Raw genomic sequence first — 72,089 nt, 5'->3', positions numbered from 1 at the left:
TCAACCCTTTCCTTGGGATGAGACTTTATAGTGGCCCATGGGATTGGTGATGTACAAAATGCAGCACAACTCCAGTCACATGAGAATTGTTACTTCCTTTTCCCCTTCCCCAGATGTGCTGTACATATATCCAAAGGCCTGCCTTCCTGCACATTCACTCAGTTCTTTCAGAGTAGAATGGCATTTTCTGGAATGTGTCCTATGGAACTCTAATCCTGACAAATAAAGTGACACATGTATTAATAAGTTTGAGATGTGCTGCATAATCTTCTCTTGAGGTTCACTTAGAATATCAAAGGTTCTAAGAAGTTCCACACACAATAAGTGGTGCTTTTGTTATTGGCCAGGAATGGCAAAGACTACTGAGCACTTTATTTCTCTATAAAGATTGTCCATCTTTCCTGATCCCAAACTTCCTCTCTGACTTATTCCCGAGCCCCACCACTCCCAACAGTTGGAAATAATCTCTCCTCCTCTGAACTAGATCTTTATTTGCATCTGTCTCATAAACTTTTTAATTTTTTATTTTATAGATATACATAGTTATGTTTTATCTCTCCTGATTGCCTGTACACTGCTAGAGAACAGAGTCCTCATTCTCCAATCTTTATCACAGAAGACCTTGTACATGTGGTCAATCTATACATATTTGATTGAATGGACCAATCAGTCTAGGAACTAGCATCTTCTAAATATTTGCACCTTCAATTGGTAAATAACAGTGGAATCTACACAAATTCTCAAATAGTTAAAAAAATACTATACTCAAAGTTAAAGTTGGAAAAATGAAAATATTAACACTATAGTATAAGCACCAAATGTCTCTTCTTTCTTTCTCTCTTCACTAATTCAATTACAGAAAAACTGGATATCATCACTCTTACATCTTGAGATCTGGAAATGTGCTTCATAGTCATGCAATTAGGTACCATAAATTGACTTCAGAGGGAAATGCTGACTTCAGGGAATTCATTATAAAAAGATTATATTATTATTTGTGAATAGCATTATGTAGGTTCAATATTAAGAGAACTATGGTGTCAAAGGTTTTGATGCCACATCTTATTTGTTAGAATGGTGATTGTTCTAGTTAATTTTACATTCTAATTATTTAAAAATTACCAAATAAGAGGTCCACATAAATGATCAATTATGAATCAATTTTAGTTTCATAAAATGCACCCAATTTAAAACCAGACTGACAGAATTAGGTAAATTTTTGGAGGATGTGAGTATTGAGATCTCTAGGGGACAAATATGAATAAGATATAATCTCTACCTTTAATAGGTGTGTCATATAGTAGGGTATCTCAACCTTGGCACTACTGACATTTTGGATCAAATAATTCTTTGTTGTAAGAGGCTGTCTTGTATGTTGTAGAACATGTAATGGCATCCTGTGCCTCTTACCACTAAATGCCAGCAGTACTTCTCTAATTTTGAGAATCAAAAATGTCTGGTCATGCTATATATATATATCTCCTAAGAGACAAAACTGCCCAGTGGATAACTTTTGCCATACAGGAAGAGATACTTAAAGTTGTATAGGGTTTCAGAGTCATCTTCTGACCACCAATTCTCATTTTACAATCCTATTAGATATAGAAAATGTAGAAAACCTTGGGCTAATTGTAGACCACAACCAAAACACAACAATAAATGTTTGATAGAGGAACTATAGATGTTCCTCTATCTATAGAAGACTAGAATAAAAATTAAAATATCTGCACTTCTTGGGGGTTTGAGTACACCACTAATCATTCATTTATTGAGTTCTTTGCAAACAGCAGTCAGCTAAGGATAATAAAGATAGAGGGTCTGATATGGTTCTATGCGCAATTAAAATCTACTTGAACAACAGAAGTAATAGAATTAAACAAATGGCATCTTAGAGATGATCTACCTATTCCTCTGTTTTTTATATGAGAAAACGAAGATCCAGAAAAGTCATAAAGGTGATATGACTTAAGGACATCTACCTAGTAAATGCCCTTGGACTAAACCATAAATGTCCTGATTCCAAGTCAATAACTTGGACCAATCCCAAATATTAGCTAACTGCTACATAATGTAAGGCAGATTACAAATTCTGGAGGTGATCAGAATGAAAGGGAACTGAATATGGGCTGGAATAGTCAGAGAAGGCAACAAAAAAGAGGAAGGACTCAAGGCGGGCCTTGAAGATCACAGGTGGCTTCAGGAAAGGGGTTGGGAGGGCTATGGTAGCTTTCCCATGGCTTTGGTGCCAAGTTGGGAATGACATGAGAGGAGACAGAGAGGCAGGAAAGCATCTGATATGAGCCAGGAACTGAGTTCATGTAGGGAAAGAATAAAAATGAGATTTGGGACGGTTTTCAAAATCACTCTGAGAAATCCCAGATTACCTTCTTTTCTGGATATGGTCCCCACTTTTGTTCTTCAATCTGCAAGAGCAAAATATCCTACTGGCTCACAGAGGGCCTTTGAGAGAAGCTTTGCTAGAGGTGAAAGGTATCCCCAAGTTTTCAGGCATCCTTGGAGCTGCCAGCCCCAAAAGCCATCATCTTTATGATTCCGTTTATGAATTCAAAAAATTCTCACACAGCAAAGTGCTAGGAACAACAACAACAAAAAAATCGTTGTGTTTCTAAAACTGAAGATTTCATCACTTCTTTCCCTTTAGTATTTGATCTTGAATATTAAATGGACTTGATTCCTTTTGTTTTGCACAAGCTAAATTTTCCCTGTGTATCAAGGGATGAGTCTGGCATCAGCGAATGGCTTAAGTAAATCATAAGAAAAGTGAATCTGATTATACGATTCAAAAAATTGAATTAAATAAATAAATAAATAAGTCCAAAACATGAAAATTTCATCAAAACCTGGAAAAGTTCCAGTAACAAGACTTCTTTAGGAAAGAGCAGATGGAAGTCAGCTCACTAACATTGTGAGATTTTTAGAAAGATTGCCTGGAAAAAAAGAGAGAAAGAGAGAAGCCATACTTCATCCTATCAGTCTATTATGATCCTTCCAATGTGTGTGTGTGTGTACGTATGTCTGGAGAGAGAGAATGAGATTGTGGGATGGAGGACTGGCATTGAATCTAGAAGGAAAAATTGAAGAAATAGGTAGATGCTCTAGCTGAGGTTAAAAAATCGCAGAGAGGCAAATGCAACTCTAATACGGCACTTAATACCATCACAGAGTGACAGCCTCGGTAAATGAGGTAGTGTTGTCTTTCTCCCACTTTTCCAGGCATTTCTCAGGCAAAACACACCCCTACGGCATTGAGTTGATTTTGCCCACTGTTCAAGCCTTCTAAACAGATTTGCTGAGTATCAAATATGTAATCCTTTTCTCTCTTATAATCAAATTTCACTTGTATGAAAATGTTTAGGGAAGTAGGACACCAACCAGAGGAGACATCATGGCATCTGTTTCAGATATTATTCCTAACCCTATCTCTGAGTCCAGCGAAGAGGGGGCTGCAGGCAGAAGCCAAAGGAAATGTTTTCAAAGGGACTCCGTGAGACATGGGGACCTGCTCAGTAAGGCACTGATGTTTTAGGTCACAAAGTATGGCACAAAGCTAGGAAGCAAGGCCTTCTCCACACCTCTGTGTGAAGCATCTCTTCAGGACAGTGAGAACTTTAGGAAGAACATGAGGAGACTGCACCCTTAACAGGACGACACTTACTCAGATAGAGTACCAGCAGCTGGGACTCTGTTGGGGCATATCCCTCAAGGAGTCTTTTGGTGTACTGAATACCTCAATAAAAATTTATTGAGCAGATCTCTGTGCCAGGCATTCTTCTAGATTCTGAGGATTTCACAGTGAGCAAGAAGCAAGGGCAGAATAAGGCAATAAGAAATATAGAACAGCACGTGAGAAACTATTTATGAGCTCATTTGGGATACTACAGAGACTCCCAGAAATAACTGGGGCAAAGTAGAGCTAGAAGGCTATAGTTGGAGGCTGGACCTACGCAGATGAGGACATAATCCAGTTAAATTTTGGTAAATATTCTTACCGTGACCCCATGCATATATGCACACCACTCCATACGTGCATGTATAAGGGGTGGAAGAAAATACCAAAACGGTAACAGTGCTTATGATGAGCAATAGGATTATGAATATTTTTACACAATTTCATATAATATTATATATTTTCAGACGTTATAGGGTGAGTACATATTATTATTACAAACAGAAAAAAAATTTTTTGATTAGGGAGGAAGTGGCGTTACTTCATCATTTCTTTGCTTTGGGTAGTATAATCCTCTAGGGGAAACTGACCATGCTGTTTATTTGGAAGAAATGTATTTCATGATAAACTTACCAAAACAATGGAATAAATTGAAATGTGTTTCTAAACAACATTATAGAAAGAAGAACTGACAAATTCTCTGCTGATGGTTTATAATTAAATGTCTAATCTTAATGCATCTTTTACTCATTCCAGCAAAGTAAATTTTACCAAAAATGAAAAAAATGTGGGTAATTATCTCTCTCCAGGAGTAAAAATCAGCTCCGTAACTTCCTAGAAGATCAATTCTACTTCAAGAAATAGATAATTAGTTGAACTCTCCAGACAATTCAAGAATTTAAATATCACATCTTTGTCCTGTCCTGTCCACATCAGAACAAGAGATCAGTGGTTTACATGTGTTCTTTATCTTGTTATCATAAATATGTGCTTTCTACTTCATTTGTAAGGAGTTCCCCTTGAAACATTAATCTTCAAAAGTTTAATGTTATGTCTAATGAAACTATGCACCTTAATGTTGTATATATTAATCACTTCCCCTGGAGAGCTTTAATTCAACCTAGTATCTGATTCAGCTGGTATTTCTTTGTTAGAAAAAAAAAAAAGCAAGAAATTTTATCTGGTTTTTCCCCTCACACTTAATTGCAATTAAAAAAATGAAAGATTAATTTTCTTAAAAACAATGTGCTTTATGCCAACATGAGCAACATGACTTTGCCAGAATTGGAGAAATGAGTAAGATACAGAGATATGTAGTAAGCCTGGAAAAGTCAGGCTTGGGTGGGGCATAAAAATGAGTGATCAGCATCAGGACCACAAAATGTGGAAATCCTGGAAGTAAAAGACTCTGGAAAAATAGGTGATGGCACTGATATACAGTGTGGTCCCCAAATGGGTCACTTATTACTGCTTGATGATGATGTTAGTGGCAACTATGCACCTTGCATCACTACTCCCACAAGATAAATTATGAACACTGATTTGGTTGAATGAGACCTTTAACAGAATTCATCCAAGACCTTTGAAGAATTTCCATGGAGATTTACTGTCCACAAAAAATTCATAACTCCAATCAGTCCAAACACCAGGGCAAGCTCATGGGGCTTCAGAAGGAGATGGCTCCATCATAAAGGATGTTTCAGGTATTCTCAGCCAGGGCATTCCAGCCAGGACACTCATAAAGCGTGGGTATGTATGTGTACTTTGTCTGGAAGTCCAGACGTTAGGGTCTGTTTGTGCCCTTCTAGACCTAATTGGTTAAGAGGTAACCTTTGAAATGAAGAAGTTCACCCTGCTTAGGTCAAGTTTATTGGGAATCTTTGATGCATTACAGACCTTCCTTTAAGCCCGTGTTCCCTTCAGAGGCCCTCTGATAAGATCTCCTGGGAAACCTAAAAGAAGAGTTGTGAAGGGCATCACAGATCACAGCCAATCTATAGAAAAGCTTGACAGCTGGTTCTTTCTACCACACTGAGAGTGTGGGAACTCTGCAGTCAATATTCTATTATTTTCTTATTCAGTCTCAGCCTGCCCTGGGAGCCAGGCAGAGCCAGTTGGAAAACATGAGATATTGGGGGAGTTCTCCCCTGCCTGATGGAGATAAACCAAGTTGGATTCTTAATATACTTCTAAGCCTTGCCAAATGAGCTGTTCTGCCTGAGTAACAATCCAACAACCTTATTGTAAAAATGCATACACTTTTCCACATTACAAATGCCATACGGTTAAAAATGCAAGCCCTTCAGTGATTGTCAAATCACACAAACAGGTGGGAATGGCATTCATGTTGAATTACAATTCACCATCTCTGTGGTACTTACCAAGGCTTTCTCATTGCTTCCATTTTTTTTTTCTCTTACAGGAGAAAAACAGATAAAACATGCTTTGAGTTTTTCCCACTTAAAAAGAAAAACACAGACCTAAGTAAATAGTACCTTAATAGTTCTTCTCTTGCTTTCAAGGGAGAAAAACAAGTGGAAATAGTATTAAATACTTGCATAGACAAGGAGAATCCCACCCCTTGAAGCTAAAATGTGGGTGAAACAAGTATAATCGCATATCAGAAAAAAAAAAACATTTTGACTCACATTACCAAGCTAAATTCCAAGAATCGTCTGGAAAATATGTTTTGAGGTAAATTAATCTGACACTATTTTGTGGCACTCACCAGTTGGCGTTATTAAGATTTGGGTCATATTTCCTAGTCTACACTGCAGGCTATTCCATTGTGGAAGCTCTCTTAGGTAGGAAGGTAAGTCTGTCTAAAGAAAAGAGTAAGTAAGGATAAGGCAAGCGGACCTGATGCCAAAACTTAGCTCTGCCATTTACTAGCATTGTGTCCTTGGGCAAGTGAATTAACCTCTCTGAGCTTTAGCTTCTTCATTCAGAAACTGATGCCAATAATAGTACCTACCTCATTAGATGTATTACTGTATGTCACACCTGCCTGGCTCAGAAGTACACAAGCATACATTAAACCAGGAGTCAGCGAACTATGGCCTGCAGGACACCAGTTTTGTAAAGTTTGATCAAAACACAGCCACACATTGGGGCACCTGGGTGGCTCAGCCGTTATGCATCTGCCTTCGGCTCAGGTCATGATTCCAGCATTCTGGAATCGAGCCCCACATCGGGCTCCACATTGAGCCCCACATCGAGCCCCACATCGGGCTCCCTGCTTGGCGGGAAGCCCGCTTCTCCCTCTCACACTCCTCTTGCTTGAGTTCCCTCTCTCACTGTCTCTCTCTCTCCCAAATAAATAAATAAAATCTTAAAAAAAAAAAAAAAACCACAGCCATACCCATTCATTTACATAGTGCCAATGGCTGTTTTTTAGCTATGAGGCAGAGCAGTTGAGACAGAGATCATGTGGTTTGTAAAGCTGATAATATTGTTACGTGGCCCTTCCCAGAAGGAAAGCTCCAATCCCTGCAAAACTATAAAAAAATATTATTATGATAGCTTGATTTTCTTTTTCTTTCTTTTTCTTTTTTTTTTTTTTAATGTAGAAAGAAACCGACTTTCAGAGAAGTGTAGAAACTTGGTGAAAATCACCCAGCAAGGTGGTGACAAGACTTCTCATCCCCTTCCCCACCCCATATTCCTTACTGTGCTTGTAGAACCATGAATGAAGTCATTTTTTCAGGAAGCATATTTAGCATCAGGTCTCATAATACATCCACTATCTTTTCAACCAATTGGCTCTCAATTTAAATTTAACTTACTAAAACCAACTATTATTATTTACGGCTTTGAATGTGATTAAAAGTTGTACCTAGCTGAGTTCATACTAAGAACCCTACACCAAAATGTTCTAGATACAAATTTGGCTCAGATATCCCCACTGTGCTTATTATCTCTCTCTGGGTTCGGTTTGCTTTGAAGTCAGTGAGAGCACAAAACCTCCCCAGGGGGAGAGTGTGCCCGACTAGAGCCCTAATCTCTGGAAAGCAAGTTTTCAACAAAAGCTTCAGAGTCATCCAAGTCATCATTGAGCCAGTGGGTTAAAACCTGAGAAATACAGACAAACTGGCAGTTAAAAATTAAAGTTTTCCAGAAAGATGGTTCAACTGAAAGACCATTTCACTTCCACGACACCCTGGCTCACTTACTGATAGCTTACAGAGACATTTTTATAAAGTGAATTTGATGTGCAGCTCTGTTCGGTTCACTTCTACCCCCAGAAGTCCCTTGCTATTAAAATAAAAAGTAGAATTTGAACTAAAACTTTAAAATGGGAAAAAATATGCAAGTAATGTGAGAGAAAAGGCGACTGAAGCAGGATTTCTGTGGGTTCATGTCTAAGGTTGAAGAAGGACAGCATCAGAACACACGGGAATGGTTGCTCCGGGCCTTCATGTTGTCTGCCCTTCCACTGTGTAACCTTTACGAAACAACTTTGTTAAAAACAAGAAATTTTTTAAAAATAGAATTATGTTCTCTCCCCGATGTTGACTTGGTTTATTTGCGGAGATAAAATGTCCTTCTCTGATCTCAAAGTGAACTTCTAACGTATACTCAAAGTCATACAGAATGAGAGAACTGACTGAATTCAAAAATTGTGTTTTTGGATTTGGAGTAGATGAAAAATAGCAACTAGATCTGAACCACTGGAGGTTTTTGCTATTATTTAGACTCTTCGACATTTTATTCAATTTAAGATAATTTATTTTCATCTTTCCTAAGTGGCTCTGGATTGAGAGCAAGTCTCAGACTTGAGGCAGAATTTTACAACCAAGTTCCAAAAGCCTGACAAAGTTTATAGTGGGAATGCTGATACCACCTTAACACAACAACATGACTGGCACCATTACAATGTAATCAAAATATTCAGGAAATAAATTTTTTGACAGTAATAGATAAGAGAATATGAAATTGCCATGTTGAAATACAGCACATTTCCTGGTTATTTACTGGATACTGACATCATAACTATTTTGCACAACATGGGGTGACTTGAGGGAATATAGAAATTCAATCGGCACATGCTTGCGAGATGTGGACACATGTGATGGCCACTTGTCTTGCTTCCTCACTGAAACCAACTGGAATTTTCCTACAATAAGCAACTTCCATTTCTTAAGTACAAGTTCATTAAGGGAATTTTTTAAAAAGGGGAGAAAAATACTGAAGACTGACCACATAAAGTAGGAAAAACAGCAGAACACTCCAGGTGTCCAACCCAGGGCAGATATAAACTAAAACAAAATAGCTTAAATGCAGGTCCTGGTGTGGTGTTCCTTCAGGATGGAATGGAACAGTAAAAAATGAGAATACAAGAGCTGTCCCTAAGATTCACAGAACTCCATTCCACTTGGAAAGCCATAGTTTCACATGCATTCATGAACAGATGGGTCACATCTCAGTATTGGTACAGAGTGTTGCCATTTTCCTATCCCTGGTAGAATCTCTTTGATCGCGTTTTATCTTTTGGAAAGTAGATCAGACCTGCTACTTGACCACCAATAGAGAAGTTAACCCACGGCCTTCCTTTCTGTTCTTCTGTATTTTAAATTTTGAGCTCCTCTGTTTTCTCAGCTTTTCTTGGGAGGGTGTATGCATTCACTTTTCCTTATTGTCATTATCTTGATAGCTTATAATTAATTATACAGCATTTTCCACTTTCTATACTCTTTCAAACACCCCATAGCACCCCTTTGCAGTAGTAGTATTATTCCTAGTTTGCTCAGGAAATGAAGCCAATATTAACAGACTCATTATTTACATACATGATCCATTTCCACCCCCATCCTGAGAAAAGGATTCATTGTGACTTCACATTTATAAGCATTACATAAATGACTTTCTTATATAAGCAAAACTTCTTCTTTTTGGACACCAAACTTCATTTTAACCATTTTATAGGAAATCCTTCTCAAAAGGCTTAAATGTCACAAAGGATAGGAAAAACTGGACAGCTACATGCAAAAGAATGAAACTACCACTTTCTTACACCATACACAAAAAATAACTCAAAATGGATTAAAGACCTAAATGTGAGACCTGAAACCATAAACTCCTAGAAGAAAACATAAGCAAAATATCTTTGGCATTGGCCATAGCAACATTTTTCTAGATATGTCTCCTCAGGCAAGGGAAACAAAAGCAAAAATAACTATTATGACTACACCAAAATAAAAGGCTTTTTGCATAGCAAAGGAAACCATCAACAAAACAAAAAGACAACCTATTGAATGGGAGAAGATATTTCCAAATGATACATCTGATAAGGGATTAATATCCAAAATATATAAAGAACTTATACAACTCAACACCCCCCAAAAATAAATAATTAATTAATCCAATTAAAAAATGGGCAGAGGACCTGAACAGGCATTTTTCCAAAGAAGACATCCAGATGGCCAATAGACACATGAAAAGATGCTCAACAGGGGCTCCTGGGTGGCTCAGTCGGTTAAGTGTCTCCCTTCTGCTCAGGTCATGATCCCGAGGTCCTGAAATCAAGCCCCAAGTCAGACTCCCTGTTCAGAGGGGAGTCTGCTTCTCCCTCTGACCCTCTCCCTCCCCTGCTCCTGTTCTCTCTCTCTCTTACTCTCTCTCAAATAAATAAATGAAATCTTAAAAAAAAAAGATGCTCAACATCACTAATCATCAGGGAAATACGAATCAAAATCACAATGAGATATCACCTTAAACCTGTCAGAATGGCTAGTAATAAAAAAAGAAAGAAAGAAAGAACAGTGTTGGCAAGGATATGGAGAAAAAAGAACACTCATGTACTGTTGGTGGAAATATAAATTGGTGCAGCCACTGTGGAAAACTTTATGGATGTTCCTCAAAAAATTAAACACAGAAATATCATATGATCTAGTAATTCTACCACTCGGTATTTACCCCCCAAAAAACTAAAACACTAATTTGAAAAAATATATGCACCCCTATGTTTATTCCAACATTATTTACAATAGCCAAGATATAGAAGCAACCTAAGTGTCCATCAATGGATGGATGAAGACATGTGGTCTATATATAAAATGGAATATTACTCAGCCATAAAAAATGAGATCTTGCCATTTATGACAACATGGGTGAACCTAGAGGGTGTTCTGCTAAGTGAAACAAGTCAGAAGGGAAAGATAAGCACCAGGTGATTTCACTTATAAATAGAATTTTAAAAACAAAACAAAGGAGAAACTGACCCATAAATGCAGAGAACAAACTGGTGGTTGCCAGAGAGGAGGAGGAAGTGGGTATGGACAACATTGGTGATGAAAAGTGGAAGATACAGGTTTCCAGTTATGAAATGAAAAACTCACAGCAATAAAAGGTACGGCATATGGAATACAGTCAGTGGTATTGTAATAGTGTTGTATGCTGATAGATGGTACTACACTTACGGTGAGCCACGTAGCATACAGAGTCCTCAAATCACTACTTGTACACCTGAAACTAATGTAACTAATACTAACGTGTCAACTATACTTCAATTTTTTTAAAAAAAGCTCAAAGGTCACAAAGGATAGCAATGTAATTTAACCTTTTCTTGAAGACACAAGGTTGTCATTATAAAGATCTTGTCATTTTTTAATGATGTATAATATAGTTTTTTGGGGTTTTTTGAGTCTAGCAATTTGTCTCCTTATAATCAGGCTATCTGCTGTGGCTTCTTATTTTAGTGGGCCTGCCTCTTACAGTTTCATTTCTGTTTCAAATCCTCGAGTCCTCTAAGAATTAGATTACCATGTTTATTAAGAATTGCATGTTAAATAAGGCTCAAAGGATGATACAGAAGTTAATGTTAATGGGTTTGATGCAGAGGACTTAAAAAAGCTATTTCACTTTTCAAAGGAAGCCCTTTTCAACTTACTTTCCATTCAGGGCCATGGTAAGAAAGGAAAACCTGATGTTGCTTAAGTCTAAACTTTAGATAAGCCAGAGTTTTGTGGATCTCGATTTCCATTTTCATTCACATCTATTCAATTTCTTACATTCTCCTGTGTGAATTATTTGCAAATAGGTCTCAAGGCAGAGAAGTAATCTCTGAATAATGTTCCTTTTTTTTTTTAAGATTTTATTTATTTATTTGACAGAGAGAGAGGCAGCAAGAGAGGGACCACAAGCAGGGGAGTGGGAGAGGAAGAAGCAGGCTTCCCGCTGAGCAGGGAGCCCAATGCGGGTCTTGATTCCAGAATGCTGGGATCATGACCTGAGCCCAAGGCAGACGCTTAACGACTGAGCCACCCAGGTGCCCCTGAATAATGTTACATGTTTTGTGCAGAGTTATTGGTATAATCTTAGATCACAGAAATTTGAACAGTCTATCCAAGATCCCCCAATCACTCAGGAAGTAATTTGTTCAGGAAGAAAAAGAAACAAAAAACATTATCAAAGTTGAGAACTGATGCAAAACATCATTTCCAAGCAGTATTCAGTTTAAAGAGAAGAAAGTCCACTGGACTAGACGTCAAGAAATTCGGTTTTAATGCTAACTAGCTACATGAATTTAGCTAAGTCATTTTATCTATCTAATCCAAATAGACTGTTTTGTTTTTAATTAACGGACACGATTGAACAGATATGATTCTTAAGGTCCCACTCAGCTCCCAGATATTCTGGCATTCAAAATATGGTCTGAACAGCACAAAACCTGTGAAAGGATGACATCTAGTGGCTTCTCAATTTATATGCATCCTAACAGTACAATGAAGTCACCACTGATTATTACAATCTAATACATTAAAATAGTTGGAATTTTAAAACATAGAGGAATCTAGACAATCATCTAGTTCAACCCACTCCCTTTAAACTCATGAGAACTGAGAACAAAAGCAATCATCTTCTTGCTTAAAGACACACAGCTAGAGGTTACCCAAAGTCTACTGAGTCTAAATCTGGTGTGTTTGGTTTTTATATGTTTATGTTCCCCCACAAAAGCCCCCCCCCCAAAAAAGGCAAGAAATAATAACATAAAACGCCAAGGAGGATTTTATTCCTTTGTGCAAGATCATTATCTGTTGATGGTTATCATACTGTTTTGTAATGTTTATTTACCTGTTTAACCCCATTAGTCATGAGGTTCATGAGGTTAGAGAACCCCAGGTCTCACTTGTTTCTGCAGCCCCAGCACCTAGAGTTATGCCGAACCTATCACTCAGGCTCAGATCTAACTATCTATTATCTTTCATCTATCTACCCACCTATCATTCAAGGTTTGAGAACATATTGTCAATATATCCTTTTTAAAATTCAGTGAGGAGTGTTCAATTCTATAAAATAAGAATGTAATTGTGTATTTTTTAATGTAACTGTGTATTTTATGTGTGACCAAAAATAAGACATTTATTGAACTATTTTTTCCCAACTTTCTGTTGGAAAACTACGTATCTCTGTTCTGCATCACTTTGGTGAGGCCAACCCAGTCTTTCTCAGTGCCAGAAATTCATGATGAAGGGCAGGCAGTCCCTGTTTGTCTTCCCCCTAGCCAAAGTGACTCATTTGGGGACTTTTCTGTTGAAGCCACTGGGAAAGATTCTTCCTCTTTGTCTGGAATTTTGAGCTATAAATGTGTAAAGATGATATAGACTTGGAATAGCCAGTGGCTATTTTTCCAGCCACAAGGAAAAAGCGCTTCTAAAAATGTAGCTAGCACATAAAGGAAGACAGAGATAGAGACAGTGGCCTGGCATTATCAAAGACCCTGAATCTGGCCATTGATTTTCTTTTTGCTTTAACTATCTTGAGTGGGTTTCTGTCCTTTGAAAGCAAGTGCTGATAATATTACAATATATGAGTCCAAAAGCAATTTTTTGAGGACAGGGCTTTCAAATTCAGTTCCCAACTGTTTCCATGTAACAAGGCAACAGGGTCATTCAGTGTGAAAATAGAAAGCCATATCATAGATATGAAATATTATCTCTTCCTCTTCTTCCAAATGCCTATAGAATGCATTATCTGATACCATAACTGAATATTTATTGATAGCCTCCATGTTGAGACATTTTATTTCTTTAAGCATATTGTGAACTCCCAAAAGGTACAAGTTACAGAACAGCTTAGGACAAAGCGAGCACTTAGTAAATATTTCTATTAATGAGTATAAGATCTAAACTGTGTATAACTATTCAGTTATATGTAACACCCTCAGAAAATATTTTATGAGAATTATTTCAAATGAAGAAAAAAGAACTTCCTAATTAAATAAAACTTGCAATAAGGGAGAGACTTATTATGTAATTTGCCGAATTGTCTCCTAAGTGGTCAGTCTCATGTGGCACTGGCTGCTAGTTTCCCACTATAATCTGTTCTTCCCAGTCATGACAGAAATCAAGCTAGGAACATGACGCTCCAGGTAGAGACTGGATTCCCCAGCCTTCCTAGCAGCTATGCAACTAAGATTGGACCAATGGGATATGAATAGAAGTGATGATGTGCCATATCTGGGTCTGGGCCTTAACAAATTTGGCTTGAGCAATTTCATTATCTTTTTCCTTTTTTTTTTTTTTTTTTTTGTACATTGCAATACAGAAGTGCCAGCCACCCAAGTGCAACCATGCAGATGAGAACAACCGGCTAGGTTAGGAATCAGTAAACTATAGCCCAAAGACCAGCCACCTGCTTTTCTGTAAATAAGATATTATTGGAACACAGCTAGACCGTTTGTTTACATAGTGTCTATAGCTACTTTTGCACTACAGTGACAGAGCTGAGTAGTTACAATTAAGACTGTATTGGTGATGAGCACTAGGTGTTATACGCAACTAATGAATCGTTGAACACTACATCAAAAACTCATGACGTATTATATGTTGGCTAACTGAACATAATAAAAATAAAAAAATAAAATAAAATAAAATAAAATAAAATAAAATAAAAAAAATAAAAAACACTGTATGGGCCTGCAAGCCTACAATATTTACTATCTGGCTCTTTCAGAAAGAGTTGCCAGACACAGGGACTCACTATGGCTAGGGGAAAGCACGAATGTACCACCATGGTCCTTTTGGCTCTGGGAAGGTTGTACCAGCAGAGCCCTCCACTTTAATTAACCCTCCAAGCTGAGAAGAACTCATCTGACTATGTATGTCCTCAAACTAGCTCAGATCAAAATCCCAATATCAACCCTGCAAAGCCAGTTCTTGGGACTATAATTAAGAATCATCCAAAAAGTCAATGGGAAGATGTAATAGTTAATTTTCTATATCAACTAGACTAGGCCATGGAGTGCCTGGATATTGGTAAAACATTTTTTGGGGTATGGCCGTGAGCGTGTTTCTAGGTAAGAAAAACATTTGAATGAGTAGACTGAGTAAAGCAGATTACACCTCCGCAATGTGGGTGGGCCTCATCTAATCAACTGAAGGCCTGAATAGAACAAAAAGGTTGAGTTAGAGGGAACTCCTCTTGCCTGATTATTTGAGCTGGGACATCAGTCTTTTCTTGCCTTCATACTCCAACTGAAAAAATCGGCTCCTCCTGGGTCTCAAGGCTGCTGGCTTTCAGACTAGAACTTATACCAGTGCTCTTCTGGATTTCCAGTTTGCTATCCGCATATGTTGGGACTTGTCAGCCTCCATAATTACAAGAGCCAATTCCTTATAATAAATCAATCTCTCAATCTCTCACTCTCTTTCTCTACACACACACATACACACACACACACACACACACACACACACATATTCTATTGGTTCTGTTTCTCTGGAGAACTCTAATACAGAAGATATTTCAAATGTATATGTTAATCACCCAAATATTCCTATGCAAAACAGGAACTGAAAATATATTTTCATTCATAATCACAAGTCATCATAACTGCATCACTAGGTAATAAATGTTAAGGGAAAATGTGGATATGTGCAGATGTTGTGTGTGTGTGTGTGTACAGATTTGTTTGAAAGAAAAATGATTTGGTCATGGAATTCAGTTAGAAAAGTGGGTGGTCCTTTACCAAAAAACACTCAAAGTCTACATTTTCAGAAGGACCTCCAAGTTACTGCCCTAATACAACATTTTTCCCTTGGATTTGATAATGTCCAAAGATTGCACAGGTGGAACGTCATTCTCCTAGGCCAGTGTTCTCCACTGGGCGTGATTTGCTCCCACAAGACATTTAGCAACGTCTGGAGACACTTTGGTTAGCACAGCTAGAAGAAGGGTGTTCCTGGCATCTTGTGTGTTGGTGTAGTCCCCCCAAACAAAGAATTATTTGGCCCAAAATGTCAATATTGCCAAGGCTAAGAAAACCCTGCTGTAGGCAAAAGATTGCACTAATGAGTGAGAGAACATATAAAAGTCAAGCAGTCATTTATTTAGTGAAAATGAATTCAGAGCCTTTCCTGGAAGCTAGTTTTCATAGAGAGAATTGGGTGTAGAAGAATGTGAGGTTCCTGAGTAGGTACCTTCAGGGAATGGCAGAGGCACCCCACAAAGAAACGAGAAGGGAGAAACACCAAAGACAAATTGCACAAATTTACAGATTTATGACTTACTTTGGAGGGAAGTGTGCCCTTTGGAGATGGGTCCAGAACCTCCAAAAAAGCTACTCAAATGTATTCCTAGGATGCATGGGGCATATGATTTCTTGTGTGCATCAAACTTGAGCTCTTGTTTCTAAAAGAATTCATTGGTTCCTCTCTGACAAAATTAAGCAGAAAACTAAAAGAGCTAAAATAAGTACAGAATCAATGCCCAAGCTGTGTCTCCTAGACCACTGTCTCTAAGTCCTGGGTGGCCAGCCACCAGGTGTTGAACACCCCTCTACCCGGCCCCAAGAGGGCGCTGTGGGAACTACTTTTTAAAACCTGGCACTCAGCTTAACTCTAAGCTTCATGTATTACCAAGATCTTGGCAAGAATAGCTGGCATTCACAAACTGAGTAATTCAAAGAAACTTTAATAAAAGGATTATTTCCAAAGGTAAGGGCATGATACAGGGAAAACACAGGAGATAGTGCATTACTTTGGACTAATAATAACACCCTGACTCCTGAAGGGTTATTGAGAAGGAGCGTTCCTCTAACCACTAGATTCAGAGAGCTGCTTAGGAAAGACAGTCTCATAAGGGTTATGACATTTAATCAAGGGATGCAGCCAGGCCATGAAGACCCTAAAAGGAAGGAGCTGAGGAACAAATATATCCATCTCACCTCCCCTCACTCCTGATTGCATGCTGGTACTTCTCCTTCACTAAATCCAATGGGCATGAGAAAGCAAGAGGATCATTTGATGAAGGTCATTGTCTGAGTCTATTCAGGCTGCTATAACAGAATACCATAGACTAAGTGGCTTATAAACAACAAAAAATTATTTCTCATAGTCTGGAGGCTGAGAAGTCTAAGGTCAAGGGACCAGCAGATCTGGTGTCTGGTGAGACCGCTTCCTGGTTCATAGATGGCTGTCTTCATGTTGCAACCTCAAGTGGTGGAAGGAGTGAGGGATACAGTCTCTTTTATAAGGGTGTCGTCCTAGTTTGTTCATGTTGCTATTACAAAATGCCATGGACTGTGTGGCATATAAACAACAGAAATTAACTTATCACAGTGCAGAGGCTAGGGAGTCCAAGATCAAGGCAGCAGCAGATTCAGTGTCTGGTGAGAGCTAGTTCCTGGTTCATGGACGGCTGTCTTCATGCTGTGTCCTCACATGGTAGAAGGGGTGAGGGAGCTCTCTGCAGCCTCCTTTAAAAGGACACTGATGCTATTCATGAGGATTCCACTCTCAAGACATAACACCTCCCAAACGTTTCACTTCCTACTACCATCACTTTGGTGGTTAAGATTTCAATATATAGAGGAGGGAGTTAAGATGGCGGAGAAGTAGAGGACCCCTTTTTCAGCCGGTTCCCTGAGTCAAGCTGGATAGGTACCAGACCAGCCTGAACATCCACGGAATCAGCCTGAGATGCAGGAAGATACATCTGGATCTCTACAAATGAACATCTCCAGCGATGAGTATTGAGGTACTAAGCGGGGAGCTGTGAAACCGCGCACAGATATCGGAAGATAAACGGAAGGGGGAGGGAGCCGCCACGTTCGGGCACCGGGAAGCGGTAGCCACCTGCACAGGGGAGCGGGCGGACTCGCGGAGGCACCCGCGAGAGAGCAGATTGAGACCGTGAGCCGGGGAATGCGCGTGCGACCACACTGAAATGGAGCTCCGGTGTGCTCACTGGATCCAGACTGAGACCGGGAGCTCCAGGAGCGCGCGGGGGCAGCTGGCGGCTGGCAGTGTTAGAAACACAAAAAGGACAGAGACCTGCCGGCCCTGGAAGTGAGAACTGGGACGCCAGGTGTGGGGCGCACACCCCGGGACACTGCAGGGTTGAGCAGCACCAACAGAAACAGAGTTAAAGTGGCCAGAGCATCAGTGGAGAACGGTCCGCAATCCCTCTGTTCTGAGACAGAGGCTGAGATTCGGCCACTGCTGCTCTGACTCTCAGAAGAGGCACAGCAAACCGCCAGGGAAAGCTGCCAGAGAACAAAAGCCTGGAAATACCGGCTCACAGTGTGCCCATCCCCATCCCCCCTCGCAGGGGACATGCAGACTCAACCCAAACAGGGTTGCCTGAGTATCAGCGTGGCAGGCCCCTCCCCCAGGAGGCAGGCTGAAAAATCAAGAAGCCCACATCCCTAAGGTCCCTATAAAACAAGGGCGCACGGCCTGGGTCCCAGTCAATAATTTGGGCTCTGGATAACCCCACAACCTCTCCTCATCAGAATGACAAGAAGGAGAAATCCCCCCCAGCAAAGAAAAGACAATGAGTCTGTGGCCTCTGCCACAGAAATAATGGATATGGATGTAACCAAATTATCAGAAATGGAATTCAGAGTAACGATGGTCAAAATGATGAGTAGAATTGAAAAAACTATTAACGAAAAGGTTACTGAGAATATAGAATCCCTAAGGACAGAAATGAGAGCGAATCTGACAGAAATTAAAAATTCTATGAGCCAAATGCAGGCAAAACTAGAGGCTCTGACGGCCAGGGTCGCAGAAGCAGAGGAACGGGTTAGTGAATTGGAGGATGGGTTAATAGAGGAAAAAATGAAAATAGAAGATGGTCTTAAAAAAATCCACGCCCACGAATGTAGGTTACGGGAGATTACTGACTCAATGAAACAATCCAATGTTAGAATCATCGGCATCCCCGAGGGGGTGGAGAAAAACAGAGGTCTAGAAGAGATATTTGAACAAATTGTAGCTGAAAACTTCCCTAATCTAGCAAGGGAAACAAACATTCGTGTCCAAGAGGCAGAGAGGACCCCTCCCAAGCTCAACCACGACAAACCTACGCCACGTCACGTCATAGTGCATTTCGCAAATATTAGATGCAAGGATACAGTATTGAAAGCGGCCAGGGCAAAGAAATTTCTCACGTACCAAGGCAAAAGCATCAGAATTACGTCAGACCTGTCTACACAGACCTGGAATGAGAGAAAGGGTTGGGGGAGCATATTTAAAGCTCTTTCAGAGAAAAACATGCAGCCAAGGATCCTTTATCCAGCAAGGCTGTCATTCAGAATTGATGGAGAAATAAAGACATTTCAGAATCGCCAGTCACTAACCAATTTTGTAACCACGAAACCAGCCCTACAGGAGATATTACGGGGGGTTCTATAAAAGTAAAAAGGCCCCAAGAGTGATACAGAACAGAAAGTCACAGCCAATACAAACAAAGACTTTACTGGCAACATGGCAACATTAAAATCATATCTCTCAGTAATCAGTCTTAATGTAAATGGTTTGAACCATCCCATAAAACGCCACAGGGTTGCAGATTGGATAAAAAGAAATGACCCATCCATTTGCTGTCTACAAGAGACTCATTTCGAACCCAAAGATGCATTCAGACTGAGAGTAAGGGGATGGAGTACCATCTTTCACGCAAATGGACCTCAAAAGAAAGCTGGGGTAGCAATTCTCATATCAGATAAATTGGATTTTAAACTACAGACTATAGTTAGAGATGCAGAAGGGCACTATATTATTCTTAAGGGAAGTATTCAACAAGTGGATATGACAATTATAAATATATATGCCCCCAACAGGGGAGCAGCAAGATACACAAGCCAACTCTTAACCAGAATAAAGAGACATATAAATAAAAATACATTAATAGTAGGGGACCTCAACACTCCACTCTCAGAAATAGACAGAACACCCTGGCAAAAACTAAGCAAAGAATCAAAGGCTTTGAATGCCATACTCGACGAGTTGGACCTCATAGATATATATAGAACACTACACCCCAGAACCAAAGAATACTCATTCTATTCTAATGCCCATGGAACATTCTCAAGAATAGACCATGTTCTGGGACACAAAACAGGTCTCAACCGATACCAAAAGATTGAAATTATCCCCTGCATATTCTCAGACCACAACGCTCTGAAATTGGAACTCAACCACAAGGAAAAATTTGGAAGAAACTCAAACACTTGGAGACTAAGAACCATCCTGCTCAGGAATGACTCGATAAACCAGGAAATCAAAAATCAAATTAAACAATTTATGGAGACCAATGAGAATGAAAATACAACAGTCCAAAACCTATGGGATACTGCAAAGGCAGTCCTAAGGGGGAAATACATAGCCATCCAAGCCTCACTCAAAAGAATAGAAAAATCTAAAATGCAGTTTTTATATTCTCACCTCAAGAAGCTGGAACAGCAACAGAGGGACAGGCCTAATCCACGCACGAGGAAGCAGTTGACCAAAATTAGAGCTGAAATCAATCAAGCAGAAACCAGAAGTACAGTAGAGCAGATCAACAGGACTAGAAGCTGGTTCTTTGAGAGAATCAATAAAATTGACAGACCACTGGCAAGACTTATCCAAAAGAAAAGAGAAAGGACCCAGATTATTAAAATTATGAATGAAAAAGGAGAGGTCACGACGAGCACCATTGAAATTGGAAGGATTATTAGAAATTTTTATCAACAGCTATATGCCAATAAACTAAGCAATCTGGAAGAGATGGAATCCTTCCTGGAAACCTATAAACTACCAAGATTGAAACCGGAAGAAATTGATTCCTTAAACAGGCCAATTAATTATGAAGAAATTGAGTCAGTGATAAACAACCTTCCAAAGAACAAAACTCCAGGCCCGGATGGTTTTCCTGGGGAATTTTATGAAACATTCAAAGAAGAAATAATACCTATTCTCCTAAAGCTATTTCAAAAAATAGAAACAGAAGGAAAGCTACCAAACTCATTCTATGAGGCCAATATTACCTTGATCCCCAAACCAGGCAAAGACCCCCTCAAAAAGGAGAATTACAGACCGATTTCCCTAATGAATATGGATGCCAAAATCCTCAACAAGATACTTGCTAATAGAATCCAACAGTACATTAAAAGGATTATCCATCATGACCAAGTGGGATTCATCCCTGGGATGCAAGGGTGGTTCAACATTCGCAAATCGATTGGTGTCTTAGATTTTATCCAGAAAGAAAAATTCAAAAATCATACAATTTCTCTCAATAGATGCAGAAAAAGCATTTAACAAAATACAGCATCCTTTCCTGATTAAAACCCTTCAGAGTGTAGGAATAGAAGGTACATTTCTCAATCTCATAAAAGCCATCTATGAAAAGCCTACTGCAAATATTATTCTCAATGGGGAAAAGCTGGAAGCCTTTCCCTTAAGATCAGGAACACGACAAGGATGCCCACTCTCGCCACTATTATTCAACATAGTACTAGAAGTCCTTGCAACAGCAATCAGACAACAAAAAGGGATCAAAGGTATCCAAATGGGCAAGGAAGAAGTCAAAATGTCTCCCTTCGCAGAGGACATGATACTCTATATGGAAAACCCAAAAGAAGCCACTCCCAAACTATTAGAAGTTATAGAGCAATTCAGTAATGTGGCGGGATACAAAATCAATGCTCAGAAGTCAGTTGCATTTCTATACACAAATAATGAGACTGAAGAAAGAGAAGTTAGGGAATCCATCCCATTTACAATAGCACTAAAAACCACACGTTACCTTGGAATTAACTTAACCAGAGACGTAAAGGACCTATATTCTAGAAACTATAAATCACTCTTGAAAGACATTGAGGGAGACACAAAAAGATGGAAAAATATTCCATGCTCATGGATCGGAAGAATTAACATAGTTAAAATGTCCATGCTACCCAGAACAATCTACACTTTCAGTGTTATCCCGATCAAAATACCAATGACATTTTTCAAAGAACTGGAACAAATAGTTGTTACATTTGTATGGAACCAGAAAAGGCCCCGAATCGCCAAGGAACTGTTGAAAAGGAAAAACAAAGCTGGGGGCATCACAATGCCGGATTTCGAGCTGTACTACAAAGCTGTGATCACAAAGACAGCATGGTACTGGCACAAAAACAGACACATAGACCGATGGAACAGAATAGAGAACCCAGAAATGGACCCTCGGCTCTTTGGGCAACTAATCTTTGAAAAAACATCAGCAGGAAAAAACATCCGGTGGAAAAAAGACCGTCTCTTCAATAAATGGTGCTGGGAAAATTGGACAGCTACATGCAAAAGAATGAAACTTGACCACTCTCTCACACCATACACAAAGATAAACTCCAAATGGATGAAAGACCTCGATGTGAGACAGGAATCCATCAAAATCCTAGAGGAGAACATAGGCAGCAACCTCTACGACATCGGCTAAAGCAACCTTTTCATGACACATCTCCAAAGGCAAGAGAAACAAAAGATAAAATGAACTTGTGGGACTTCATCAAGATAAAAAGCTTCTGCACAGCCAAGGAAACAGTCAAAAAAACTAAGAGGCAGCCCACAGAATGGGAGAATATATTTGCAAATGATGCTACAGATAAAAGACTGGTATCCAAGATCTACAAAGAGCTTCTCAAACTCAATACATGAGAAACAAATAAACAAATCATAAAATGGGCAGAAGATATGAACAGACACTTTTCCAATGAAGACATACAAATGGCTAACAGACACATGAAAAAATGTTCAAAATCATTAGCCATCAGGGAAATTCAAATCAAAACCACACTGAGACACCACCTTACGCCAGTTAGAATGGCAAAAAATGACAAAGCAAGAAACAACAATTGTTGGAGAGGATGTGGAGAAAGGGGATCCCTCCTACATTGTTGATGGGAATGCAAGTTGGTACAGCCACTCTGGAAAACAGTGTGGAGGTCCCTTAAAAAGTTAAAAATTGAGCTACCCTATGACCCAGCCATTGCACTACTGGGTATTTACCCCAAAGATACAGACGTAGTGAAGAGAAGGGCCATATGCACCCCAATGTTCATAGCAGCATTGTCCACAATAGCCAAATCGTGGAAGGAACTGAGATGTCCTTCAACAGATGAATGGATTAAGAAGCTGTGGTCCATATATACAATGGACTATTACTCAGCTATCAGAAAGAACGAGTTCTCAACATTTGCTGCGACATGGACGGCATTGGAGGAGATAATGCTAAGTGAAATAAGTCAAGCAGAGAAAGACAATTATCATATGATTTCTCTCATCTATGGAATATAAGAACTAGGAAGATCGGTAGGGGAAGAAAGGGATAAAGAAAGGGGGGTTAATCAGAAGGGGGAATGAAGCATGAGAGACTATGGACTCTGAGAAACAAACTGAGGGCTTCAGAGAGGAGGGGGGTCAGGGAATGGGATAGACTGGTGATGGATAGTAAGGAGGGCACGTATTGCATGGTGCACTGGGTGTTATACGCAACTAATGAATCATCAAACTTTACATCAGAAACCAGGGATGTACTGTATGGTGAATAACATAATATAATTAAAAAACATTTTAAAAAAAGATTTCAACATATAAATTTTTGAGTCTATATTAGTGGCCTATAATAGTTAGTCTCCAAGTCAGACCCAGGAGTAGAGCAGGAAGTAGATCTGGAGGAAATAAATCAGAAACTCTACAACACAGTCCATCCATTGTGATCCTCAACATGCATTCTTGTCCTTAATTCAAATGAAAAGTTTATAACACCAACACATATCAACCATTTTATTCTTATTGATACCCATTCATTCATGTTCCCACCTGAAAACTAAATGTTAGCTAGCATCATTATTCTTCATACAAAGAAGAGGGGTGGAAATAATGAGAAAAAGAAACAGTTAAATAATATATAGCACAGCACTTCTATAGTTGTTCACTCGCCTAAAGCTGGCAATCATGGCTGTCTTCATCCCACCCTCAGTTCAAAGTCCTTTTACCTTCTGATAGCACTTAAGCTGGATTATTTAGTTGGTAGGGAGATCCAAATATTTTATTCCCATGGTATATTAGTCTTTGCTGACTTTGTCTTTATTGGATTGCCACAGTTTTTCATTGAATAGGACTATTTGTCATGGGAGTGTTATAAGGAACTCTAGTGATTCTCTGGGTTCTAAACAAAATCTTTCTTGTATCCACTGTAGAGTAGAAACCCAATTTCCCCCTGATTAACAGAGTTAGGCATCCTGGCCAGTACAATAACATGGAGGTGGGGAGGTGGTAAGGAAATAAAGCTAGATCCCAAATTAGGAGGACCACATCCCTCTGCCTCTACTTCATACCACTACAATCCACTCTCTATGGTACAGAGTGACATTGCTAAAACAAATCTGATAGATCACATTCTTCTTACAGTTCTTCATTGCTCCCGGAAAAAAAGTTGATACTCTTTATATGTTGGCCATCATCTCCAAATTCTGCCTCTCTGTCCAGGACCCTTCTTTACCACCACCCCATTTCTATGTGGCCCCTTACAGACACACAATTTTAAACATCATTTGGTTTTATTTTATGGTTTTCCACATGCTAAGATTATTCTTCACTTGCAAGATTGTCATTTGGCAAAGAAAAATTAGAATTATGATCCCATTTACTCTATACATAAAAAGAAAACAGGTATCATAACATATTTATCCTTGAAAACCTTTCTGGAACAATTAACCAATAAATATATGGTAAACATATGGTATGTATTAAACCCTTGGAAAAGGTGCAACAGCTAACACAGTGACATAAAACAACGTTTCTGTCTTCAGTTAGCTTTACAAATAATATGAAGACAATGTTCTTAAACACTAAAATAAAAATTAAAAGTGATAAAAGATACAAACACTAAGATCAAAATAACAACAGACGTGCCTTTACATGCTTTCATATGATCATCTATGATTGCCAGGAAATAACCTAATGTTGGGGTAATGCAGTTTGTGAGCAGAAGAAACACAAATTTTGGAGACAAGTAAACCTGTGGTCCATTCCTAGCCCTGCTTTTACTAATGCATAACGACCAAACCACTTAAACGTCCTAAATCTGCTTCCTCCATGATGAGGTACCATGCCGAATGATTATGAGGATTAAATGAGTTGCTCAAAAGTAGTTGCTCTTATTAAGGTAAGCTATCCACCTGGAACATAGATATTTAAATGAGAGGCACCTAGACTGGAACCCTGTTAAAAAGAAAACCACAGCCCAAGATAGAGTCACTAATGCTACACCAAATCGCCAACCCAGGGCTTAATACCTAATCTAATTGCAGTCTCAACCTCCTTCAGAAATGTAGTTTTAAGAGAATAGGAATTTTCTGATCAGCACCAATGAAGTCATCTGACAGGCAGGCCCTCTCCATCCCCCAAAAGAAGATGAGGTAATCTGCATGATTAGACCCCCTACCCACCCCCCTTTAGGGAAAGTAACCTTGGCTGAAATATTTCTTTTTGCTAATGACTTCTTGTCCCACCCTCCTTCCTATAAAACCTTTTCCATTTTGTACTACTCCTTTCTAAGCTCCCCTCTACTTGCTAGGTGAAATGATGCCAGATTCATGAATAGCTTAATAAAGCCTATTAGATCTTCAAATTTACTCAGTTGGATTTTTGTTCTTTAACACCCCTGATTTGTAAATGCCATCCTGCAAACAGAGGGCCCCTGACTGGTGAGGAACCAAAGAGAAGAATCCCATCTCTATCTTGGAGGGAGAAAAGTCTCAGAAAGAAAAGTGGCTTCTAGCATCTTTAGAGTAATGGGAGGTACATTGAGTCCTATGGGCCTGCACAGAAAAAGGGTGAGGTGAGAAACTAAAAATGTGCCTCTTAACTGCCACGAGGCACATTAAGGTCTCCAACATTTGACTGATTTCCAAGATAATCTATACCCAATATGTACTCTAAACAAAAATGGTAACTATGGGGTTGTTTAAGGTCTTATGCCGGGCATTGAGAGATGGCAAGATTTAGATGGATCTGAAGGGTAAGTACATAACCAAGTGAGCAAAGGCCAGGACACAGAAAAACAATATGTTAGTTTTCCTGGGGTACATCCATTTCACTGGAAGGTATGAGAGCAGAGAAGAAAGATAAACTGGGAAGTGATTAGGATCCAAGCTGTGAAGATCTTTTAATGACAGGATAAAAACATCCATTGCTCTAGGCAATGAAAGACCATCATCATAAGGTTCTCAGCAGGGAGGAGATAGGACAAAAGTGAAGATCAATTCAGGGGGATTTTTTAGTGTAGCTTCTAATGATCCTAGAATAATCCTGAGAGGGTAATTAGCCAGAACATTCATTTCCCCAAACATAATTAACTTTTATAGCCTTTTAGAGTTTGCAAAGTACTTTTCATACATCTATTCACTCTCCCAACAAGTTCCAGAATCATGTGTTAATCTCATTTTACAGCTGAAGAACACAAATAATATCACCCAAGGTCCAAACAGGAAACAGATGGCAAACTCAAATTAGGGTAATTTGAAGTGTTTATTTACAATGGGTTATAAAGGGATAGTGGAATGTAGAGAACCTGGGGCCAGTAAGAGTAGGAAATCTATAACCACTCCTAGGCCAAGAGGAGCAAGGAAAGCCAGCCGTACCGGAAACGACAAGGAGAGAGTTGTGTAGAAAGGATTGCCATGAGATGAGCAGTGACCTTTGGCAGTGAAATATCAGCAAGCCAAAGCAACCTCCTCTCAAGGAAGTGCTAGGGGGACAAATACCATGATTTTGTTCTCTGCCCTCCCATCTCCTGTTAAGGGTCCCATTGTCTGGAGGCAACTAGAAGGTAATGACCCAGGAGTCTATTGATGCAGGCCATACCTTCCCCCCTCAACATCTTCTCAAGTCTTTCCTCCACATGAAAAGTTAATGTCCCTAACACAAAAGACACATGAAGTCCCTTAAGTTTGTGTGTCATCATCAATAATATTCCCTCATGATACCTACAGTGTTAGCTCCTTCTGGTGTTCTTCATATGTGATAGGAAAAGCTGGGGGAGGGGAGAAAAGAACGAAGTGACGTAAAACATAATTGCTACAATCCATACTTCCTGATCATGAGGGCTAAGTTGGTAATCACAGCACCAGCACCAGCTTCGTGAGTGTATATCCCGTGTGGCCACATGGAGCTCTAAACTTAGAATCGTCCTGTACTTAGTTAATACTCTCCTGTTGATATATTGAAGTTCTTGATAATATTTGAACAAAAGCCCCACATATTTCTTTTGCCCTGGGTTCTGCAAATTATGCAGCCAATTCTGCATAGCTTCCTTTTTCTAGCATCTATTCAAGTTACCTTGGCCTTTGACAGAATTTGGCTAGACAGGGTTCTTTACCTAGTGGATGACCCAAACCTTCCATCCTTGTGTTTACTGGGTTTTCTAATAAGCTGAACATTAGGTAAGGCAGTACAAAAAAAATGGTTCGTTGACATTATGGGTTCCTGACAAAATCCTCCTTCATGTAGCAGAAACCCATTTATTTGCCCTCCACTAATAAGGATCAATTGTTCTGGCCTGAACAGCAACCTCCAATTCTGCCTGTGGGTACAGCAGCCTGTGGAGCCCCAAAAGGCCAGGGGGCACTCCCAACCAATTCATCTGAATCATGACTGTACCCCCTTAGGGACTAGGACCTTCAAAATTATCTAGCCCAAAGTTGTAAAAACCAGAAGCAGAAATTCTTCAGATGAGTTACTAAGGGTTAATAATGAGAAAGATCTCTCCTTTGTCCCTGAACTCATGAATTCTGGACATCAAACTAAAAGCCCCATATACTGGCAAAAGTTTAGTGCAAATACCCAATGGTATACTGGTAAGTGTTTAACAACCAGCTCTCCAGGAAAACAATAAGCCCTGATTTGTAGAATTTGCCAGTTTCTGAGGTATAAAAATTCCCACTATGGCTAATTTCAAGCTACTGATGTCTGAACTCTGAGTTAGGAACAGATATGCAATGTATAGTATTTTGCCATACTGATAAGATAGACAAAAAAGAGCTCAAGAACATAAATAATACTTAATGTAGTAAAATAATTAGGAAGTGGTAAATTTTGAATACTTATTACCTCTTAAAATATCATTTATTTAATTATAAGTTTAATAACTATAAATTAAGTATATATTAGTATATGTGGCAAAAATGTAAAGTTGTTTCAGAATAAAAGTTTCTATTACTTTTTATTTTGAAATAAATTCATATTTATAGGAGAAATTGCAAAGACAGTACAGAGTTCCCGTATGCCCTTCACCCAGCTTCTTCCAATATTATCATCTTATGTGACTGTGGTACATTTATGAAAGCTAAGAAATTAACACTAGTGCAATATACAAATTAAATTGCAGACTTCATTTGAATTTCATCAGTTTTTCCACTAATGCCCTTTTTCTGTACCAGAATCCAATAATCCAATTCAGGATACCACATTGCATTTAATATAATTTAATTTTTAACCATGACTATACTTAACAACTGACCTGCAAAATTTCTGAACGGTTTTGCAACTGTTTATACCATGACCAGGAGCTGATTTTTTACAGTAGTTGTAGTTGGCATTTAACTGGAGCAAGCCAGGCACCTGTCTTTATTTTTTTTATTTAATTTTTAATTTTTTTTGATGTAATGTTCAATGATTCATTAGTTGCATATAACTCCCAGTGCACCATGCAATACGTGCCCTCCTTACTATCCATCACCAGCCTATCCCATTCCCCCACCCCCCTCCCCTCTGAAGCCCTCAGTTTGTTTCTCAGAGTCCATAGTCTCTCATGCTTCATTCCCCCTTCTGATTAACCCCCCTTTCTTTATCCCTTTCTTCCCCTACTGATCTTCCTAGTTCTTATGTTCCATAGATGAGAGAAATCATATGATAATTGTCTTTCTCTGCTTGATTTATTTCACTTAGCATTATCTCCTCCAATGCCGTCCATGTCGCAGCAAATGTTGAGAAATCATTCTTTTTGATAGCTGAGTAATAGTCCATTGTATATATGGACCACAGCTTCTTAATCCATTCATCTGTTGAAGGGCATCTTGGCTCCTTCCACAATTTAGCTATTATGGACAATACTGCTATGAACATTGGGGTGCATATGGCCCTTCTCTTCACTATGTCTGTATCTTTGGGGTAAATACCCAGTAGTGCAATGGCTGGGTCATAGGGTAGCTCAATTTTTAACTTTTTAAGGGACCTCCACACCGTTTTCCTGAGTGGCTGTACCAACTTGCATTCCCACCAACAATGTAGGAGGGATCCCCTTTCTCCACATTCTCTCCAACAACTGTTGTTTCTTGCCTTGTCAATTTTTGCCATTCTAACTGGTGTAAGGTGGTGTCTCAGTGTGGTTTTGATTTGAATTTCCCTGATGGCTAATGATTTTGAACATTTTTTCATGTGTCTGTTAGCCATTTGTATGTCTTCATTGGAAAAGTGTCTGTTCATATCTTCTGCCCATTCAAAGAACTTCTCAAACTCAATACACGAGAAACAAATAAACAAATCATAAAATGGGCACCTGTCTTTATAAGCAGGTTGTATGGGCCTCCAAGAATGGCTGTGTCAGTTTTTCCTTGCACTGAACACTGGGCTTGGGTATTCTGTTAGCTATTGTTAAAAACAAAACAAAACAGTATTTGTTCTTTCACAGTATTTTTCATTGTGCAGAACGATAAAGTAGAAAGGCAACTAATATGCACGGACTATGAAGTAGTCCTGTGTGATACTACTGGTAGTTGTACTAGTTTTAGTACTAGGTCTAGGTATCCAGAGCTAGATCAACTGCCCTAAATTTCATGCCTGTTTGCATGGTTCTGGAACTGTATTTAAAGGTAAAGGAGGAAGGATGAAGAGACTAACATTCTTTTTACTTTCGTGGTTTGTCCAGAAGTTTCAAAAGCCACATGGTTGTAAGGAGGTTCTTGAGAGTTAAGAAAATTTTTAAAAAATTGGTAGGTATTACTGACAACAACAAAAAAGGAACATGGGCCTTTATTATAAAGAGAATATACTCTTCTGGGGGACTGAAATCAAGAAAAAATTCAATTAAATTATTGGAAACTCAAAGGTGAAAAAAGTAATTAAATTTTTTAAAAAGATAAAAGAAGGCAGGCTGACTATGCTGGAGGAAGACAGAGTTTCCCTTAAAAAACTGTTATGTTAGAGCAAAGAAAGGAGAAATGATACCTTTAAGGAAAGGATAAATACATATAAAATGCAGCAACTTTAAAACATAGTAGAGGAGTAAGGTATTCTTCAAAAAGGTAGTAGAAATCAGGGGTATGTTCAATGTTATTAGATCCTTATACCTAAGAGATCCACTGAAATCAAACCTAACAGAGGATGGAAAGCAAGGTCTCTAAACAAACTAGAAGAACTCACTTATAAGAAACCAGGATTCGAATACCATAGAGAATGCCCTCTTAAGGGATAGACAGACTTTCTATTTTGGAACTATCTACCAAAGATTGACCTTGTCATTCAAAGTGCCCTAAGGACGTTTGGATAGATTTGAAAGGGAACCAGAAATATTGGTGTAAAGCACTCAAAGAATTAGTGGGTGAGGTTTGAGTTGACAGTTATTACACTTGTGTATATAACAACTTCTAAAATTGCATCAGCATTATCTTCTGTGCTATTATCTATACAGGTATATTTTGTATGGTAATGAATGTGCATGATAATTGGTATCATTTCTAATGACATTCACAATTTTAATCATATTTTTAGATTAATTGTAAAGAAATCAGAAGAAAAAAATCCACATCACCAAGGACCACGTCTAATAGATCTAAATATTTTACACTAAAGCAAACCAAGATTTATCTGGAAAGCATTATGTCACTCCAAGTGTGATTGGTGGGTAATTTTATCATAATGAACACCTTGTAAGTATTGTGTCACATTTTCCAAAGCGCATCCATGAAACGACTATTTCTGTTAGATACTGTCCGAAGTTCGGCATTGCTGCCGAACAAAAATTCCGAACAAAAAACTCCCACAAAACCTTCTTTTTAAGTCAGAAAGCACTCAAATTGTTTACAGTGAAAATATTGCCAAATGAATCACAAACACATTTTGCCTTAGAGATATTACTCATAGCACCTGTCATGCTCAGCATCCCCTTCCAAAGGTGCCCACACTCCATAACGAGGAAAGCATCTGATCCCTGCAGCATGATGGCTATACCATATGACCAGCCCCTCAGCCACTGTGGAGTAGACTAGGGGAGGCACCTGACCAGAAGGAACAACCAGTTGATCCAGCCTGTGACCTATGATTATGCAGCTTGGTAATTAGACAGCCACTTTCATTCTCCTCTTTGGAAATTTGCACGACATAAATTGGTCAGCTGGTATTAGGAGGAGGAGCAAGAGACAAGAGTAACTGAATCATGTTAATAGTGGCGTCCTAGAGCTCAAGTCACACCTTCTTGTTACTATAGAGGACCTTGGATTTTGATTAACCATCAAGCTACAGTCCCTGCAGCCTCCCATGAGGCCCAATTGCTCAGTTTTCCCTGAGGTCCACGTGGCCTGGCTACACAGGCCTACACAGATGAGATTCCTGTTTCCCTTTCTCCAATAAAATGTAGTTTTATTTTTTACTTTTTTTAAAGATTTATTCATTTTAGAGAGAAAGAGCGCATGAGAGAGACCAAGAGTTGGGGGGAGGGGTAGAGGGAGAGAATTTTCAAGCAGACTCCCCACTGAGCATGGAGCAGGAAGCAGGACTTCATCTCACAACTCATGAGATCATGACCTGAGCAGAAACCAACAGTCAGACATTCAACCAACTGAGCCACCCAGGCTGCCCCTACTTCATGTAGTTTTAGAATGAATTCCTCATTTGTCAAAAATCACAAAATGACTATTTCTTGTAACAAAAAGAGCACCCCTCCCTATTCTCCCTGTAATCAGATTCAGACTTACCTGGCCATGTCCCAGCTGTGTGTTTTTCTGAGATGTACTAACACCAAAGCAGAACTTTCTACGCATATCTTCCATTGCTGCATACTCTACTTTCCCTTTTTTAAAAAAAAATGTTTTTACAAGAGTGAATAAAAGATGGTTATAAAATTGAATCTTCTCTAATTCATATTTTTTAAAAGTTGATTGTATGCCATCTTCTGTTATTTGTAACATTATTTGTCGTGTGTTCATAAATAATTGTTTCACTTCTCAAGGCAGAACTGTTTAGTCACTGTCCTAAAAAGTATGTAGGTTAGAGGGCATCAATTATAACAGTGGATGTCAATCAACAGTTTTCTTGTTAGGAAATAGACAAAAATTGAAAAACAGCATATTGTGCTCTGGATTTGGGACCTGTTGGAAGCTCCCTCTATCTTTGCTTAACCCTAAATTCATGTATTACGTGGAAAAAATTTTTTTCCTAACACTAGAGGGCACTGTGCCACTGGAATATCTCCCTGAGAGATTTCCACACTAGCAGCTGATTTTTACAGCTTCTCCTACATTCCCATGGCAAATTCCATCTTCCAGAAAAGACTTCTGCTTTTTCTTTTTTGCCATCCTTAGACCAGGACTGGTTCTGAGATTGAATGAGAATAAGGGGTTAAGAGAAACTGCTAAAGGCCGAGTTGCATAGCAGTAAAAGGAGTCTGCAATTGTTAGCCTATACTATTCTTCATCCAGCAAATTCAGTAATCTCAATCTTTCTGGTCCTCGCTATCCTTATTTAAAATTAGGACATGATTCAGTCATGTATATACAATGAGCCTATCCAAATTATTTTACACTGGAGAGTAAGACTAGATCTTGTTAATTCTCATTATAATTTAAATATGTCAGACTGGTCTACTTAAGTCTATTAAAATTGTATATAACTCCTGCACCTTCTCAAGAACACCCACCAAGTAGTACCAATAATCAACTCTTATTATAAACCTTCTAGATACAGTAGTTTAGGAAGTTTGGCTTCTTTCTCTGACAATACATATTAAGAAGTAATTTTTCAAATAAGGTTTGTCTGAACACTTATTAATGCCCTCAACATTTATTGAACAACTTTGTGCCAGGCTGACATCTGCTAGTCGCTGGCAAAAGATACCAAGTTGTGCTTTCCTTAAGTTTTCAAAGTAGGAGACAATTTTTTAAATTCTGAAATTGACCTGATAGGTGCTACTGAGAGCTCCAAGAAGCTACCTGCAGATGTAACAGGGAGACTTGCTCCCTCCAGTAAGGGTGGTCAACCAACGGTTCCCCTAAGAAAATGATTCTTGAGATCTGACAAATAAGTAGGGGCTCAACAGGTAAAAAGTGTGTGAGGGCAGAAAGAGATGAGGATGGGGAGAGCAATCTCGGCACGTACAAAAAAAAAAAAAATTGTGGGAGAACACCTAAGGAAAAAAAGGTTACTATAGTTCCAGTTCAGTGTGTAGTGAAGGAGAGAGAAAACTGGGCAATCAGGGGCCTTCAAAGCCATAACTATATTTATTCTAAGAGTAACTGAAAGCCACTTAAAGAGTTTTGAGCAGAATGTTGCCGTGATCACATCTGTATTTGAAGACTACCCTAGCGCCCTGTGAAAAACGAAATGCCCGGTTAGAAAGCTGTTGTTCTTTGTGGAAGGATGATTCTGAGGGTGGCGGGTTGTCGAGGGCTGAGGTTTAGAAAGTAAAATCCATACAACTCAGTGATGAAGTACATAAACTGAGAACAAGCTCATTGCACTTCCGAGTTCAAGTTAGTCATTTTTTTGAATTGGCTCGTAAAATAAATGAAAATAGGCCCATTCGATTCCAAACACTGAGGCTTATGAGTGAGATCCGTGGAATCAGCGTGTTTATTTCCTTAAGTAAAAGTCTCATTGTATTTTCATGGGCCCTTTGGAAATGCTCTCTGACGCATTACAGATTAGCGGAGGCACGTATTAAGGAATGTCGGAGTAAAGGCAAGCTCGTCCCTGGATCAAGGCTTGCGTCTCGGGAAGCCTGAAGTGCCATTAGGAGAGCTCCATTCACCGCTACAGACGTAGGTCCCTGGGAAGGCCCCAGAACTCGGCAGTCACTTCAGGTCAGGCAGAGCAGAAGCCGTAGAAAACTCTGGGCTCTATACCGGGACTCGTCCCAGCGACACGGACATATTCAGGTCCCTAGAGACTTCCCAGAGCCTTGAACCAAACCCCTCCCACTCACTATGGTGGCTGGAAAGGTCCTTGACTAATAGGCAGAGTATGCGTGGACGAAGGCGCACGCGCATTGAGGACTTCTAGGCTCAGCGAGGGGTTAAATCCTGCACTCGCAGGACTATGGATCCCCTTCTCAGACCGCCGTACTCCGTTTTCCTAAAGGCCTGTCACCCGACAAGTTTTTCCATTGGTTTAGAGACGGAAGGATCCGCCTTCCCCCTTTATCGATTGACTGCCCGTTCTCCCAACGGAATGGGAGGCGGGGCTTGGGCGCTTTCCGATTGCATCAGCTGGTCTTTTCCGGGACACGTGGCGCAAGCGCAGTGTTCCCGGGGCCCCAGCCCGCATTAAGTGGCCTCCGCTCACCTCTCTTCCAGAGAGTTGCTTTTGGGTTTCGTCTTCCCTTCGTGGTTTGTTGATGTCGGAAGAGAAGGACAGGAGTCCTTCAGGGAAGATGGGAGGCGAGGAGAAGTCGGTGAGCGAACTGAGTGGGACCCGGAGGCAGGCTGGGGCTCTGCTTGGTGTCCACGGTGCCCAACCAGGCGGAAAGAAGGAAGCGGCTCGGGCGGTGTGGGGCGGAGGGACCCGAGGGGGACGGTGGAGCTCCTGGACGATTTCTTTTGGGGAGAGAATGTGCATTTACAAAGTAGGGCGGGGCCTTGCAGGTCATCTCTAGGTCCATCGTCTCAGATGAAGAAACTGAAACCCAATGTGAGGTAGACTAGCTTAAAGCCAGACATCTAATTAGAAGCCGAGACAGAATTAGAATCTAGGACTCGGGACTTAACAGAGTAATATTTTTTATTCACCTTAGGCGGGAAGAACATTGCAGAACCTCATTTAATCCTAAAACCCTGTAGGGGTAAAGAACTTCAGTTTAAGGAAGGGAAAACCGAGTCCCGGAGATCTGACCCAACTTACCCAAGTTTGGGTGGTTTATAATAAGTAAGCGGTAGAGGCCCGGTGACCCCAGTTGTCAAACCTTAGAGAGGTTACACACTTCCCCTGCCTGGTGCTCTAGACATTCCTTATCACATTCACACATGCTGATCATTTCATTTTTGGAACTTTCATTTTGGTGTTATCCATTCCTTAGGAGCAACTCCCAGGTCACTTTCACACCACCAGGATGAGAGGTTTTTTTGTTTTGTTTTTGGTTTTTTTTTTTTTTTTTTTTTATGATCAGCAAATGTGAGGTATTCATTTTGCCAAGCACTGCTGGAAGATGAAGCTAAGCAGGTGAAAAGGACCTAGTGCTGACATTGAGGACTTCACAGCTTAGTGTGTGAGGCAGGAAGACAGTCATTGTGCAGTGTGATCAGCCCTGTGGGAGTACAGAAAGAGGGAGCGCCTGACTCTGCTTGGGCAGGGCTCCTTTGAGTTTGGTTAGGAAGTATGAGTCTAAGTTCACCTGGTAAACCAGGCAGGGCAGTGCTTCCCAGGTAAGGGTAGCAAGGGCAGTGGAAAGGCACACCCAGAAGTGTCTGCGAGGTTGCTTGCAAGGGATCAGCCTGAACGGGGGAGCTACAGCTCTTAGGAGGATATCAGGGATACTTGAAATTGTATTCTACAGGTGAAAGTTTTTTAAGCAGGAAAATGATAGATGTGGATTGTAGTTTTAAAGATCATTCTGGCATTGGGATGGACAGTGTTTTGGAAAGAGGTGAGGCCACAAGCAGGAGGCTGTTGCAGTAGTCCAAGTGAGAACTGGTGATGTCTTCAACTAAAGCAGCCTCTCTGACAGGATAACTCTCATAGAAGCCACAATTTTCTCATCAGTAAAATGAAGATATCCTCTAACTCAGGAATAGAATGGAGAAAATGCGTATGTGCACATTCTAAACTGTATAGATCAGATTTAAGGTGATAAATGGTGCCTATCCATAAACTTTTCTCCGTTTGTATTTTTTCACTTAAAAATAGTATCTTTATTGTTTTGTAACTTGTTTACTTTTTTTGCTTAATAGTCTATAGTCAACAGCTTTCCATGTCCACAAGTATTATGTTATGCCATTCTTAATTGTAGAGCATGTAGAGCTAACAAATACATGAGTTCTTTCTTCTATAATAATAATTATGCAATACCTAATATTTATTGAATGCTAACTGTGGGTCTAGTACTATTTTATGCATTACATGCATTAACTCCACTTTTTCAGTCCTTATAATAGCTATGAAGTAGGTTCTGTTATCCTCATTATACACATGAGGAAACAGGCAAAGAACAAGTAAGTATCTTGCTCAAACCCAATATTCTGTAACCAATACTTACAGCTCTGGTGCTGTCCTGCCTCCTGTCCCCTGCCTAGAAATGAGTCAGAGACGGATACTACATCAAACTATTGGACTTCAGGACATACCTATCCCAGCTGTCCCAGTCTCTGGAGTTGAATTTAATTAAACTACACTCTGTAGGTACTTTTCCTTCAACTGCTAAGTATCCCTCAGGAAGGTCATTCTGTAGCTTCCTTTCACAGTCCCATCCGTGTTCCAACTTTTGGGTTGAAGTTGTAGATTGCTTATACATAAATACATGATGCATACACTCACGTATTTTTTTCTGTTTTCATTGGAAATAGAGAACAGTTCCCCAACATCTTCCTAATTGTAGTAGTAAAGATGGAACAGAGTTCAGGGTTCTAGAGAAACCTGTTTTAGTGTCTTGACTCTATTACTTACTTACTAGCTGTATACAGATAGGCAAAATACTTTACCCTCCTTGGGTCTGTATTCTCATTTGTTTAAAAAAAAAAAAAAACAGAGAGGTATTTAGAACACAGAAAACCTTTCTGTTAATTTTCTCCTTCTTTTCCACTACTACTGTTCATTTGGGAAATATCCATATGACTAGAATCAAAAACATATAATCAGAAAAGTAGAAATATCTCATTCTTTTTCCATTTTAAACCTGCACACACCTGCAATTAATTTGCATCCCTCCTCTTACCAAAGGTACTTGACTAGTTACGTCATTTCTGTAGTAGAGCAAAGGCATATAATATTATAACTCTATTGGTTAGTACTTTATTGATTAGAATGGGCTTACATTATGCTCATTTTTTTTTTAAGATTTTATTTATTTATTTGATAGAGACAGCCAGCTAGAGAGGGAACACAGGCAGGGGGAGTGGGGGAGAAAGAAGCAGGCTCCCAGCGGAGGAGCCTGACGTGAGTCTCGATCCCAGAACGCCGGGATCACGCCCTGAGCCGAAGGCAGACGCTTAACGACTGAGCCAGCCAGGCGCCCCGACGTTATGTTCATTTTTTATCTATTGACTATAAATGACCCTGAAAGATTTATGAAACCCAGAATCCCAGAGTGGGAGAAGTTTTAGCTCAGCTTGAAATCAGAAGTCATATATTTTTTTATTTAGTTTGTTTTTTAAATTATACAAGTAATACATTTCAACATGTCCAACTGTTAAATGGATAAATAAATAATGGAATATTATTTGTCAATAAAGAAAGAATGAAATACTGGTGTATGTAACAGGAATGATCTTAAAACCATGCTAAATGAAAGAAACAGTCACAGATGACCACATATTGTATGCTTCCATTTCTGTGAAGTGCCCAGAACAGGCAAAAAGATAGAGACAAAGTAGGTTAGTGGTTGTCAGGGTCTGCGGGGGAAGGAAAAGTGGAGTGGCTGCTAATGGGTACAGTGTTTCCTTTTGGGGTGATGAAATGTTTTAAAATTGATCTTGGTGATAGTTGAATGAATACATTAAAAACCATTGAATTGTATACTTTATATGGGTGAAGTGTATGGTGTTGGAAAATACCTCAATAAAAGTGTTTGAAAAAAGTCTAAAGACCACAAACATATGGGAAACTATTATAGTCCCCCCTTCTTATTCCCTGTTCTGCCTTCAAAACTCCTTCACTGCTGATGATCATTTCCCTCCTTAGAGTGGACCACTGTCAGCACCTGGATGGGCATCTTTCCTGTGACTTAATGTGTGAACCTAGAGAAATCATCTAGCTTTTTCCAATTTAATTGTGTGTGTAAAATGGGAATGATAATAATGTCAATCTCACAGGGTTGCCAAGAATAAGATGCGATTGTTTGTGGGGGAACTTTGTACATTGTAAAACTTTTTGTAGTGCCATCTGCTTTAGGATGTTTCTGTCTGAGCAGTGAAGTAAGGAATTCATTTCTGTGAAGATACTCTTCACAGTATCCCACAATGCATTTCATGGTTTCTTGACCTTGTGGACTGGATAATTCTTTGTTTGGGGAGGCTGACCTGTGCATTGTGGGATGTTTAATAACATCCTTGGTCTCTACCCACTATATGCCAGTTGCACCCCCCAGTTGTGACAGCCAGTGTCTGCTGACATTGCCAGGTATCCTCTAGGGGCAAAATTTCTTCTGGTTGACAACCACCAGTATAGACCAGCTCTATACTGGTTGCCTTTTTGCACACGACTTACTTTCTATGACTTCATGTACTTCTAATTAAAGACCACATTCCTTATCGTAACTCCATAACCTTTAGTGTTTGCTTCTGTCTAGTCTGTCTTAACTGACATGATTTTCTAAAACAATCTGTTTTAGTCAGCCTGGTTTTGTCATTCTCTCTCTCATCTTTTTTTCATTCTCTCAACATTTCCAACAGTTTCCTCCATTCTCAAAATCCAGTCTGTTGAAATCTTCATCCTTTAAAGTCAGTTGTCCTAACTTATTTAACATCTAATCATAGTGCTGCAGCTGTGTTCTTTCCTCCTTTGGGAGTTTCTCACATGTGTGTGCCTCAGTTTCCCTGGAGAGATTAAGTTTGCACATTGTAGGGATTGGGTCTTATGTTTGCTTCTTTCCTAGGTTTTAACAAAATCCTATGAGCACAGTGTCTCAGTAGTACTTGTAGAATGGATGGATATATATTACATTGATTTTTTTTTCTGCAAATACTACTGCTGAATAAATTGCATGCTTTTTTGTAGCCATATACTGAGTATATGTCCAGGCAAACTTGAAGCGAGAATCATAGGACAAGCAAAAAAACGAAATCTGAGGACTTGAATGTTATCAAGTAACTCCTCTCTACTTTTTGAAGACTTGCCCTTTTTGCAAGTTGTTAATTTGTCTTTGACAGTGGTGAACTTTTTTAGTCTTTCAAAATCAGATTTACTCCCCACCCCCCCTTTTTAAAATACATGCTAAATTAATATCCTCAGAACTCTTCTGGGTGCAGCATGAAGGGGTGTCAAATTAAGTAAAATATAAAATCTTATTTCTTCTTTGCTTATATAGGTAGGTGCTGGGGAGGAGAAGCGAAAGGAAGGAGGCAAGAAGAAGAACAAAGAAGGATCTGGAGACGGAGGCCGAGCAGAGGTGAATATTTTAGAGCCCTCTTATCAAAGATTGATAGGCGGCTGGAACTCTCTCAGACTTATTCTGTGTAACATTGTAATGGTTTACATGGCACTAGATGGAACACTTCAGGGAGAAGAATTGGAATGGAAAGTCTGAGGGGGGAAGAAGATTTGCAGCTGTTTATTATTGAAAAAGGAAAACAGCATCGAAGTACAATTGTAAGGTAATCTGTGGGACTAGATATGAAAATCAGAGAAAAAAAGTTGGAAAGAAGGGGATTGGTAATTACTCAGTTGCCAGATTGGATGCCAGCTGTCTGATCATTTCATTCAATGAAATAGTAAGAGGTAGAGACTTGATGTTTAAGCTTACACTGAATGCAACAGAAACCAAAGAGGGCCCAATTCCTTGACCCGTCACACTGTTTCCATGAGGACTTGCCACTAGGATTTGGTTTTGAGCCAAATAGATCTCCTTGAGGCCTCTCAGTTGTAAAGAAAATGCTTAGAGTCCACCCCCACCCCCACCGGCTTACACTAGGAGAAGAAGGCATTTCAAAAGTCAGTCCACAATCAGCCCGCTTTCTGGGTATTCTGCTTTAGGAGGCAGTTAAGCTCGTCTTCCCACTTTATTTTTGAAGTTGAACTGCTGTGAACCATGCTTCAGTTTTTGCTTTAGTCATTGCATTTTATTAGAGACTTCTTAGAAAACTCCCAGGATGCAGAAGCACAAAGGAGCAGCTTTGTAGAAGTGTCCTGTAGCACTGTAAACTGGCTTTACAGAGCTGCTCTTGTTAATGCCACGTTGCTAAATTTCTAGTGCTTTCTTTTACTGAAGGGTCAGTTGGTAGGTGATCAAGAACTAAGTGTTGCTTACAGCCTTACCTAACCATTTCTCTTAGGTTTTGTCCATTATAGTCCACTGTAATTGTGGGGGAAGTTGTTGATTGTGAATTTTAAAATTTACAAGGAAATAGAAAAATGTGTATGTTTCCTCATCTGTTTTTCATGCTTTAGTACAGTGTTATTCCATCACAGCTTGAGCATTACCCTACAAAGAGAAAACAAAAGGTGCAATTAAAGCACCCTTTCTTAAGTACAAGATGTGACCATATGTGCCTTAAATGATCTGTCTGGAAAAAGTTCACAGTGAGCTGTCCAAGACCTTTCCTCCTTCTCCGTGCTCCCATCACCTGTGTACTTGTTTTTCCTCCCTTCTAAGGGCAGTGTGCAGGTATTAATTCTTCTCTTTGAATTTGGAAGGAATTTTCCTTGAATGGGAGCCCTTAAGTCAAATAAGTTTGTAATTGGTTTGTTAAGAATTGTAAGTGAACATATAGTCTGACCAGCTGCACAGACCATCCCTTGAACAAGATTGAAACAAAATGGAAAAGCCATTGTATTTCTAGTATTGTTTATAGCTGTATGTGTCGTTTAGTTAGAAAAGGCCTTCAGAGAACGTCTTAAGAGGAAAAAAATCACCTTACGCAAATAGCAAATGGTAATAATTGTCCATTTAAGATAATTGACAGCCCACGTGTCTATTGTTATTTATATTTTTCTGTTTTTTAAAAAAAAGTCTTATAATGAAAATTGTAAGAAGAAAGCATTTAATTCCTTTTCTTACCTTAATTTAGGACAAGATTAAGCCAGTGCTTGGTGATTTGGGCAATCCATTTACCATATTGAATTAGTAATCATAATTTTTGTATTGTCTGTTTTTATTATTTCTTTCCTTTTTCTAAAGAGGAAAGCAAGTATTTACTGATGATTTATTTTCTCATTTGTTGTCTTGCAGTTGAATCCTTGGCCTGAGTATATTAACACACGTCTTGAGATGTATAATAAACTAAAAGCAGAGCATGATTCCATTCTGGCAGAGAAGGCAGAAAAAGATAGCAAGCCGATCAAAGTTACTCTGCCTGATGGTAAACAGGTCAATGCAGAGTCCTGGAAAACTACACCATATCAAATTGCTTATGGAATTAGGTATAAGCTACACCTATCTTGACCATCTATTATTTGTAACTAAACTTTTTTTTCCCTTATTATCTTGTCAGGTTTTATCGTCATAATATTTTTATGTTACAGTTTGTGTTTTTAATGTTTAATTTATACTACTTGGGATTTAAAAAAATCAAAATGATGTGGAGCTCTATACTCAAGATTCAAAGTTAAGGGGCACCTGGGTGGCTCAATTGGTTAAGTGTCTGCCTTCTGCTCAGGTCATGATCCCAGGGTCCTGGGATTGAGCCCCGAGTCTGGCTCCCTGCTTGGCGGGAAGCCTGCTTCTCCTCCTCTCTCTGCCTACTGCTCCCCTTGCTTGTGTGTGCGTGTGCGTGTGCGCTCTCTCTTTTTCTCTCTTTTTGTCAGATAAAGAAATAAAATCTTAAAAAAAGGGGCGCCTGGGTGGCTCAGTCGTTAAGCGTCTGCCTTCGGCTCAGGGCGTGATCCCAGAGTCCTGGGATTGAGCCCCGCATCAGGCTCCTCCGCTGGGAGCCTGCTTCTTCCTCTCCCACTCCCCCTGCTTGTGTTCCCTCTCTCACTGGCTGTTTCTCTGTCAAATAAATAAAATCTTTGGGGCGCCTGGGTGACGCAGTCATTAAGCATCTGCCTTCAGCTCAGGGCGTGATCCCAGCGTTCTGGGATCGAGTCCCACGTCAGGTTCCTCCGCTAAGAGCCTGCTTCTCCTCTCCCACTCCCCCTGCTTGTGTTCCCTCTCTCGCTGGCTGTCTCTGTCAAATAAATAAATAAAATCTTTAAAAATAAATAAATAAATAAAATCTTAAAAAAAAAAAACAACCTTAAAAAGTTCCTTAAAAAAAAATCAAAGTTAATTTTCGAGAGAGTCCTCTTTGGTCTTATCTTACAAAGGATTTTTTTTTACTTTATTATTATTTTTTTATTATAATAATATTTTTTTATTATGTTAGTCACCATACAGTACATCCCCGGTTTTTGATGTGAAGTTCGATGATTCATTAGTTGTGCATAACACGCAGTGCACCATGCAATACGTGCCCTCCCTACTACCCATCACCAGCCTATCCCATTCCCCCACCCCCCTCCCCTCTGAAGCTGCCCTCAGTTTGTTTCTCAGAGTCCATAGTCTCTCATGCTTCATTCCCCCTTCTGATTACCCCCCCCTTACTTTATCCCTTTCTTCTCCTACCGATCTTCCTAGTTCTTATGTTCCATAGATGAGAGAAACCATATGATAATTGTCTTTCTCTGCTTGACTTATTTCACTTAGCATTATCTCCTGATCTTATCTTACAAAGGATTTTATATTATTAGTTCTTCTACTTTGATTGTAAATATCACAAAACCAAGTAGACAGTGTTTCACCTATTTTGACTTAAATGTCTGTTTTGAAGTTAAAAATGAAGGTAGAACATCTCACATGGGGAAGTTAAGAAGCTAATATATGACACATGAAAATAATATACTATTTTTATAAATCCAAAGGACCATGTCTGATCTTAAAACTTGGTTGGGAAGAAACAACAGAATTAGATGCATACTTTGTAGTAGAGTCAGGCTTTCTTACTCTGATATAATTGGGATTAATAGCTGTTACTAGGAAATGAGAAAGATGGGAAAGCATAAACTGATGCACACATCTAATACCAGGTGTTGGCAAACTGTGGTCATAGCCTACTTTAGTACAGCCCAAGAGCTAAGCATGGTTCTTAAATGGTTTGAAGAAAAACAAGAAATCTAAGATGTGACAGAGACCATGTGTGGCCCAGTCTGAAATATTTATCTAGCCCTTTACAGAAAAAGTTTGCCCACTTCTGTCTTAAACATTTTAATTTAAAACATGTAAATATATATTTATTCACTATGTCCTTCACCCTATATATAATTATTTCTGTTTATTTTTACTATTTCATTATATGTTGATTTGGACCACCTGCAATCACCATGTGAAATGGTTGATTATCATCAATTTCATACTGTTGAACCTAAGGCCTAAAAGAGCAAGTACATGAAGAGGTTTGGGAACCAACCTAGCTGCTTAGCAGTAAGCCCACTATGCAGCTGGTGAGTGTAGAAGCCGTAGGCCTAATGAGCCATGAATCCTTATTGTGCTATGGACACTAGTTAGTACTTTTTACAAAGAAAATGGAGTGTTTCAGTTAATTTGACCACTGCCTAAGGTACTTCTATCTTACTCCAGAGGAAGTAAGAAGGAAATTGTAATATCAAGCAGCTTTCCATGTGAGATCATGAATAACTGGATAGACCTCTAAATATAAGTTCAACCTTTCATTTTAGAGGTAAATTTCATGGGCATTTTGATGAAGATATTCCTCCATTGTTGCACACTGAGATTGTAGCTGTGTTGGTATTAAAATTCAAGCCTCTATTAGTCCAGGAACTTTTTCTTGACATTCTGCAATGTTGTCCTCCAGATTACATTGTAGTTTTATCAAATAATCAATTAGAACTACAGAAATTTACAGAAGGCATTGATCCGAAAGTGAGGGTGCTTTATGACATTTTTACAAAAGTCCAGAATGAATTCTTGCTGTTGAGTGAAAAATTACAGCATGAGTAACAGACTGTTGAAAGGTTTGAATGATCAGTTGTGAATACAAAAGGGAAGAAAAAAGAAGGCGTGCTCCATTTGCTTCAAAAGGTTTTTCTTTGAAGTTTTGTTTTGTTTTAAATCTGAAAGTTTAGATACTTTATCCCTCTTTGGAAAATTGAAATAATCTAATATGGTCTGTGCATATCTACATTTTCAAAGTAACTCTGCTGTTAGCATCTCAAGGCACCATTTTGGACCCTGAGAGAAAAAACCATTTTCTTTCCAAAGAATATAGAGAATATTAGTCACCTTTTGGTCAATTCTTTAATCTGAAAACTTTTACACCAGTATTATAAATTACATTTCTCTCTGCCACATCCATGTATGTCTTATGAAATGTGTATATTTTTTTCATTTTATTGGCTTTATATGACCTAAGAAGGAAAGAAAGCATTAGATGTAATCTGTGGGAAATTCAGTGAATTTGAAAATGGGAAAGGAATTTATTGTTTGCCTTCTGTTAGTTCTGTCCTGATCCTTAAGTGGGGAAGGTTGTTTGTGCTTAGATGTACTTATAAAGAGTAAGAAGAGAGCCATCCACCACTGCAAGTCTAGCCAGCTGAAGCCTTCAGGTGGTAGATTTATTTAAGACTAACAGTACAGAGACTGTAAACTTTTCCTTCATAGTGTCGAGCGTTGTCTGCTTTTGTTGAGTTGTCTAGGCTATTACAGACTGTCACTTCTCTAGCTACACATTGAGACCTATAATCTGATTCATCTTAGCTTTCTAACCACGCAGCTTTCCGAACCTTTCTTAACTCACATCTCCCTCGTCCAGAGTGCCATCTCCTCTCCTTTTCTTCCTGTCCAGGTCTTCTCATCCTTCAGCCCCTCATTACTATATCATCAGAGCCTGTCCAGACTAATCTGACCTGTGTGCTACTTTCCAGTCCTCAAAATTTCTGTGGCTCTTACACTTGGTGTGGTCTGATAGTGTGGTCTTAATCACTTGGCGATAGTTTATATTGTTTACTCTGTGCTGTGTGTGTAGATGACTTTTTACCTTTTTATATATTTTTTTAAGATTTTATTTATTTATTTGTCAGAGCAAGAAAGAGCACAAGCAGCATCAGGCAGAGGGAGAAGCACGCTCCCTGCTGAGCAAGAAGCCCAGTGTGGCACTCGATCCCAGGACTTTGGGATCATGACCTGAGCCGAAGGCAGACGCTTAACCGACTGAGCCACCCAGACACCCTGTAGATGACTTTTTAAATCCATATTATAAACAAGTTTTATTGAATAGTCCTTTTTTTTTTTTTTTTACTTATATGCTTGTTAAAAAACATACTATCTTAGGCATTTACAGAATTTATTCTGTGGTTAGCATTACCTCACAGAAGAGATCTATCACAGATTTCAAGTAGGAGGAAGAGCAGAGGAGTTACTTAGTAGCCCCTCTTTTTCTTTTTTGGAGTCTAAATAGCTTGGCTTTGTGGAACACTTTATTTGGAGAAATGAGAAGATTAATCAAACCACGGAAAATTGTTTATCACAGTTGTGTCTGCTTAAATAAGAGGCATTGAATGTAAAATAATAATGTTCCAGATTTTTGAGATCGTCTAGTTATACTTGGGTATATTTTGGGGGATTGTTGCTTTTTCCATTTTATTTCAGAAAGCTATAATATATATAAGTAATATATGTAGTGTTAATATAGAATATATATAGTGTTTATTTTCCTATTCTTGTTCTCAGATTAAGTGTTGTACTACAGAAGATTCTTTTTTACATTCTTTTGTTTATATATATGCTTGTGTGTATATTTTTTAAGTCAAGGCCTGGCTGACAACACCGTTATTGCTAAAGTGAATCAAGTTGTTTGGGACCTAGACCGTCCTCTGGAGGAAGATTGTACCTTGGAGCTTCTCCAATTTGAGGATGAGGAAGCTCAAGTGGTAAGTTTTTATTTAGTAGTCACTGAATTTCAAGATAAAGGTTCACATTTCCAGTCTCTGTCTGCTCCCACTGTCAGTGGGTTTAGAGTTTATTGGTGTTTCACTGTCATATTTGAAATCTTCATTTTATCTTTCATTTAGGGAAGCAGCACAAAAGAGCTTGCCTTGTGTATTTAAGAAGTGAACTTGAGTAAATTTATTTTCATTACTGGATACTTCAGTGAGAAAAATGTTCTGGGAAATTTTTAAATTTTTATTAAAAATTGGCGAAGCAAGTAAAAATTGCTTCTACCCTGTCAGTCAACACTTAAGCAAGATGTATAGATTTTACAAGTAAAATTGAACGTTTCTTTAAACTACTATCCCTATTGGACAATTAATTTCCATATTTTCCTCATCTTAAAATGCCAATCTGCTTGAAAGCACTATAAAAATCAGCCTGCATTTGATGGCAAGGTTTTCTTCTTATTTCTCCATGATAGTATACCATATAAAGATTTGTTTTATTATGATAGTTTACTTATGTATGTGTATCAGTGGTTTTCAGATGTATTCTGTATTCCTTAAGTTTTTTTAATGAAAATTTAAAAAAAATCATTTTGGTACCTTACAAATCTTGAAAATATAGCTTTGGGTATATTCTGACTCATCTGACCACCTTAAAAACCAAGTATAGGGGCGCCTGGGTGGCTCAGTCATTAAGTGTCTGCCTTTGGCTCAGGGCCTGATCCCAGGGTCCTGGGATCGAGCCCCGCATCGGGCTCCTCTACTGGGAGCCTGCTTCCTCCTCTCCCACTCCCCCTGCTTGTGTTCCCTCTCTTGCTGGCTGTCTCTCTCTCTCTGTCCAAAAAATAAATTTAAAAAAATCTTAAAAAAAAAAAAACAAGTATAGATGACCCCTGAACAATATGAGTTTGAACTGTGCAGGTCTACTAATATAGAGATTGTTTTTCTATAAATAAATATCTGTAAGTATTTTTTGATAAAGTAGATGTCTTTTCCATATGATTTTCTTAATACCTTTCTTCTCTAGCTTACTTTATTGTAAGAATACAGTATGTAATGTATATACCATACAAAAATGTGTCAGTTGACTATGTTATCAATAAGGCTTCTGTTCAGTAGTAGGCTACTACTAGTTAGGTTTTTGGAGAGTCATGAGTTATACTAAGGTCTTTGATTCCATGGAAGGTCAGCATCCCTAACCCCTGCATTGTTCAAGGGTCAGCTGTGCTGCCATCAGATTTCAGTGTCCATCTGTTTGTCCTTGTGTTTTATAAATGAGTTGTAGGGATAAGTTAAAGCACCTTAGTTGTTTGCAGCCAATAAGGAAAAAGAGTGTAATTCTTAAGTAATGTCCCACATCTCAGTAAGGGCCCCAGCATAGCACATGGAATGTGGGATATAGACACATTGTCTCAAAAGACCCTGGGTCATTACAGTCAGTAAGACAGTCACGTGAGTGGCAGTTGTTTTCAGGGAACAGAATCCATCCCTTTTAATTAATGATGCTAATTTGAATTTAATTAGTTTGGAAACAACTAAACCAGACGATCTCTAAGTACAAATGCAACTTAGTAATGAAACCCTCTTAAATTGTTTTGGCTCTGCATAGAATCACACCAAAGTTTATACCTTTGTAAATTTAGATTTTTCATGTCTTGGGTTTATTTATAGTGAATTTTATGTATCTTTTTCAAGGCAGCTTTATTAATTTACAGTATAAATGTTCAAACTCAGACCATCCCATTTTTCTTTGCATTTTCAGGTATATTGGCATTCAAGTGCTCACATAATGGGTGAAGCCATGGAAAGAGTCTATGGTGGGTGTTTATGTTATGGTCCACCAATAGAAAATGGATTCTATTATGATATGTACCTTGAAGAAGGGTAAGTTATGTAACTGAATAAAAAATAAGTAAATTCTGAATTACTCAGAGTCCATACATCATTTTTAAAGAGTTCTCAATAAGGAAGGAATGATAACAAGCTTACTGCTTAATAATCACCACATATTTCCACTATCAACACTTCAAGTGGTGGGGCACCTGGGTGGCTCAGTCAGTTAAGCACCTGCCTTCTGCTCGGGTCATGATCCCAGGGTCCCAGCATGGGAGCCTGCTTCTCCCTCTCCCACTCCCCCTGCTTGTGCATTCACACACACTCTCTCTCTCTCTCTTCTCTGTCAAATAAATAATAAAAATCTTTAAAACAAACAAACAATCTTGAAGTGTTGTAGTAACCAGTGAAGTGCTAGTAACTTACAAGGGCTCTGTTATAGATCGATGGAGGTAGAGCCCTAAGGTATGTTGGGAAATAAAATGAAGCCAGTCACAGAGTTGGTGGAGGGAGGATTCACTAGTGAGACAGTCTCCATGATGACCAAGGTAGAAGCCACTGAAAATATAAAATATAAAAATAATATCTAGTTTAAAATTGTGACAGGAGGGTCTATTTTTTTATACTGAAACTCTCACATTTTTTTAAAGAAGTAATCCTCTAAGCTTCTATGTGAGTAGAATAGAATGGAAAGAGATTAATTGTACTTCCTTTTCCTTCAGGGGTGTGTCCAGCAATGATTTCTCTTCTTTGGAGGCTTTATGTAAGAAAATCATTAAAGAAAAACAAGCTTTTGAAAGACTGGAAGTAAAGAAAGAAACTTTACTAGAAATGTTTAAGGTAAATTGAGCTGTAACATACGGCCTGCACTTCTGTATCCTCTGTAATGTTACTTGAAGTTGTCACACGGGGGTTTAGTGTATTAAGTTGAAGCCTGTTCTTTTCTTTAGAAAAATGTAACTGTTTTTAGAACATGAAGTATTGACATGTTTATTTTCCTACAGTGCTTTGATAAGATGTATTTTGAGTTATATTTTAGCTGTAATATTTAGAGATAAAAATTAAAGGGAGGGTTTTTTAAAAAACAATTTTTCCTATTTTTAGTACAATAAGTTCAAATGCCGGATACTGAATGAAAAAGTGAATACTCCAACTACCACAGTCTATAGGTAAGAATGTCAAATGTCATTAAATGTAACTAACTGGTGTATATGTCATTTTAAGTCTTTGTTAAACTACCTTTCTTTTTATCTCTAGGTGTGGCCCCTTGATAGATCTCTGTCGGGGTCCTCATGTCAGACACACTGGCAAAATTAAGACTTTGAAAATACACAAAGTAAGCAATGTAACTTTAAAGACTATATGAATGTATTTCTCTAGTATGGGTATGTGTTTAAACTTCTGTTGGTTTCTTTTTCTGCCTATTTTTCTGTTGCAAACGTAGGGATGGATTTTTTTTCTCATGCTATTGATTGCTCTGTGTCACTTGTCTCTTTTAACTGAAAGTCTGAAGCAGGGACTGAGTTAGCATTCATCACCAGCGCACATGGGGAGGGAGCTTTAGGGGATTCCCAGAAATCACCCAGTCATGGTTCTAAGAGCTTTGGAACTTACTATTAGTATGTGCTTTTGCCCTGTGTTTGTCTAAAGTAGTAATTACTTTGTGCCTTTTAACCAAACTAGTCCTGCCAGTTTTCGCCAGTTCATAAATATTTCATGGGTGTTTATTCAAATGCACTTCAAATTATAAGAATAAATTGGGTCATTTCAAGATATTTTTTGTTGGTTTACTTTCCGTGTTTACTTAATCATCTTGTGGGAGCTGCCTTTGCATCTCATCTTTGTGGAGTTGTGGTTTCAGTGGGTAATTGAGAGGGAGGTATTTTTGAGGGAATTAAACAGCCTGCTTTGTACTCTAGCCGGGCTTCAGAGCAACTGTGAGATGCTTAGTAGGTGTGCACTTTTTATACCATTTTTCTTGTCATAAGGAGTACTATGAATTTGATTCATAGACCACTATAAGAAATAACATCTAGTTCAAAATAAGTGAGATATTAACAGATTTGAATATTGTTTCATGGTTAATCTTTGTTTTCAGAATTCCTCCACATACTGGGAAGGCAAAGCAGATATGGAGACTCTCCAGAGAATTTATGGCATTTCATTCCCAGATCCTAAAATGTTGAAAGAATGGGAGAAGTTCCAAGAGGAAGCTAAAAACCGAGATCATAGGAAAATTGGGAGGGTATGTTAAAAAAGAATAATAATGTTTCTAGACTGAATTTTCTGTATTTTTATTTGCAACTTAGTTGTATTAAGTACTAGGAATTTCCTTTTAAAAAGAGACTAGCTTTCTAGTAGTTATTGTGCTGTGTCCTAAATAATCCAGAAATTACTTACTGATTACCTTATTGTTATCTTACTTATTGCTTACTGTCCACATTATCTTTGTAGGATGTGCTCGGTACCACCCAAAGACTCATTTTAACTACTGCTTTTATTGAGAACAAATACTGATGACCTAGTTTCCTGTGAAAGAAGCATAGCAGTGTTTCATAGAGCTGGGAGAGACTTTGGAAATTTCCTGGTCTCACTGACTTATTTTAAAGATGTGGAAACTGGTTCCCTTAAAATTAACCTACTTTTTGCTCAAGGTGACCTAGCAAGTCACCAGTGAATACTGTGGTGTCATTTTCTTTATCCCTCTACCCCTCAATGTTTTCTAAACTAGAAATTAGGTTTGATAAAACATGCCTTTCTAAAATTGTGTTCACTCTGTGCCATCTCCTACTCTGCTGTCTCGATGGCCTGAAATAAATTCCACTGGTGAGGAAGCACCAACAGTTGGTGGGGTCCCTCCCTGAGAATTTTGGGCATTTGTTGGCGGAGTGGCAGACAGTAGGGTAGGAGGGTGTGCTGCTTTCACTGAGACCCAGAGTCAGGCAACTTCATCAGCATCTTCTCTTTCATTATCGCTGTCCTTTTCCTGGTCTCCTTCCTGCTGCTCTTACTTATAAAAAAAAGAAAAAAGAAACAGTATTCACATCTCAGAGCTTTGAGGAAATTAAAACTGAGAGATCCCACTGTGGATAGTTGAACTAAGACCCCTGCTCCAGGTCATTCTTGGGTAAACTTGACTGGATTCAGGAATGTAACAGGCAGGGAATGTACTTAAGGCTAAGCTGTAAATCAGCTGCAGTTCTGTACTATTGAATTGTACACCAGAAATGTTACAGTGTTTTCTTTGATTCGGGAATGGCACACATTAAAATATGAGCTATCATGGTTGTATTCTGAACTCAGGAACACTGAGGTTTATGTTGATGTTACGTGCATATATAAACATTCTTTTGCTTCTCTTTTTACTCAGGACCAAGAACTATATTTCTTTCACGAACTCAGCCCTGGAAGTTGCTTTTTCCTGCCGAAGGGAGCATACATTTATAATACACTTATTGAATTCATCAGGGTAAACCATATTCATTATTTTCTTCTGTAAATTTAGGATATAAGTTGATTATATTAAATAAGGTCTGCTAAAAGGAAAAAATAATCTTGTATTTGAGAAGAAACATTTTAAAGGAATAAAAATGCAAGTGTGAATTTTCATAAAATTTTTTAAAAATTCCTTCCTCCTGGGGCAACTGGGTGGCTGTCCGTTAAGCATCTGGACTCTTGATCTCAGCTCAGGTCTTGATCTCAGAGTCATGAGTTCGAGCCCCACAAAAACAAAAAACAAAATTCCTTCCTCCTAGTACATGACTTTGTCCTTATACGTGGGTATGTACACAACAGAGAAGCTCGTGAACTTGAAGTGGGAGCTGTGTATGCTCTTTGACCATTTATATTTTCCTCAAAAAAACAAGTTGGTCTTTACATTGCTTTTTTATTCTTTATAAAATACGAAGTCTTTCAAGCTCACTCAGGTTTATAGGGAATAATACCACCACCATCTGCATACTCACCACCTGATTTACCACACACGTGCATTGGGCTATATTTGCTTCAGATTTTTTATTTAAACAAAGTAATACATACAAAGAAAAAAAGCTCCCTTTTAGGACCACTTTTGATTCATTTCCCTCCTTTCCTAGAAGAAACTACTATTTGAAGTGAGCATAGATTCATGTTATTTTATATCTACCCCGTACATATATACCCTAAATTATTTATGTTTGTGTAGTTGAAATTTACATATGTGAAGTCTCATGTGTATCAGTCTTTGTAATGCAAAAAATCGTAATATTTTAAAAATCCTGTTTATTTTCACTTGTTACTTATTCTGTTCTTTACCACACTAGGCCCATTCCTTTAGTGGTAGACACTGATGTAATGTCTAATTTTCTCATATTACTGATCGTACAGTAGTGGCATTGTTTTGATAGGCCTCCTTATGTATGTGTGCAGGAGTTTCCTCTTTGTTATATACCTCCAAGTGGAATTTCTAGATTATAACATATATGCATCTTGAATTTTACTGGATAGTATAAAACTGCTCTTTCAATTTTCCTCCCACCAGAAGTATGAACTTCTCTGTTTCTTACATGTGTATCGTGTTTGTTTTCTAACAGAGCGAATATAGGAAACGAGGATTCCAGGAGGTGGTCACCCCAAACATCTACAACAGCCGACTCTGGATGACGTCGGGCCACTGGCAGCACTATAGCGAGAACATGTTCTCCTTTGAGGTGGAGAAGGAGCTGTTTGCTCTGAAACCCATGAACTGCCCTGGACACTGGTATCCAACAGCTTTTGAGTTTCTGTCAAAGATTTTCCCATGCTGCAGTTGGTCCTGGATTGCTCTCCCTCCTTTGAAAGAATTTTTGTTTAAAACAAATTGTGGAATCAGAAGAGTATTTAAATGCAACGTTATTGTGATATAATAACATCTTTCGTGCCCCGTTCGATCCTCAGATATGTAGACATTCAAGAATGGCAGTGGGGTAATAGCGAACAGGCAGAATGTAAAAGAGGGGGACTGAATGTGGACATAGCCAATTCTCCAGATGTATTATTTTTTTCTTAAATATGTTCTTTTAAAACCTGCTAATGAATTGACATCCTTGGGAGATCTTCCTTGCTTTGCAGTTATTTCACTTTCTATCCTTGAAAGTTAGATGAAGAGTGACTTCGGGGGAAGCCTAGGGAGAGCTGTGGCTGCCGGTAGCTCGGTATCTACAGCTCCTAGCAGCAAGGCCTCGACGGTGAGGGTACGAGGAGTCTCCGTAAGGGATCTGGGTTATAAGTCAGGTAGCCGACCAGGTTTGGCTCTCAGTTTTCCAGATTCTGTAAAGTTGCTGAAGCACCTTCAGACAGACAGAACTCAAGCAATTTGGGGAGTGACAAGAAAGCACAGTCTTTAGTTTCCAGTGTATTAAATGATTAGTATGGAGCTAAGATTTTTTTTTTTAATATGAACATTAAAGGCAGTCCTCAAATCATGGAAATATTGAGTACAAGGATTTGACTCCAGACCCATGGGAAGCAGTTTTTATTTTCACTTAGTTGTGGATGGTTGTATTATAATTTATTTGCTGTTTTATTCATGTAAGTGCTTACATTGTGGTATGAAGTCCAGAATTTGAGAAATGTTTCTTGTATGGACAGCCTTTTGTATAATAGAAAAGCAGTTTTATGCTTGTGAAATTAAATATCAGTGGGTTTTAATTTTCTTTTTTCTTCAGCCTTATGTTTGATCATCGCCCAAGATCCTGGCGAGAGTTGCCTCTGCGGATAGCCGATTTTGGGGTACTTCATAGGAATGAGCTGTCGGGGGCACTCACAGGACTCACGCGGGTACGAAGATTCCAGCAGGATGATGCTCACATATTCTGTGCCATAGAACAGGTATTGTGAGGTTCTGTGGGATAAAATAATTTGAAAGAATTGTGAAAAAAGTCACGGAAAGTTACCACTGCCTTTTTTTTTTTTTTTTTTTTTAAAGATTGAGGATGAAATAAAAGGTTGTTTGGATTTTCTACGCACAGTGTATAACGTGTTTGGATTTTCTTTTAAACTGAACCTGTCAACTCGCCCAGAAAAATTCCTCGGAGATATTGAAGTATGGAATCAAGCTGAGAAAGTAAGTTTTGTTTTTCAGCATGCTTGAATACTATTTGACTGAAATGAACTTGTTCCAAGAAACCAAACCTCTTTAAATGGCTAAAAGCAAGAGAAAATTGAAACGGTTCCTAGGTTTGAGCAAGCTAGTTTTTTTATGGATGATTTTATATTACAAATGGTTGAGTATTTTTTCAGTCATCAAGCTGTAACTTACAAAAGGGGGGGAATTGGAGGAAAGTCGTCCAAAGATAAAAACTTCCAGTCATGAGAACAGCAGATAACAGGGACGTGATATGCATCGTTTGACTGTAGCGAACTCTGATGTGTGATACGCAGGAAGATTGGTCGGAGAGTAAATCCTGGGAGTTCTCATCACAGGGAACACATGTTCTTTTTTCTTCTGTCTTTTCTTTTTATTGTGTCTGTCTGAGAAGATGGATATTCGCTGAATCTAACGTGGTAATCATTGTACAGTATATGGAAATCAAACCGTTGTGCTGTACTGCTTGAACCTATACAGTGATGTATGTCAGTTATTTCTCGGAAAAGGGGATTTGTACGTGAGTATGTTAAGGTAGACAGAATTCTAACACAGAGAATAGGGACTCGTGAAAGTAATTAGCATAGTTTTAGCCTTAGATCAGGCTGGAAGAAGGGAAGTTGCAGATAACAAAAATAATCATTTTGCTTTATCCTTAGCAACTTGAAAACAGTCTGAATGAATTTGGTGAGAAGTGGGAGTTAAATCCTGGAGATGGAGCTTTTTATGGTCCAAAGGTCAGTATGAAAGTATATTTGAGTAGTGTGATTTTTATTTTGGGGTGAAGAAGACATACTTTAAGTTAGAAAGAAAGCCAGTCCCGTTATAACTACTGAGTTCAGCTTTAATATAGACAGCATCTTAAAATAACCCAGTCTTTACTTCTTAGATTGATATACAGATTAAAGATGCAATTGGTCGGTACCACCAGTGTGCAACAATCCAGCTGGATTTTCAGTTGCCCATCAGATTTAATCTCACTTTTGTAAGGTGAGTTTCTGGTGTCTGCTCTGAGTATTTGTCTTTAGGGGAATATAAAAGAATATATAAAGTAAAACAAATTTTTTTTTCTATGTAGCCATGATGGTGATGATAAGAAAAGGCCAGTGATTGTCCATAGAGCCATCTTGGGGTCAGTGGAAAGAATGATTGCTATCCTCACTGAAAACTTTGGCGGCAAATGGTAATTTTTGTCATTGTTTTTGTCTGGGCAGTGTAAATTAACTAGAAGAAATGTCTGCTGTCCAGTTAAGTTATGCAGTAGAAAAGGAGAGTGATCTGATTGGTCACTTGTAATTAATGACAAGTGTTCACTGAGGAATCATAATCTAAACTGCAATTTTTGCTTTAAGAGTAATTATTAGTAATTATTTTGATTTCAGAACTTGATTTGTTTGAATGTTATATAATACTTTCTAACTAGGAGTTTCTATATACTAAGAAGCACATCTGTTGTTTTGGGATTAATATGGTTTTGATGTTTTTGTCTGAGTATTGCTGTTGAGTATTGCTGGTCATAATAAGCAAGTATTTTGACATCCTTTAGAAGCCCAATTACTTTTTTAATTGAAAGTATAGACTCCAGACTGATCAACATATTTTGTCTTGTTCCTACAAGATTATGCTTTTCTTGCCAGGATATGAGCACATGACTTCCCTTTTATTTTTAAGCAGTTTTGTCTGGGCCCACAGTTTGTAAAGACAGTTGAAAGTCACAGAAGGTTATAAAACACCCATTTTGTAGAGTCTGCCATATTAATTGTATTGATGCAGAACTTTTGTAAAATGTAAATCTGTCTTATATATTGTAGTCATTTTAGTTTTATTTCTAATTTGGTTAGTTCGGTCTTAAAGGGGAGTTTGTCATACTTGTCAGTGAAGTGAGATCATCTCTTTTCAGTTCTGTTTCACAAAATCAAATCGAACATAGAAAACATTTTCTACATGGTTTCTAGAGACTGGGCGATCCTCAGCTCATCGCTCTGTCAAACCTGTGATAAGTGGGAAAAAGCCAGTTGAGGGAGATTTAGTTCCTTTTCCCTATAATAAAACAACTGAAACTAGAGGGGTGATTAAGAGAAGCTCTAGTCCTAATGTCTGCGGCATATGGAGGATTTGATACCTGAAATACTCCACAGGTAGAATTATAAATGGTCTGTTTTTAATAAGAAGTGAAAACATAGGGGAGCATAGGGTGGTCAGGCTTGCCAGACTCTGGACATATCAAATGAGGCGCTACAGGTCACAGTCTGCCTTTAAAAAAAAAAAAATGTGAAAACACATTCTTATCAAACATCATCACCAGTTATTATCAGTTACAATTCGCTGAATCCCGCAAAATGGATCTTGAATAACGGAAGGCATGGTCTGGTCCATGTCCCCCGTGAACAGTGATTAATAAGAGAATGTTGAACAGTGAACCACTAAATGCAGCTCTTTTCAGCCCCTGTGGCAGCTGGCGCATGATGTTCCGTTTCCTGATATGTTGATGTGCAAGAATAATCCCTGCCCTCAATGTGCTTCGCCATCCGCCTAGTAAATCAAACCTTAGTTATGGATTTTCTTGATTGAAGACTGCCTCTCTGCTCCTGAGTCTCCTCCCTTTAGTCTTTATTGGATATAAGTGGCAGGGGGAGAGTTTTTTAAAGTGGCCCTTACATATTTCAGGAAAAGATACTGAAAAATAGACTAAGAAATGTGCCATCCTTGTTTAGGACAGGGCCCCAGTTCACATTAAATATTTTTAATTTCTTCTAAAGGCCCTTCTGGCTGTCTCCTCGCCAGGTAATGGTAGTTCCAGTGGGACCAACGTGTGATGAATATGCCCAAAAGGTAATCCTTAAATACGAATTTTCTTTCAGTTTACTGTCACTTGGTTTTTTAAATCTCGTAAGATATACATATCCTTGGTAGATCAAGCCACTTGTGGTATAGAGAAATGTTACTATTTCTGAACAGTTTACATTACCTCTTTGATACTTTCCTACATGTTTCATGATCAGAAGACGTAATTTGGATAATGTTTTATATACTCATATATTCTAATGTTTAGTATGAGGAAATACTGAATGCCCAGTATGATACGTAATTTCAGATACATAATGCAGTTTAAGCTGCTCTTTGACTCAAATAATTTTGTTTCATATTGTAATGTAAATTTCTTCAATTATTTGTTAATTTTTTTTTGGTTAATGGCATGCCAGATCCATGTTTTGCCCTACCCACCAAAAAACTACCTTACTAACAGATTTGTAAATATCCATTCATACTTCACACCTTAAAGACTAGAACATTCTGTTCTATGATAGGGACAATTGCATACTCAGGAATTTCAGATCATTAAAAGTTATGTTATAAATAAGCATTGTTTCATAATTACAAGCTAAACGTAATAAATTGGCTAGTTAAAACAGATCTGAATATCAGGGAACAATATCTTAAAAAATAACAATATCTTAAAAAATAAACAATATCTTAAAAAAACTGTCAAGTTTCTAGATCATCAGAATAAATTGCACTCAGGTCTTAACTGTCTTTAAAAAATATTCATGAACATTAGACCACCTGAAAAGCAAACCATTCAGACATACTGTATTTCTGTTACTGCACACAATAGTTTTAGTTATAAATGATGAAAATCAGTTATGTCCCATGGTTAATTGATTGTACTTTCTCTTATTTGCATTATGAAAGCTCACATGGTAGGAGAAAGGTCTGTAATTAAATAACTCATTTCTTGACTGTGACAATACGGACTTCCCCTGGTTCCATCAGCAGTGGGGGTGGCATTTGGAATTATGCGGGCGTGGGGTTTTTAGTTATATTGACTGGACAGGGGTAGGGGAGCACTACTACTGATACTTAATGACTAGAGACCAGAGGTGCTAAACAGCCTGTGATTATCATTCCAGTTCCCCAGTTACAGAGTAGTGCACACAAGGGCCCATGTTAAGAAACTAAAACACTGGGGCTTTGTTCTTTAAAATAGCTTACAGTCGAAAGTATAGTCTTATTCTGGCACTCTTATTAAACTGTGTGTGGACCTTTCTGAAATTTGCGTACTTAACAAAAATCCCTATTGGTTAATGACCACATAGACATAACAGCGTATTAGTAAAATGAAAATGGTTTATTCAGATCTTTTTGTCCTGTTAGTGGTAACTCGTTGTCAGGTAGATGGAAATTTTAATCTAGTTTAATTTAACTTACAACTAATAAAATTTAATGTAGTGTTGCTTTTTTTAGAAAGGAAAAATATTGAAAACATTGTTTACTATTTAGTATACAAAAACTTAAGATGGTAAAATGGAACTGGTATTTTTGAGGGGAGAAAAAAAGGCATGGAATAATAATCTCTAATGTAGATTGCCAACTTTAGATTCCTGTAAGTTTATTTCAAGAAATTCCAATTTGATCTTTGCCTCTGGCTCCTTCATCTAAGAAAGTTTCTTTTGGGGGCGCCTGGGTGGCTCAGAGTTAAGTGTCCAACTCTTGATTTTGGCTCAGGTCATGACCTCAGGTTCACGAGATCGAGCCCCATGTCTGTTTAAGATTCTGTCTTTCCCTCACCCTCTGCCCCTCCAACCCTCACCCCTGCTTGCACGCTGTCTTTAAAAAACAAAAACAAAAACTTGCTTTTAATCAAAAAGGAAGTACCTCTTCAAAAAGTAAAAAAACTACTTTTTAGTATTTCTTGAACTTGATTTTTTCTTTTATTTTACATAAATTATTCTTGTACAGTTCTATTTTTTTTTCTTATAGAGTTCTGTTTAGCTTAGTTTAGCTTAGTCATATACATACATAGTTATTATTAAAGAAACAATTAGTGTTAAAACAATTTTGTGGCGGTTTGTATTCCATTCTCTAGAAACACAAAAGAAGCTATTAAGATGCTTTGGGCCTATTGTTTGTGCTTTCAACGTTTTATTTTAAATGTTGCTCACACAAACGGCAGCAACGGCCGAATTCCTGTTACCAGCTTGCTGCCTATTTACGGGATCAGAAGCACTACAGTCTGTGTTAGACTGGACAGCCATCATCGTGTGTTAATACGGAGACTGATAAGCTGTTTGCTTCTTGGCAGCTATTTAGTGAATTTAAGATATGTTTGCAAAAGGATTTTTTTTTCTTTTGTAGAGCTGATTAAATTTAGCTGATTGCCTGATTTCTGATTTTTAAGGATTTTCTGAAGCATTTACCTCTCACAAGAGCAAAACGTATCATTTTAATTTTTGAAAATACAGTCCCAAGTCACAAACTAATAATATATGCTTCAATATATCTGTTAGCACTCCTTTTTTAATATTTGCATGACTATCCAAATCATATGTTAAAATCATTTAAAATCAAAATGTAATTCTTATTTTAGATCTGAAGAATTCTGTATCTGTTTAACTAGGTACGGCAGCAGTTCCATGATGCTAAATTCACGGTGGACATTGATCTGGATCCGGGCTGTACGTTGAATAAGAAGATCAGAAATGCGCAGCTAGCACAGTATAACTTCATTCTAGGTAAGAAAGGAAACTTACCAAAGAAAACCTGCCAGACCTTAAGAAAATGTTGAAATCTTGAAACTTAAGAGAATTGTTTTCATTAGTTTAGTTCCCTCTAATCCAGATTCTTTTACACTATGAAGTTTGTTCATTTGTTGTAATAAAGGGAAATTTTTGTGTGAAAAAAATAATCTTTAAGAGTTTAAAAATCTTCTTTCCTTTATCTGCTATCCCTTCATATGGTAAGTTTTTATTAAGTTGGCTGGATTAAGTGATTCAGTAAGTACAGTGGTTTGAAGTATTGTAAAGTGATAGATTTTTTTAAATGAAAAGATTTTTAAATTGGTCACCCAACTATACATGGTCACCTGAACATTTATTTTATTTTTTTCTTAAATGGGTTTTATTTTTTAGAGCACTTTCAGTTCATAGCAAAATTGAGCAGAAAGGACAAAGTTATCCTGTAAACCTCTTGCCCAAAACTGACATAACCCCCCTCACTGCCGACATCCTGCACCAAACTGGTATACTTCTTACAAAATCCGCGGTTTACATCAGTGTTCACTGTTGGTTTCGTACATTCTATGGGTTTGGACAAATACAGAATGACGTGTGTCCACCATTATGGTTCCCCCCCCTTCTCTGTGCTCCACATACAAAACATTCTCTGTGCCTAACCACAGGCAACCAGATTTTTTTTTTCTATTTCCATGGTTTTGCCTTTTCTGGAATGTCATATAGTTGGAATCATACAGTATGTAGCCTTTCTAGATTGGCTTCTTTCAGCAAGTAATATGCATTTAAGATTCCTATGTGTCTTTTCATGACTTGATAGCTCATTTAAACATTTTAAAGAATCGGAAGCTACGTGGTGGCTTTTAGGTCCCTAGGATCATTTCTGTTGGAATGTTCAATAAAAATCCTTCCACCTAACAAAGCTCTGTGTCTTTTGTTTTAGTTATTGGTGAAAAAGAGAAAGCCAGTGGCACCGTTAATATCCGTACAAGAGATAATAAGGTACACGGAGAGCGTACGATTTCTGAAACCATAGAGCGGCTACAGCAGCTCAAGCAGTCCCGCAGCAAACAGGCAGAAGAAGAATTTTAATTGAAGAACTTGACCCAGATTGGCTCAGTGGGAAAGGATGAACAGTGTTTCTGTAACATTAATTTTATACTCTAGAAAACAGCAATTTATACCAAATTTGGAACAGTTTAGCAGAGTCTGCATAGGTGACTGCAGGATCAACCTATTTTGTGACCTAGACAGGTTTTAGACAATGTGTGTTTGAAGGAGGTAATTAAGAGAGACATTAAAATGATTGTATTTGTTAAACACTGGAGCACTGGAAATAAAACATGAGGAATGCTTTAATGTAATGTGGGAGAATGTTTTTTTATAAATCTAATGAAGTTGAAAAACAAAAATTTTCAGATTTGATTAAAGTAAAAGGCCAGAATTGGAGTATGTTGTAAAAATAAAAACTTGAATTTATGGAAGTTTCAATGCTCTGTCCTTCGCATACATATACACTGGCCTGGAACAGATGGTGTGATTCAGTGTTTAATGTTTTCTAATATGATGTCCGTTGGGAGGGTGTGCTGTTCTCAGAGTGGGGGATGGGCTGGGTGCCTGCTGCTCAGGCTTCGGAGGCACCTTTTAGGAGTGTCACTTCTTTTTGGATGTAAACTATTAGAACCGACTACGGATCTAATACAAAGTAGATGTGCACAAATTTTTAAGATGAAGATGAGTTTTCAAAGAAATACATGTGGCTGGCATACTGCTCTGGGCCATAGCATCCTGGTTATACGAATTCCCCGTTCTCTCATAAGGAATAATTTCTGAGTTTTCTACGGGTAAATGATGATTGGGAGAGCAACACAAAATAAAGAGTTCCTTGTGTGGCTGTATATTAATTCCTCTTTAATGCAGTCATCTGGAAAAGGCAACAGCCTGTCAGTTCTCTAATAACCCTGTTTGGCAGGGTCACTTCAAAACAAAGTCACTTTGCATAGATTAATCCTCACTTTAATAAAAGGAGATAAGACCTCTAATCATAAGGATTTTTTTTAGAACTTTATAATTAAGCCTTGCTTATAAACATGTTAAGACTTAGCTTTTGACAGGTTTGTAATGAATTTTTGTATGTACTTTCAGAAAAACTAATTACATATTTGAAGCAGAACTTTGCATTCCTAAGTCATGACACCAAAATTTCCAATTCATTTTAAAGCCGTGTATTTGATTTTTATTTCTTTACAATTCATACTATCTTAATTTGAATTTTTCGTCAGTTTGAAAAAATTCATATTATAGACTCATTTTAAATGATTTTCGTAATAGTCCAAAAACCAACCTTGGTTTTAGCTAGATTTTTTTTGTTACTTATTTTACACAAAGCAGCAAATGGGTTATGTATTAGTGATTTCCTTGAAATGTTCTGAGAAGCTTTATAAACCTCTGAGAACTTAAGATATAAAAGTATAATAAAGGCATAGGTTGTTAGAACTGGGAATCAAGACTCCTCTTTGTAACTGACAGCTTAGCCTTAGTCCTAAGTCCTCAGTTCTAGTGGAAACGTTAGGGCACAACCCTCTAAGAGCTCTTAGAACTGGGGATTTAACCCATCAAAGCTTTTAAGTCTAGTTCCTCCGTTGTGTTTTTGTTTTTGCTCTTTTCTGGCGTGCAGAGACTGTTGTATATGCTGCTTTATCCATCTGTTCTATTCTGGTATTTGACTTGAAGAATTGAAAGAGCTGAATTGCTAAGCTTTTATCAAGCATCTAGTCTAGAGTTCTTGGTAATCAAATACGCAGGAACAATTTTAGAACAGTGACAGCACAGTTGTAACCAGCATGTAACTCAATCTGTAAAGAAAAATTTTGTGAAGTAAAATAGGTACCAATACCAAAATACGTATCAAAATGTGTCAGATAGGTGCGCCTAACCCAAAATCTGCAAAGACCGATTGAGTCAGGAGTACTGAGGCAGGTTAGGGAGGTAGAGCGGTGGGCTGAGTTCACAGGAACCTTCTGTTGGCTCACCTGTCCAATGAGTCCCCTCGCCTCACTTCTTCACCTTCGTTACAGCGAGGGACACCTGCATCCCACTTAGCCCCCCGTGCCATGACTGATAGACCAGTGCCCCTCAGATCGCAGGGCATGCGAGTCACCAGGACATGGCATGAAATACAGATCATTCTGTAGGTTCCAGGCTGGGTTCGAGACGCTGCATCTCAAGCTCCCAGCTGCTACTGAGAAGCACACTTTTGGGAGAAGTCTTTCATTCTGCTCAATTTAGCTTAAAAAAAAAAAAAAGTCAAACTGTATAAGTAAATGGCTTATGAAGAAACCAGCTTCTTGTTCTTTTGACCCTCACGTAATCCCACTCCCCCAGACAACCACTTTTAGCCACGCTGGTATATGCCCTGTTCCTGTTTCTAAAGATGGCTGCTCTCTCTTGGTTCATCACTTTAGAACCCCTCAAACATATTGACTTCTCCTGTTTGAAAAGATGAGGAGTTTAGTCACACCCCATCATCTCCATCCTTCTAATATCTCACCTTTTTGTTAAATCCATATTAAGTGTTATTTTTACTATGTTCATAAATGCTATTGCTCTAATAAGCCAGAGTTTTCTATGATTACATTATTTTCTAGCACAATTTTTTGTTTTATTGGAGTTAATAATGATCTCTTTTTAAAATATTTTCTTTGAATATCTGACTTGACCAGCTCTGTTTTATTCCTTTCACTCCGGTTTTCCCAAAAGTCAAAATTTTTCCAGCATTATTGAGATATTATTGACATATATGTGAGTTTAAGGAGTACAATGCAATGATCTAATACACATATATATTGCAAAATGATTATCACAATAAAGTTAGTTAACACCTCTTCATCCCTTCACATAATTTCGATCTAAAAGTCAAATTGGACAGACAATTTACTGGTTCCATTTATCTTGTGAGACAAGCCCCGCCCCCTGCTCTAATCGGGGCTCGTGGCAGCCCTCCCTGTGGCAGCCCCCACTCTCTAGCATGGTTGGTCCTCTTTCCTGGATTCCATGTTTTCCTTTTTCCGGGCTAACTACTTCCTGTTGGTGGACAACATTTCCAGTTGCTTTTCAAAGAAGGATGCATATGATTCTTGATTGAAAACAGTTATTTTTCTCAGAATTGAGAAGACCTTGATCCCATTTTCTTCTGCCTTCTAGTGCTCCTATGAGGGATCCGTTCCTACTCCCGTTCTTTTGTATGTCCCCTGTCATTTTCTCTGAAAGGTTAGGTCTCTTATTTAGCCTGATCGTTCTGAAACTTCACGATGATGGTGTAGGTCTTTCGACTTCCAGTATAGTGAGCAGCCTTTTCTTTCCGGAGATCTGTATCCTTCCGTTCTGAGAAATGCTTTTTGTGTTGCCTTTGATGGTTTTCTCTCCTATTTTCTGTTCTTAGGGGACCCTCTATTATTTAGGGGTTTGTTTGTTTTTAGTTTCCAAGAGTTCCTTCTTGTTCTTGTGTTACTCCTTATCTTAAAGCATCCTATTCTTGTTCCTTGAATTCAATTTCTTTTCTTAGGGTAGCTGTTTAAACAACATTCAAGTTTTGTTTAGCACACTGTATTATCTCCACTTTCTTCTAAGTTTGTATGGTTATGTTCTGGTCTCTGTCATATTGTAAGTATGCCTAACTGCCAGAGATCCTTGTTGAAGAGTGAAGCGCTAAAATATGTATTAGAAGTGCGGGCGCACTTTGTGTGTGTGTGTGTGTGTGTGTGTGTGTGTGTTACAGAAAGTGGTTATAGGCTGGAGGACTCAAGGAATTAATATCTGGTGGGCAAATTATCTTCTCGTTCTGTTCTGTTCTTAGTGGAACTTCTATTATTTAGATGACCTACTTTCTGAGAGTTCTCCTTAACTTTCCCATTCATTCTACCGACTTTTAAAAAAATATTTCAACTGTCACTTTTTAAGTTGTCAGAGTTCTTCCTTGTTCTTCTCCTGTTTCCTTATATTATAGCATCCTGTAGGGGGCATTAAGTTTCTTTAGAGAATTTTCTTCCAATCTTCCTGTGAGGTAAGCCTTTCACTTACACTCCCATGGCCAGAATACTACCCCATCATAGCCCTCCCCTGACTCTGCTGTCCCTGCGGTCTCTCAGGGTCTTTAAGGAATAAAGCCAACCGTCTTCTGGGAGGGCAGGATGGAAAGATGCAGACAGGAGTCTAACTGGTCTCGATGCACTTTCAAACAGTACCTTTATATTTAGTTCCCTTTCGTCCCTTGTACGTAATCCTCTAATTCCTGAATCCTTCTGGGTTCTTCAGGGCAAATAGCCTTGCTACTCCTACCCTTTTCAAGTACTTAAACTTGACCTTCCTTTTCCCTGCTGCATCATTTCCCAATGCCCCATTTACTTTCCATCTTCAGATGTTGTGGTTTTGGTTACTGATGTCTCCTTCTAGGGGGCAGCCTGCTACTTGCCTGTCCAACTTCTTACTTCCTGAACTCAGATTTTGTTAGGGAAGTCACTGTGCCCTCGTTAAGAAGCTCAGCTTCCCAGAGGTTTTTGTTGTTGTTGTTGTTTGTTTTTTGTTTTTCCAGTGAGAGTACTCATGGGATACATCTGACCAATGAGATAAGAATGGAGGTCCTGGGTGGGAGTTCTTGGAAAGCTTTCTAAAGAGGACAATTTTTTTTCCCCTTTCCCTGCTCTTCTTGTCAATTCCTTCTTCCTTTTTCTGCTTGGAGGCAATTCAGCAGCCATCATGCACCCCACAAGGCGACCATGAGAATGAGAGCCACATGTTCATTGAAGAACAGAATGATAGAAGGACCTCAGCTCACTGGTGATGTTGTGGGTCGGCTGAACCTGCCCAGACTGCCAAACTCTGGATTTCTCCTATGAAAGAAATAAACACACGTTTGATTAAATTCCTATGGTCACGTTTCTGGTTCATTATAGCCGAAGTAATCCCCAACTCATACACTTCCTTTCATCAAAGATGCACATGTGTTTTGATCTTTGTTTCAAGGTCATTATTTGAACTACCAGGCTGGAGGTAGTTTCTCTGCTTTAGGATCTCATCTACAATGGAAGAGTGTAGTCTTCCAATTCCTTCTATTTTCCCCATGCCCCAGGCCACCTTTTGCTTTTCTTCCTCACCAAGCCTTGACTTCCATGGCTGATCACTTGAATTTCTTTCTCACTAACACTCTCAACTTCTAAGCATCATTGCTCAGTTTGACCCATAGAACAAATACTTAACCTTTCTCCATGCCTACAGCCAAATGACTGAGCACTGTTAGGAAAAAGTATAGAACTGTAAGAATTGGTGCCACTTCCAGCTCATAATCTCCAGCTCAGATGCACAATAATTTATCTTCATGAGTAGTTTCTTTATCCAGTCCCTCAGGAACTATCACTACTTTCTTCAAATCTGCTGCATCTCTCTCAGCTTAAATCTATCTAAAAGCCTATGGAAATCATGTGACTATGTTTTCAAATGTCACTTCACACTTTATCTACCCCCCCCCCCAGTAGACTACTAGCTCTCCTCCTACTTCATTAAATCTGGAAATCTCTATCAGTGATTCCCTCCTTCGCTCCAGTGAATGAGGTCTTCTTCCTTCTCTTTTTTTTTTTTAAAGAGTTTATTTATTTATTTGACAGAGAGACAGCCAGCGAGAGAGGGAACACAAGCAGAGGGAGTGGGAGAGGAAGAAGCAGGCCCATAGTGGAGGAGCCTGATGTGGGGCTCGATCCCAGAACACCGGGATCACGCCCTGAGCCGAAGGCAGACGCTTTAACCGCTGTGCCACCCAGGCGCCCCTCTTCCTTCTCTTTTTAAGACCAACCAGTCTACTGGAGCTCTTGGTCCCATGGGAGAAAGCATGGTCTAGAGGCAAAGGTATGAGCTTTGGAGCCAGACATGTGGGTTAATATCCTAACCCTGGCACTTACCAGTTAGGCAAGTTCATTTAATTTCTCTGAGCCTCCTATCTATAAACCATAGATAATACCTCTTTTATGAAATTGTTATAGTCAGTAAGTTTTTTATGTGGTGTAAGAAAAGTAATGTTCTCATTTTCTCCAGTACTTTGCTACAATAGTTATTCCTGCTCTATCACCAACTTCTCCCCTAATCGTTTTCTACCTCTCAGCCCCAAAGCACCATCTTTTCTATTCCACTGTATTGTGTTCTTGTGTATTCTGACTTCAGCTCCCTTCACACCATTGAAGGGGTGCTTGCCAAAGACCAGAGATACTCTGTGCTGCATTTGACCGCTCTCTCTGAAAGAATTCATGTGTTCAGTGGAGAAAATAACCCATTAGGATCCAACTATGGAACTGGGGCTTCATTAGGCAGTGATCAATAAGGACCTTGTCCTCATGGAGTTCACAGTCTAGCAGGAGAGGAAGAAATCAAATACTTACAGTCCCAATGTACATTGTGAAGGAGGAAGCATTAGGACAATGGAAGCAGACATTATCTGCAGAGTCATGGAAGGCAGCTCAAGAATGAAGGCCTGAATGAAATCCGGAGCTGTGGAGATGAGAGCGAGGGACTGATGGAAGAACTATCAGCGAAGAAGTGACGAGGCAGGGATTCTGTGGAATTGATTTAGATTTACAACGGCCTGCTCGAGGTGACATTTGTGTGTTGATTTTGAAGCTATAAAGTCATGTGCTTTCTCTAGGCTCCTAAACTATTCAATCAGGGAGACTTAGATAAGCCAATTTCTTCATGGCATGAGTTCTTGAAGTGCATTAAAAATCTCCTGTGATGGGGGCACCTGGGTGGTGCAGCGGTTAAGTGCCTGCCTTCGGCTCAGGGCGTGATCCCGGTGTTGTGGGATCGAGCCCCACATCAGGCTCCTCTGTTATGAGCCTGCTTCTTCCTCTCCCACTCCTCCTGCTTGTGTTCCCTCTCTCGCTGGCTGTCTCTGTCAAATAAATAAATAAAATCTTTAAAAAAAAAAAAAAGAATCTCCTGTGATGCCAGAACTCCTTTTATCAAAGGGGGCTTGCCTCTGGCTACCAATGTAAGGAATTCACTCTGGGAAAGCCTCATCTAGGAGTCCGAAGCAGTGAAAATTTGAGGCTATTTTAATTTCAGGCAGCAGAGGGCAACCTTGCCCTCCTTATCCAGATTGATACAGGCTTCAGAGAGGGTTATAGTAAAATCAGTTAATATCACCTTAGTGCTAGTTTGAACTTCAAGGTGAGAGTCTTCTGTTTCCTCCATGGTTACCCCCCAAGTTTATCTCCATTACTGCGGAAAATTAGCTGTGAGAATTGTTGGAATAAGCTGCCCGTTGAGGTGTCAAAACAAGCTCAGGCTGGAACATCTTTCTGAGATGCCCACTTACTGGAGAAGCGTAATGGAATCAAACAGTATTATTGCATTATGTTTACATCTTAAAACAGGACCTTGCACTGGTCATTCTCAGCTTCTCCTCATTATAACCATACAAGATTATGTTTCATGCTTGTATGTATCATAAATTAAATGTCAGCTCGTTTAGAAAAACGAGAAAATATAAATAAGGAATAAAAGACTCATAATTTCAAAGCATGGATCATTACCATTATACTTTCCTGTATATCCATCCACACTATTATACTTATGGATAGGATTATATGTTATCAGTTTAATTACCTGATTTTCACTTTTGATTTACATCCCAAACATCATTTTAATGTCTACAGAATGGATCAATAAATGGCTAAAACACATAAACTTTTTTAAGATTTTATTTAATTTAGAGAGAGAGCACAAGCAGAGGAGGGGCAGAGGGAGAGGGAGAAGGAGGCTCCCCACCGAGCAGAGAGCCTGATATGGTGCTCGATCCCAGGCCCATAGGATCATGACCTGAGCCGAAAGCAGTTGCTTAATCGACTGAGCCACCCAGGCGCCCCTAAAACACATAAATTCAATAAAATTTCTACACTTGAGCATTTAGCATTCCAGACTTCTAAACTTATATACAGGGATTTTAAACCAACTTGCAATGCAATCTTCTAATTTATTTTTGTTGATGTTGAAAAAAGCTTTCTCTTTTTTTCATTATTTCCCTATTCATATTGTACATTAACTACGGTTATGTTTCTCTCCATACCTCTCTGCAAGTTCATACAGTAATGTACAACCATCTGTGCACTTACATAGGATTTTTTTAATAAACAAAAAAAATAGCATTATTGGATATACATCTTGCTTCTCTTGCCTAACAGTATATGGTGGCAAAACCTTCAGGTGATGGGTATAGATACAATTTATCCTTTTAAAAAGCTGTAGACAATTCCATTATAAGACATAGTCGCTTACCTAACAAAGAAAGACAACTTTGCCGATCTGAAGGGTAAAAAGTGCTAAGTCATTATTCAATGATTTTCTTCTCCTAGAATGAGGATATAAACTAAACCTGTTGAATGAGAGATACATGCATTACTTCCAATTTGAGGATGAGAGATGGCAGAGCCATAGCTGAGCCTGGAGTTTGACGAAGTGTAAAATGAATTTGCCGTCAGGCAGGGTAGCCGTTGATGGTGATGCACACTGTGGCTGTCCCAGTGGGTTGTGACCCCGAAGTCTTACTTCCCCTCCTGCTGCCCCGGCCATCCTGCACATCCAGCTCTGCCTTGGGCGGCTCCATCCCCGTGTCCAAACTTGACTGGAAAGGCAGCAGGACAGACGAAGAGGCCCTGCTGATTCTCATCTGTGGCCAGAAAATACGAGAGGACAGAAAACTTTGTGATACCTAGAGTTACTATTATAATAAGTGATTGGAAGGAAACACATCTTTCTATGGCGTGATTCCCTAAAGAGGATCAGTAAAGCCCTTTTGCTAAGGGACCTTGCAGGAACATTTTAACATGTTCATTTTAGCTAAATGAGGGGTGTCCTGGGATCAGCAGCTGGGGATTAGATACATAGGGAAGGAACCGGCAAGGGGGGATAGAATATAAGGGTTTGGGGTTTGGGAAATAATTCCCCTTTCTCCCTCTCCTGGGTATGGAACCAGTTGGGAAAGAGAAAGTCCAGCCTCTGGAGAGCCCATCATTACCTTCATCACGGGTAAACTGCTCAGAGCACACAGCGCCGTGTCTGTATGGCCACGGGCCGGCTGCCCCTTCTCTGCAGAGGTAGCAGTAAATCCCTCCACCTGGTCCAGGCAGAGTTGCAACACGCTCATCCGAAAAAACGTGAGGCAGAGCATTTTCTGGACTAGTTGGCGTACAGCAAGGGGAAGGGGGCAGGGCTAAGAGAGGCGGCTCTTCCTCGCACTCCCCCACCAGCTAAACTGCTCCCTTCGTTGAGGCGTGGGGAATAAAGAGAGGTGAAGAGAGGAACCCGGGGATTGAGTCTAAAGAGGAGGGAATTAACATTCCATCAACAGTTGTTGCTTAGACTGTCATTCAGAGACGCTCCAGCCACTGAGAATGCCCAGGTCGGTTACGAAATGCCCGTGTGGGTGTTTAGGCTGCAAAGGTCAAAGCTTCAGACCAGGTCTCTTCTCTGAAATGTAAATGGGACTCTGAATTTTTTTCTGTAGCCACTACTTTCAAAAGTACCTGCTGTTTGAAACCTTACCTGCTCACAGCTGACTGCATAGACAGAGGCCCAAGGGCTTTGTTTATGCGATCTGGAATGAATAGCTTCCATACACCAGCAATTCTCAGCAGCTGCTCATGCATTAATGGGAGAAACAGCGCTTATGTGCCCAAATCTCCACCTGGGGCTGTCCTGGGAGATGTGTAAGCTGGGTGTGAGCAGGTGTGGCTGCTGGAGCCAGAGGCTGGGGGCCTGGGTTCCAAACTCCAGCTCTGCGCAGCTAGAAGTGGTGACAGCCCTCCTCCCTGTGGGCTTCAGTTCCACTTCCTGCACAGAACGAGGGGGTTGAATACGGTGGCAACGCTTCCAGCTTAACATGGGTTCATTTTAAATATACGAAAGGGTTACTCATTACTAATGGTGCGCCTATGTTTGAAAAAAACTCAGCAAACTGGAGTGATGACATTTCAGACAATGAATAAATATTTGTCAATGACTGAATGGACAATTACTGTTCTCTACCAGGATTCTTAGCAGAAAACAATGGAAACCTCTCCAACTAGTTCAAGTAGAGTGGAGTTTATTAAAGGATACCAAGCCGTTCAGAGAGCCCGCTCTAAGGAGGGATTCTGCCCTCACGTCTCCAAGAAGGCTGCCTTGTAAAGCTGGGCATCTCTCCCCATAATCCTCCTGCTCTCTTTGCCAGTGGATTCTCATGGTGCCGCCTTCTTCCTCGTGAAAATCTTGCTCCCTGTGCTCTTGTTTCAAGGGAGGTTAGCAAAGGGCTTCTACCTGGAGGAGATAACATGCAGAAGGGGGGAAATTGTGCCATGGTTGGAGGAACAGAATTCAAAAAGTCTTAAGTGACAAAAAACATGACCAATGTGTATGGCCACTGTTGCCATCTTGTCCCACAGGCAGAAATCCTGGGGACTAGAATTTAATGCATCAGAATGCATTTGATTTGCACGTGTGTGCCCACACATCATGGAACCAGAGAACCATCCTATATTAATTTGCCATTACAGTTCTTGTAATAAATACTTTCTTTAAAAAAATTCAGTTCTGGCGAGTGGAAATCATTACTGTGTTCATGGCTCTGGAAAAGGATACATTACATTAAATTCATTATTTACTATTAATTCAGTATGCAGCTAGATGGAAAGGTTGAATAAGCTGTCTTAAGGTGGGTTTTTTTTTTTTTTTTTTGGAAGGGAGAGTGGTTAGCCAATTCTTAAGTGTTTGTTTCTCAAAGGTGAGACCTTCTAACACATTTCAAAATCACCCAGGGTCCTTGTTAAAATCCTAGGCTGATCCCTGACCTAACAAGTCAGTATCTGGGGGGAAAGTCTGGAATACACAGTTTAACAAGCTCCTTCGGTGATTTCTTCCACATGCCAAAGCTTGAGAACCTCTGCCTTATGCGGCAAATACAGAGACGGTGAGGGAATATTAATTAATACATTTAAAGTTAATTAATTATTAGATACAGCAGGGCACTGTTTCTATTGTATGATTTTGTCTATTCTTTGTTGATGTGGAGTAAAGTCTGCTACTTTTGTCCACAAATTCTGAAGTGAAATGTCTTACTTTTGTCAGTACATTTGAATTTTAAATGTCTCACGTCTCCGGGCAGTTGTTAGCCCACATTTTTCTAAGTCAGTGGTCACAATCAGGGCACCACTGCTTACTGAAACCACTGAATTGTTGTCTTTGATAGCAGAGCGGACAATAGGGCTAGTTTCCACCCACCACAACCCCTGCCCCAAACTGGGCTTCGATCTCTCATCGGCATTTCTTTTTTCTTTTTAGTGTTTAATTTTTTTAATTTTTTATTATGTTATGTTAGTCACCATACAGTACATCCTTAGTTTTTGATGTAATGTTCTGTGATTCATTATTTGCGTATAACACCCAGTGCACCATGCAATACGTGCCCTCCTTAATACCCATCACCGGCCTACCCAATCCCCCACCCCCTGCCCCTCTGAAGCCCTCAGTTTGTTTCCCAGAGTCCATAGTCTCTTGTGGTTCATTCCCCCTTCTGTTTACCCCCCCTTCATTCTTCCCTTCCTTCTCCTATCGATCTCCCTGCTATTTCTTATGTTTCATAAATGAGCGAAACCATATAATTGTCTTTCTCTGCTTGACTT

The 72,089-nt window shown here is 39.0% G+C and overlaps 1 protein-coding gene across 1 annotated transcript; it reads left to right on the top strand.

Annotated features, from left to right (window-relative positions):
• Nucleotides 1-34,429: 34,429 nt before the first annotated feature.
• Nucleotides 34,430-60,870, top strand: TARS1 (threonyl-tRNA synthetase 1). Its single transcript, XM_008692665.2, has 19 exons — nucleotides 34,430-34,603; nucleotides 39,386-39,466; nucleotides 41,246-41,436; nucleotides 45,816-45,939; nucleotides 47,708-47,829; nucleotides 48,501-48,618; nucleotides 48,883-48,947; nucleotides 49,036-49,114; nucleotides 49,877-50,023; nucleotides 51,149-51,247; nucleotides 52,350-52,516; nucleotides 53,463-53,625; nucleotides 53,723-53,860; nucleotides 54,541-54,618; nucleotides 54,771-54,871; nucleotides 54,960-55,064; nucleotides 56,641-56,713; nucleotides 59,280-59,394; nucleotides 60,335-60,870. Exons 1-19 carry the CDS (start codon nucleotides 34,547-34,549, stop codon nucleotides 60,481-60,483), a joined length of 2,172 nt encoding a protein of 723 aa, XP_008690887.2. The 5' UTR covers nucleotides 34,430-34,546; the 3' UTR covers nucleotides 60,484-60,870.
• The last annotated feature ends 11,219 nt before the right edge of the window (nucleotides 60,871-72,089 follow it).

Source organism: Ursus maritimus, unplaced genomic scaffold (genome assembly GCF_017311325.1).
Source record: "Ursus maritimus isolate PB19 unplaced genomic scaffold, ASM1731132v1 scaffold_15, whole genome shotgun sequence".
NCBI lineage: Eukaryota > Metazoa > Chordata > Mammalia > Carnivora > Ursidae > Ursus > Ursus maritimus.
The sequence above is the reverse complement of the archived record's forward strand: the minus strand, read 5'-3'. Positions and strand labels throughout refer to the sequence as shown.

What these genes read in the sequence shown, in the direction of transcription:
- TARS1 (XM_008692665.2), top strand. Translation starts at nt 34,547, where the DNA reads ATGTCGGAAGAGAAGGACAGGAGTCCTTCAGGGAAGATGGGAGGCGAG. An exon ending in CAAATTGCTTATGGAATTAG is followed by an intron (nt 41,437 to 45,815) that starts GTATAAGCTACA and finishes ATATTTTTTAAG; the next exon opens with TCAAGGCCTGGCTGACAACA. An exon ending in GTGATGAATATGCCCAAAAG is followed by an intron (nt 56,714 to 59,279) that starts GTAATCCTTAAA and finishes CTGTTTAACTAG; the next exon opens with GTACGGCAGCAGTTCCATGA.